Here is a 72,089-nt window from a genome sequence, read left to right on the forward strand (position 1 = left end):
ATGTATTTTTTCCTTTCACCACATTTATTTGAAACTCCCATGACTTTTCAATTTCTTTTTAATAATTATTATAAATTGGTTAATAAGGTTAAATAAATATCAAACCTAAAGTGTAATCATATATAAACTAAATTTCAATATTAAAAAAATATATTTTCTTCCACTTATAAAGTTTTTTTAAACTTTTAACATATTATATTTAATTTATTAGGTCTAATATTGTATGTAAACCATTATCATTTTAAAGCTACAACTTTTAATCAATTTGTATAAAATACTTAAATTGTTAATTTAAATAGAATCTTACATGATCAACTTAAATATAAAATTTAGTTCAACTTAAACAACCCAAATAATATTTTGTAAATAGTTAGAAATGATAAAGTGTAATGTCTTTCTAATAATGATTATAAATTGGTTAATAAGGATAAATAAGTATCAAAACCTAAAGTGTAATAAAAATAAACTAAATTTTGATATTAAAATAATATTTTTACTTCTACTTATAAAGTTATGTCTTTAACATTTAACATATTATATTTAATTTATTAGATTTAATATGTTGTTGTATGTAAACCATTATCAGTTTAAAGCTACAACTTTTGAACTGGATGGACAAAATACTTAAATTGTTACTTTAAATATAACATTAAAGGGTCAACTTCAATATAAATTTCAGTTCCACTTAAAAAAAAACTCAAAGAATATTTTGTGAATAGTGAAAAGTGATAAATTGTAGTACCAAATGCAAAAACTAAATTGTAATATCAATTCACTAAAATATTTTCTAAAGATATTTTTATAATCGTTAAAAGTTTTGAAATAAATTGCCTAAAATAACATATAATAACAATAGCTAAAAATAACTCTATATAAATGATTATATTGTTACCTTTAAAAAAAAAATTGTGTGATATTTTAAATAATTACACTGATAGAAATTAAAACATTAAGCAAATAAATTTTAAAAATGAATTAACAATAACAACAACTATAAATAATATTAAACCATATATTATATTTACTTTTATTCATGAGTAACCCATAGGTAGAGGTCATTCAAAAGATTGAGATTATGCAGCTTTAATATATGTATATATTATCATATAATTCAAAATAATCAATACTATATCAACTTAGCATATAAATTATTATATCAAATTTAACAACGACATTATTGTTATATTTAAAAAAACATATATTTGTGAAGATTTCAAATATATAAATGCTTCTGCGTAACGCAGCAGGGTTAGTAATACAAATAAAAGGAAAATGACATTGAAAAGAGGTGGAAGACTTGGAAGCAGCCAAGGGACTTCGCCATGGCATTTGTTTGGAATAACACCACCGGCTCTCCTTTTGGAGGCCTAGTCATTGCCTGATTCTCTATTTCTAAGCTCGCCGCACCCACTCGTTAAGCCCTAACCTAAACCCTTCAAACCCTCTTCTCTATCTCTGTTTGTACTTGGTATGACATTCAATTTCATGATCTGTGCTTCTTTCATTTCATTTAATTTCCTCCCTTTAATCTCATGTTAAAGATGCTGAAAGTGGTTGAAATCTAACATTTTGATGGAGTTCTGTTAAAAATGCCGATCTGAACGAACATCTCAATTCAATTAGAATTCTTATGCTACAGTAATCGTTAATCATTGCTGTATTTCATTCACGCGCTAGAATAGACGGTGCATGCTTTACACGTGTTTCTATTATTCATCATTGTTCATATTGGTAAACGATTTACGACTGGTTGTCCAATTTGGTAATTCAACACATATATCATGGTACTTGCAGGTTCTTCATAGAATTCTGTTAGAGTTTCATAAAAGAAGGCATCAGATCCTCAACGATTTCAGTTTTAGCAGGGAGAGCTAAGCCACCTAGTTAGCTCTCTCAGCTTATTACAACACCTCAGGGTTAATTAATTTAGTGGGTTTCTAGCAGCAAACAATCAATCTGTTTCAATGGCAGCAGCTACACACTTGTGTGGAATCAAGACTCCTTATTGTTTTTCAAAGAAGGCTCTACATTCCCAATCTTTGTGCTCACAGAAGAGACTCAATTTTGATCTGCTCACTGAATCGTGTGGGACATTAAGAGTTTCATATCCAAACAAGGGAAGAGGAGGGCTAAGGGTTGTTTGTGATGCGAGAAAGAATGATGTTTTGGTACAAAGCGAAGCCAAATGTCAAGGTTTGGAAGAATCAATTAACCAGCTGTCATGTGTGATGAAGTTTGGTGGATCTTCAGTAGCCTCAGCAGATAGGATGAAAGAGATAGCTGAACTCATCCTCAGTTTTCCAGAAGAGAATCCTGTGATTGTCCTCTCTGCTATGGGGAAGACTACCAACAAGCTTATTGTGGTCTGTGCAACAATTAATTTTTATAAGAATTGATATTTTAGCTGTTTCTTCAAGAAGGTTTAATGTTAAATCTGTGTTGTATTATATAGGCTGGAGAAAAGGCTGCAAGCTGTATTTCTGATGTTTCTGAAATAGATGAGCTGAGCTTTGTGAAAGAACTGCACTACAGGTGAGTATTACCATCATAAAAAGATTATAGACATTAGTTTATGCCGATTGAGTGTTGAACATTTGTGTACTCAGGACAGTGGATGAGCTTGGATTAGACAAATCACTCATAACAGGTCTGCCTCCAATTATTGAAAGAATAAGACATTTCTATATGATGCTGAAAGATTTTTCAGATCTTGTTTTCTAATTTGATATATTTTTGCAGACCACCTAGAAAAATTAGAGAGACTTCTGAATGGGATTGCTGTACTTAAAGATATGACTCCACGTGCAAGAGACTACTTAGTGTCATTTGGGGAATGCATGTCCACAAGAATATTTGCAGCATACTTGAATAAAATCGGTGTCAAAGCTCGCCAAGTATGTGGCTCCATATTGTATTTATATCTGAAAACTCCCCTCTACCCCCATATAAGTGTACTATGTTGCAACAAACTAATAAAGTAAAATACCTAAATTACCCCTCCACTAATAAGATGCTTGTAATTAAGAGGGTTTGATTCTTAATATTTTGTTTGAAGAGGCTTTCAACCGAATGCAAAAACATATTTTATGACTTATTTCCTGCATATTATTCTCTTCTGACACTTGCCTTTTTGTTTTTGTTCCATATCGCAGTATGATGCATTTGATATTGGGTTCATAACAACTGATGACTTTACAAATGCGGATATTTTAGAAGCAACGTATCCAGCTGTAGCAAATAAACTACACAGTGATTGGAATAATGATCCTGCAATCCCTATTGTTACTGGCTTCCTTGGAAAGGTCTTTTTACCTTTTTACATCATCTCAAATTTCATGAACAACACCTACTATAAACATGATTCTACAAAATAACAATATTTTAATTGCAGGGTTGCAGAACTTGTGCAATCACTACATTAGGCAGAGGTGGTAGCGATTTGACTGCCACAACCATCGGTAAAGGATTAGGCTTGCGAGAAATTCAGGTCAGTAAAAAATTTGTTGTATTTTCCCATGGAAATTAATTATTATTATCATTATTTTTTAAAACTTTATATGTTTGTTCCTAATCCTTATATATATAACCAGGTGTGGAAAGATGTAGATGGTGTTTTGACATGTGATCCCAACATATATCCAGGTGCAGAACCTGTGCCTTATTTAACTTTTGATGAGGCTGCTGAACTTGCATATTTTGGTGCTCAGGTAGCATAAAATTAATTTTTCATTTTTTACTCTATCCAATCTCCATGTGGATCTTACTTATTATTCTCTGTTTCCTTTTCATATATATATATATATATATATATATATATATATATATATATATATATATATATATATATATATATATATATATATATATAGGTTCTTCATCCACAGTCTATGAGGCCTGCAAGAGAAGGTGATATTCCAGTTAGGGTTAAAAATTCTTACAACCCTAATGCTCCAGGTACCCTGATCACTAAATCAAGAGATATGTCAAAGGTCAGAAGCTAAATTATACTACTGTAATTTTTTATTTTATTTTTATAAATTTTACAAATTGTAAAACATCTAACAACTTTCAATTTCAGGCGATACTGACTAGCATTGTTTTGAAACGTAATGTGACCATGTTGGATATTGTTAGCACTCGTATGCTTGGTCAATTTGGATTCCTAGCTAAGGTAAAAAAAAAGAAAAAAGAAGGGGAATATGATTTAATTTCTTTATTCTTTTAGCAGACTGATGTAACTTTTAAGTTATAATTGACACATGATTTAGGTATTTTCAACTTTTGAAGATTTGGGTATTTCGGTTGATGTTGTAGCTACTAGTGAAGTTAGTATTTCTTTAACATTGGATCCTTCAAAGCTTTGGAGCAGGGAGTTGATTCAGCAGGCAAGCATTTCGTATCATTCTTCATTATTTGACAATGAAAAATCTTTTTGTAATAAGTGAATCAATCTTTGTACTTTTTAATCAGGAACTTGATAATGTTGTTGAAGAACTTGAAAAAATTGCTAAAGTGAATCTCCTTCAACACCGATCAATTATTTCACTGATTGGGAATGTTCAGAGGTCATCACTTATATTGGAGAAGGTACGAATCCCTATTCCACCTTTTTGGGTGGGACAGAAATTTACAAATTTGTCCTACTGACATTATTGGTCTTGGTCTTAGTCAAATGTATGCTAAAGGCACTACAATCTGATCTGTTTTGTTATGTCTTGCTTCTATGGTGTAATTAGATTTTCTTTTGATGTGTAATTTTTGTATTGTATTTGTTTTTTTTTTATAATGTAGGTATTTCATGTTCTTCGTACAAATGGAGTGAATGTTCAAATGATATCTCAAGGAGCATCGAAGGTGAATATATCGTTGATAGTTAATGACAGTGAGTCGGAAAAATGTGTGAGGGCTCTCCATTCGGCCTTCTTTGAGACTGATCTTGCTGTTGCTGACCTAGTCAACCACAATGGAAATGGAAATGGAAATGGAATCTAAACCCTAAACCATAGACAGTAAAATGCACTAGTAACAAACTAATGTATCCATGGCTTGATTTTAGGGATTCTATAATATAATAGCGGTATTCAGAATGGTCACAAACCATGACTCCATGGAGGGCTATGTATTTATTGTAAGCAATCCCAAATAATGAATCCTTGCTTGATTTTAGGGCTTCTTTCTATGGACACTTTTTATTTTTTGTAATGTATGGATTTCTTCATTGCTCTTTAATGGCTTCTAGCTTTCTTACGATAAGGGTAAATTACGCCAAATAGTAACTTATATTTTATAATAAATTTGGTGTGTCTATAAATATCATAATCTCCTCTCCTAATAAAAGAGAGTAATTTTCTGCACATGGCATCTTCTTAATGCAAAAAATTTCAAACTGAATTACAGAATATGCCCTTTTAGCTTTAAACCACATATGGGTTTGAATAACAGTCAATCAATCCTATGAACCCGGTAATTGATCGCCCGCAAATCGCCCCATTCTCGCTTTGATTTTTGATTTTTCCATAAATCATTCCCTCCCTCCCGTGAAATGAGAGATTCAAATTTAAAATTTATTAACCAGATTTAGTTTTGGAATACCTAATTATATCCCCTAAATCTCGCCCATTTCTATATATCTAGGGTTATGATATAGATTTGAAGCAGTTATTGAAGATGAAGAGTGTTTGGGAAGAAGCGCATGACGGACTGGTTGCTGGAGGTTTCTTATTAGCGGTTATCGTCCTTATTCTTAGACCCATCAGTAAGTTTTGGTCAAATACTCTTCTTTTCATCTATTTTATGTTGATAGTGATTGTTCTCCGATGGCCATGGTTTTTTTGATGATTTTTGCAGTCACCGGTTGATGTTATTCTTTTCTCTTTTTTCTTAACCCAATACAACTTTTGCTTAATTTCATTCTATCTTTCTAAATAAGAGTCTGTATGCTTCACTTTTATAGCCCCTACAAGCAACTTCAAAGGGACGAGACAAAGACTACAATATCCAATCTTGATTTTTAAGCTCTAACAATAGGTAACGTTTCTGGCCATGATTTATTTGATTTCACATTTAATACGTTTGTTTGGGGATGGATGAGTAGAGCTCATTCCTTTATTTCGTTGTTTTCAAAGATTAGGTTTTGAAATTTTGTTATTACTCTGTATTATATGTATGAAATCTTTTGTTTAATTTGTGTTTACTGAAGATGAACATTAATTGCTGATATGTCTGAAATGGCTTCCGCTTTTAGATGCTTCTTTTGTGGAATTTCCTTTTGATAAGTTCCTTTTCAATCTTTCAGTTTTATAATGGATTTGTAAGCTATTTTTATCTTTGTGCTTGATTTCTTGAATAATCAAACTCCTTGAACCCTTTATGAAAAAGGTGCCAACACGAGCTTATTTTGCAACCCACAGTAACCAAAGTTATCAATAGGTAATAGTGGACTAATCTATTAGATAAAAGGTTTGATGTTGATGATTCTAATTTGGATTCTTTTGCAGCAATTCACCTTTATGTCACTCCGTGAACGGTTTATAAAAAAGGTGCCAACAATAGCTTATTTTGCAACCCACATTAACCAAAATTAATCAATAGGTAATAATCGATTAATCTATTAGTTAAAAGGTTTGATGTCAATGATTCTAATTTGGATTCTTTTGCAGCAATTCATTGTTAAAGTGTGGAGAAAAACTGGTTAGTGATATAGCGCTTGTGAAATTGGAGAAGTAGTACAAGCCATTAAAATAAGAATTGCACAAGGTGAAATCCAATAGTTTCATGGGTTGAGATTGAATTTTACATTTTGAACATGCTTTGAATTTTTTTTTTATTTTAAGTATATTATGATGTCCTTAATTTTAAATTTTAAACAAGGTGGGGAATCATACTAGAGTTTTATCTTAAACATGCTTTAACTATTAAAGTTTTGATTTTGATTCTATTACTTTCCTATGATTGAACTTGAAGGTACAGGTTTGAATTTCATGATTCAAATGATGTCACTTTTGGCAAGTTCATGGAAAATATGATTGAGAAGGAAATACATAAATGTTTTCCATAGCAATAAGCTTTTGTCTTGGTCTCACTTGTCAATTTTTACGTGCTTGGAAAGGTAAGACAATAAGAAAATTTATTTTTTAATGGATATCTTTATAATTTTAATTCAACTACCTCTTAATAATGCAAAATTTCTATAATCTTAATATAACTATTTTTCTCTATGTTCTTTTTTTGTTTTTCAATTTTTATAATTATATATCTAATTATACAACATAATAATTTTATCGTAAATCTAGACATAAAGAAAGTTGCTCATATTTTAAAACACATTGACAAATTAGTTTAAATAAACAATTATATGGTTACGGACAAAACATCTAAGTTTCTAAATAAACAAATGTTTGCAAATGTATTATTATTCTAAATAATTAAATGTTTGCAAATGTATTATTAAATTTGATGTCTTTATAAGCATTGTACTTAGAAAATTTATCCAATTATAGTATTTATTTTCAAAATTCTTTTATGAGGATATTGTAATGTGAAAAGTAATGTACTTTTATCACTCAACGAAGATCATTTTAGGAACCTGACTTTGTTTGAGATTGAAGAAATTTTACTTTGTAACAGCTTCGGTCTAAAAAATATATAAAAGTCTAAGCAAAAATTATATCTTATTAATTTAATAAAATTTTATAAATATTTGATTTTTCATTACTCTCTTTAATTATCAATATTTTTCTTACCCGTGGTTTCCACGGGTTGTAACCTAGTTTGTAACAATCTAGGCTCCGTGTCTTAAAAAGTTACAATAAATTAAAACTTAAAATACAACTTAATAAATTAAAACATTACTTATTACCTAGAAACATGATTCAGTACATAAAAAAACAACTCATCATAACTAAAGCAACATGTCTTCGTCCGAAAATTGGCCTTCTAATTCATCTTCGGGTGGTATATTAAGATCCAGGTTGTCAATTAGTCAAATAGTGGCGAATTCGGAATGGATTACTACATTGTTTATTATGCTTACTCTTTGAATCCATTATTGACCACCATATTATAGTGATTGTGTATCGGGGATGACTTGATTCTCGTCATAGGGAAATATTGTGTTTTCTTCATGATCTTTTATCATATTATGTAATATGTACACGTATATATCATATTTTTCATAGTTGTTACTTCACGAAACATTGACGCTTTTAGCAAGTATTTGCCAACGCTTTTTTTGTGCTCCAAACGCTTGTTCGACATCTATCCTCGCTTTTTCTTGGACTCTATTAAATCTTGATCTTTGAGGGTCATCCGGACAGGACAAAGTTTTAACAAAAACCAAAAAGTCGGGATAAATCCCATCGACAAGATGGTACCTAAATTTGTATTCCGTTCCTTGGAGTACAAATGACTAATATGGGGCGGTACCATCATATGCTTTGCTGAATATTGCTGAATTATTAAGAATATTAACGTCATTAATCGAACCAGGACTATTGAAGTAGGCATGTCATAACCACAAATCCTGTAAGGCTACGACATCAAGTAAGACCGTCAGATCATGATAATTGCTCATGATATGCATTTGGAGATATATTTCATCTCCAGTGTATGCAATCTAAACTTCCTAACATCTAAGGAAAGTCATGCACATTCGCATGACGAGCATATAATTTTTGTATGTCACTAGAAGTAGGATGATGCAAATAACATGGACCATACAAAGACATGATTAGATCTGTAAAACTCGTAAGACGTTCTTGTGTGCAATGGAGTAGCAATATGGATGCAATGGTGGGCCTTGGCCACCCCACATAAATTTGAGTTCTTATATATACAAATATATATTTTGTTAAATAAAAGAAGTAGGGCTTTATATGGTCACTGCGTAGCAAAACTTGAAATTGAATACATTTTACCAATAACAAAACTTGAAATTGATTACAATTTGAAATTAAAGAATTATGATGCCGCTTTTTGAACTATTCCCCTCTCTGTTTCGGGAATTTTGTTGAGCAATAAGAGATAACACTAAGCTTTTCAGTATACACTCAATTTTAGATGATTTTAATGATGTACGAAAGCGTCATGTGCAACTTAAATGAACATTTTACTTTAGAATGCATACATTGTTATACTTTGTTATCATTTGAAATATTTTGCTACTCTCTCATATTTTGAAAATTATTTGGTTTACATTAAAATAAAATCATGGTTACGCTACTGCTTGTGTGGTACGTGCAAACATTCTAAAACTCTCGTTTAGTGAATCGTAGTGGGTGTCATATGCTAACATACGAAATACAATTGTATATTTTTGAATTGGATCAAATTCTAATGTACATCTTGCATCTAGGCGTTGTCGGGTATAATTAGACGCTCCTATCACACCTTCGACAATACGCAGAAACAAATCTTTATGCATTCGTAGCCGTCACCGGAAATAATATTCCTTGAAAAAGACCATGCTCATCAAAACAATCATACATGAGACGTTGGTAGGATGCTTCATGTTCTCTTTGGATATATCTTCTTGGTTTACGTTGCGCAATGCTCGCTTCCTAGCCGATAATTGTTTATTCTAGCATAATAAGTACGCCGATGACTGCTTGTAATACGGTCCCAAGAGCATCTTCTGAGGAAGATGATGATGACATTTTTTTTTATGTGTGTTGAAATGTGGAGGTTTATATGTTTATTTATAGTGGTTGATAAGAGGTAAAAATGGGAGAAATTCATACATGCCTTTCTTACACATCAAAATATCATATTTACCCAACTTAATTTCTAAATATCATATTTACCCTTTATAAAAGTTCTAAATATCATATTTACCCATCATAAAATTTCAAAATATCATATATATCCTTTTTAAACATCAAAATATCATATATGCTCTTCTTAAATATCAAAATATCGGATATATACTTTTTAAACATCAAAATATCATATATGCCCTTCTTAAATATCAAAATATCGGATATATACTTTTTAAACATCAAAATATCAATGTTAATATCTAAAATAACCTCTATCTACAACATGATAATAACAAAAAACAACAAAAACTAAACAATCAAAATATACATTCCATATAGAGGGTTGAAGATGAATCTTTTTGTTTGTCAAGAGGGCGACATTCCAACAATTTAGAAGTTCACATTCCATTATCATAGACGTAACGGTAATATGGTTAAAATTTTTAATTATTATAATAATTCTAAGGTATAAAGAATGATTATAAAATATTAAAAACATTATAAAAAGGATTTGGGCAAATATGATATTTTGAGGGTTTATGAAGGGTAAATATGATATTGAGAAATTCAGTTAGACAAATATGATATTTTGAAGTTTAAGAGGGACATATATGAAATTCTTCCTAAAAATTATTATTTTTTTCAAAACGATTATATTTTTATAAAAACATGAACATTTTCTTAAAAAATAATAGGTATAACATTAAAGTGAGTCAAACCCAAACATTTACCCCACTTTCTCTCTCCTCTTGTTGCAGGTTTGTCCTTTGTCGACTTCTCCTTGGCCACCCCCTTGGTGAGAACCAGAAACAATATAGCGCATGCTTAGCGAGAGTGGTGACGAGGCGTAGTACCTCCCACTCTATGTAGCCTTAATCAATCAAAAAAAACATTTTTTAACTATTAAACATCTTTCTATTTGTCACATCTACTTACTATGACTCCTTAAGTTGGCTGTTACCGGTCATAAGGGTAAAATGTGAACAGTTTCAATAGTTTAGTGACAAATAGATAACGAAAAAAAAAGTTTAGTGACTAAATGTGAACAAAATCGAAAGTTCGTTTCCCTCTAAAAAGTTCAATGGCTAAATGTGAACAAACTTCCTATTGTATTATGTTTTAGCAAATTATTTATTTTTGTTTAATTGTAGCAACATTTGTTGATGAAGAAATCTATGAAATAAAAAAAACAAAATGTAACATTCGGATTTCCAGGTATCATAATTTAAGTATTTTTCTTTTGAGTTAAGAAGAGAGATTCGGCGAGTTGACGCCTCAACTCTTCGAGTAAGGTCGCGACTGATGACTCGGATTAATGAATGGACTCGACGAGTCGGTGAGACGACTCGACGAGTCCGCGCTGTTGGCAGAAACCCTAAATCTTTGGGCCCGATCCATATTTAAAGGCACTTATGGTCTTCAATTGCGACTACCTTTCCCATAAGTGAGAACCCTAGCGAACTTGAGTGTGTAGAGTGAGAGGAAAAGCTATCTTGAGCTTTTTGGTGTGATTTTGCAAGAAAGGAGAAGAGTTCCAACAAGAGGGACCAAGGAAGGTTATTGTTCTGAGTTATTCAAGCAAGGAGCTTCATTCTGAGGTACAAAAATGAACCCCTTTCCTTCCTTATTGTGTAGATTCCATTTTGGGGTTAGGGCTTGAATCACTTCATCTTTGGGGTTTTAAATGCCTCAAACCCCTCTTGCAAGTTTGTGTTATAGATCTGGACCCTTATAGGTCCAGAGAGCCGAGAATATGAAGCTTTAGTAGAGTAAACCTTGGGGTTTGAAGTTAGGAATCTGGACCCTTCTAGGTCCAGAGAGCCGAGAATATGAAGCTTTAGTAGAGTAAACCTTGGGGGTTTGAAGTTAGGAAGCATTTATGGGATTTTTATGGTATATATAGTTACTTTCATCTTACACATATATATGAAGTATTTTATATAAATTACGTGTTATGTGTGCATATTATTTGAATACTTGTTGTCTATGTTGGATGAACGATTTTATACATGTTTTAAAAGATTTAAACGGTATATTTATTTTATATCTACAAATATGTTGCGGATGAAACATGGGTAGATGAAATAGTTGGTGTGTGATGAAATAAAATGATGAGAGATAGGTGATGATAGAAAGGTGATGATAATTAGGTAAATAGATTATGATGAATAGGTGATGTAGGATGAAAGGAGATACCATAACCTTAACCGGCAATGTAGCGATGTAGTTATCTACCAGAGTATAAATGGCGACCACGGACTATTCTAGACAATCCAGTGGAAACACCAGCAAACCCATAAACTGTAAGTGATGAATTACGAGTTCAGGTGATGTTGTAACTACGTATTCATGCGATGATACTCTAACCCCTTATTATGAATTACGAGGTCATACGATGTTGTAACTACGTATTCATGGGATGTCACAAATTCCGCATGCCAAACCAGTGGTTATAATTCACATCAGTGAGAATGGTTCATTTTTTTGTAAAACCAAAATCAGATTAGAAATTTTGATTTTTTATTTTGGAAAATCTCAAACCATTGGTTTTTTATTTCGGTTTCGGTTTTTTGTTTTTTTAAATATATTTTCAGTTTTTTTTTCATACAATTTAAAAAAAAATAATAATTTGCTAAAACATAATACAAGAGAAAGTTTGTTCACATTTAGTCATTGAACTTTTTAGAGGGAAACGAACTTTCGATTTTGTTCATATTTAGTCACTAAACTTTTTTTCGTTATCTATTTGCCACTAAACTATTGAAACTGTTCACATTTTACCCTTATGACCGGTAACAACCGGTCATAAGAGTAAAATATGAACAGTTTCAATAGTTTAGTGGCAAATAGATAACTAAAAAAAATTTAGTGACTAAATATGAAAAAAGTCCGAAAGTTCGTTACCTTTTCAAATCGTTATCTTTTTTTTTTTTTTTTTTTTTTTTTTAATTATTATTATTATTGTTTAAACTTTAAAGGTTAACAGAAAAATAGAAAAATGTAATGTCGATTCTAAATTTTAAGTTGTAACCTTCTTTCCTAGGGGCCATTTTTGTCACCACGGTGGACTGGTGGAAGATGCATGCGTATAAAAACCCTCCATTCTTTCTCTTAGATTTTTAGGGTTTTACACAGGGGCGTCAATAGGCATACCTAATCTTTCTTTTTTCCCATCAAATATCAATGGCGTGCACCATTGATTTCAGATGCCTGGATGAAGGGTTCGGCGGCAAAACCTACAAGAGGAAGAGATCTGAACAGCAGCAGGAGAAGGATGCCTCCATGGATATCGACGCCGCCGAAGAAATCCAAACTTCAAAGCGACAAGCCGTTTCTTCTTCGGAAAACCCTAACAAGCCGATCTTCGGGAAGCCGACATACGACGGGGTGATAGCGGGTAAAGTATCCGGAAGGAAGTGGAAGCAACCGAAAACACAGAGATCATCGGCGGTTAGGGTGAGCCTGAAGAAATCGACGTTCGAGGAGAGGGCGCAGCAGAAGGAAATTAAGAAGGCTTATAAGGAGAGGATAACAGAGTTGAAGGAGGAGATAAGGAAGAACAAGGTGGAGAAGAGGGAGAAGAAGAAGGAGAGGGAAAAGAGGAAGGAAGAAAACATACTTAAATCTGGTACGAAGCTTCAGAAAATCACCAATCCGAAGACGCTGAAGAAGCTTGCCAAGTCTAAGAAGAGGAAGCTACTCAAAGTTGTTCCTGACACTGCTCCTAAGAAATGATAGGATTTTGTTTGTTCGCTTTCAATTCAAAGACATGGTTGCTTGTTGTGCTTTCATGTCCTGTGTAAGATCTCTCTTTCTGATGTTTTTTTTGGTTCAGTTTTGTTACGATGATAAGTTATTGAGTAGAAGATTAAAGGATGATTTGAGTTTCAGTTTACTAATTTTCCAGAATTTATATTACAAATCTTTGATTCATTTGAGCTCCATCGTATAATTCTTTTAGAGACAGGTTAGGTTTGCATTAGCTGTTCATTGCATATATATGTAGAGAGTATTTTTGTAAGAGAAGATGTTAATAGACATATTTTCACAAACACACCAGGTAAAATGTTTAATTAGGGAGTCATAGATTCTGGTTGCATTTTTAGCTTTTGCAATACTTGCATATCCTGTCGCCCTTATTATTGGGTCAATCATGATTTTAACAATGGAAATGATGGTTTATGTGGTTGTTTGTTTAATATCTACAAAAAAAACCGTTGTCCTCAATTCTTGTATTAGACTGATCTTTTAGTGTATTTACCTTTGACAACTCTTTGACTTGAATATCATTAATGGGTTTTTTCCAGACCCATGAAGGAGATAAATCTTTGGACTTGATGGTCTTAATACGTTAGTTATACGTATGGCACCAGAAGTGTTTGTGTATGTCAATATCCTGCATTGGATTACAAAGACAGTGACATCATCATTGATGAGCACCATTAAGATAACTAAAAGTGGTTGATTACCTTCTCAACTTTATGATTTCCAGCTGTCACAGAACTTGTCTTAGCTTGTTCCTGCATATAATTTAAACAATGTTAGGGACGTTTATGTTGAATTTCAATGTAAAAACAAAGCTCCATAGGATAAAATTTTGCTTTGTTTAATGTTCCTCAAGGTAAGATGAGAAAGATACCTTCTTATCTGTACACTTGGGGATAGTCAAACAAGGGTCGATGGCCATTAATCTCTTTTTACCGAAAGAACAGAAAATACAACATGATGAAGGTATAAGTATTCCTAATCATTCGAAAGTGATACAGTAGCATATAATTTAAACAATGTTAGGGACGTTTGTGTTGAATTTCAATGTAAAAACAAAGCTCGAAGACTGGTGCGTGTTTGCCCCTTGAAAGTCAAGTTGACCGTTTTGCCCCTCTTAATCGGTTCGGATTTTCCACCAAATTCGGTGTTCGGGAATCTCGGGTTCCATCTCACGCGCATCCCTAATGAGATAGTTGAATTGAAACTAAAGCCATTATGAGATGATGGACATTGTCAAAGTATAATGCCTTAACGAGAAATACATAGAAAACATCTATGATCATCATAGATGTGAGATATGGCTATGATGTATTAAAATATGCAAAGTAAGAAGCCTTAACATATTTAATTCATGTATAGTGTTTATGTCTATTGAAATCAATTAGGATCGCTATGAGAAGTTATTATGAAGAGTTAAAAATATTAAGAAACTTTGATGGGATCTATTTTGTAATGTAAATACTAGATAGTAACTCTCCTTATTGTAGTTTACTCACGCCATGTAATTAACAATAATATACCTTTTGTGCACTTGGAAAACAAATGAAGTATTTCCAGGCACATTTTTCTATAAAATTTTGGATTGTTACACTTACAATACCAAAATAAACAAAGAAAGTGGATCTTCAAATTTCATGAAACAAAACTGAACCACATTGCTCGATCATGTGTACATAATAAAACGTCCACATAAATATCTAACAACCCAAACCAAACTATGTGAAAACATTGATGAATAGAATTTGGTATAAAACAACAAATTACACTTCCCTTGAAAATCCAATCCCAACTTATCTTTGTTTACATCTAGACATTGTGCCTGAAAATGACGACCACACATTCAGCCCTCCACGTCAGCATTACCAGAATCCTTGTTGATTATCTAAGATATAACTCTATTCCCCTTGGACTTTGCAATGCACACAAGTGGTATAACACAAACCAATATAAATTAAAAAATTACAACACAGTTTTTCCTTCACCTAAGATTCAGATTCAGATTCTAAAGGATGCCTCACACACACTAAATCATCCAATTTGTTACCATCCATCTTATACAACGAAACCCCTTCCATCTGCATGTAATGTTCCTGTGCTTCTTGTCTCAAACTCTTAAAAGGCATCACCTCCCATTTACTGTAATTCGAATTCCTCCTTTTGCTGCTCATATCTCTAGACCCTGATACGGGCCCACTCCCATACGCACCCGCATTCCCCCACACTTTACAGTTCCCAAACTGCCCCGCTTTACCATACTCACTCTCTTCACTCCTCTTTAACCGCGTGGCAGCTGCATGCGCTCTCCCTATCTTCTCACGACTTGGCACATCCGACCAGTCTTGTTCCCTTTTTGCCCTCATAGGAGAATGTATCCTAATCACCTAAAATATAAGGGTAGTTTGGTCATGCGAGTTTGAAACTTATCAAAACAAGAAAATCTTTAATTGCTTACACCAAGACATTCAAGAAGTTGGTAATACGCCCTTCCTTGTAACGGATTGTGACCTTTTCTTGGCTCAGAGAAGTATCTGGTCCTATTAAAGAATCAAAAGTGAGAACAAGATATGATCTCAAGTGGGGTGGGGGTAAAATAGGTATTTGACACTAACCATTCTGTATAGCCAGGATCGACAGTGAAACCGTATATGTCAACAATATCACACATAGAAAGTGCCAGCTCAACTGATTTCATCCCAGTTCCTTTCGCACCTCTTCGTAAAACAATACCTTGAAACAGATAAACTGGATTTGGAATCATCTGAAAAAAGATGAAGGAAAGAATGTGTTAGGAATTAGGATTATAAATATATTAAAAAAAAAAAAAAAAAAAGTTTGTATTGGATACTACTTACATCAATCATTTTGTTGAAGTCTCTGTGAGTTACACTTTTGATGACAAGCACCTCATCATCTGCAGGAAAAAAAAAAAAAAAAAAAAAAAAAAAAAAAAGGTAGAAAAAATTTGAGTGGTATGTAAATAGATTTTAAGATGTTAAAATCTTGAAAAGAATATCTATTGACCTGATCCATTGAGGATGGTGACCATATTACGTGCAGTGCCCCTAACTCCTAGTCGAAAATCCCTCTTTAGACCAACATGTTTTGCATATTTCTGCTTAAAAAAGAAGGTTAAAAAGAGGAATGAATAACTTACATCAACTAAATATCCTAAATATGGCTAAAATTTGAGGTGACTGATTTACCTCATTCACAGGTGCCTCATTGTCTCTTATAACTGCATCATGACTATCGATTTCTTCACCAAATTCAGTCTTCAAAAGATCACCCGAGTTTCCAACAACAGCACATTTCTCAAACTGTCTAGGGTGAAATGGTGGTTTGGCTGGCAACATTGGATTAAGAAGTTCCTCACAAAGCGTGCGATTGCTGCAATCTTTTGCACCTCTAATAAACAATTGGAGAAGATAAAGAATCACTAAACAAAGTGTAAATAACCATTCAAGAATGACAGTATTGTGTAACAACACAAAAGAAAAAAGATCTTTTAAGTCTTGGTTTATCAATATTAGAGAAAGAGAGAGAAAAACATACAACTGTGCTATTCTTTTGGCTGCATAGTCCATCCATCCATCTGGTCTTGCATCTAAATATTCTCTTGTCAAAACTGTGGTCATGTTACGATACTGCAATTCAGAAAGAAGAAAAAGGATTACATAATTTACTCATTTACATATGCATTGGAAAAAATAATGATAATCACTAACCTGTTCCCACAGGAGAATTGCCTCACAAACATCATATTTGTATTCTAATGGCTCATATGTCTTAAACTGTGGGTTCAACTGCAATTCAATACCAGATTGGTGAGAGAGCTTGATTGATTGATTGATAATTATATAAGATATAAAGATAGATAACAAAGGGAGTGAGAGACATACCCAGGTACTATTAGTCCCTTCAGGAAGCTTAAGAACCAACTTGCAGTGGTCAATGATTTGTGCAGTAAGTCCAAATCCTCTGTTTGCCTACATGTGATTCAAACTAGTAAGAGAAGGCACTAGGAATTAGCATAATATAATTCAACAAATAAACAATGGCAAATCCATGACACTGTATATAGACGAGCAACCATTTGGATTCAGAAAATTTGTTCAAGGATTAACAAGGCTAAAACCTTAAATGCTTGGGAACAAGCATGTGATCAGCCAAAAGTTCCTTTTTTTTTTTTTGTTGTTGAAATTGACTGCGAGATGAACTGTATGATGAATTTAACGAAATAGCTTGCAGTGATATACGTAATTGCAGATGACAATACAAGTAGAGCAACATAACTAAGTGATATACGTAATTGCAGATGACAATACAAGTAGAGCAACATAACTAATTAACTACCAACTGTGCCATATGGTTTCGTGTGAGAGATGAAAAGGAGAATGAAGCTAACCACACATTGCTGAACGTCGGCCTGAAAACCAGATAAGATCTGGACGTCTTCTGTGTTCAGAGTTTTGGTACGAGTACCTGCCAGAAGGAGGGTAAAATTAATCAAAATTGCTAGTCGGTTGGATTAGGGTGCTAGAAAACTTATAGCGAAGGAAAGTAAGTCACCAGTGAAGAAAAAGGATTGAATGGCGAAAACAATGAGAGAGAAGACGGTTGCAGCGCAGATGAGATGAACAAATGCAGGTCTTCTTGATGAGGGTTTCAGTGGCCTCGTCATGGTGGTGGCTTCCTTAGCTCGGTCGATCTAGGTCACTCTGTCGGTGATGGAGATCGGGGGTTTTGGTTGTGATGGAATGTAGTAATACAAACAGAGTAAGATCAATGAAGTAGCATCAGATTTGTGATTCGCTCGCACTTCTTTGCTCTACTATCTCCAAGTGCAGAAGTTGTTGAATGCGATCAATTCAATGATTCATCTTCTTCTCTAGATTAACACCAAAATAGAATCCACTAATTTTTTTGGAGCAAAAATTCCCAAACCCTTGACGAATAAGGTTCACTGTAAGAAATATAAAAGACTAATTAAATTTTCTTTTATATCCTATTCATTAAAAAAAATAGATGCTTTTTGATTTTTCGAAACCAAAAGTTTACGAACCATATCCATAAATTTTTGTGCAAAATCAATCTTTTTAGATGGATATTTGTTCATTGTTGTTTCTCTCACATTTCTTATAACCATAAAAACATATACAAATCAAATTTTAAAACAAGCATAACCTACAAAATATATACATTTCAATATTGATTTTCTGCAAATAAATAACTTGATTTAAGGGAAAAAAAAAGCATATATAAATCATTATTTCACACTTTAAGCATACAAAAACCAATATAAACACCATTAGTGCATATTTTCAGCAAAAAAAAAAAAAAAACAGCATATAAACATCATTATATCATATTTTCAGCAAAAAAAAACAGAACATAAACATCATTATTTTATATTTTTGGCAAAAAAACAACACATAAACATCATTATTTCAGCAAAAAATAGCACATGAACAACATTATTTCATATTTCTAACAAGATACATCAATAAATATTATTTTTCAACAACATTCATCAAAAAATTAAGAAAGAAAGGCTCTTTTTAGCAAGATTTTCGGATTTCCAGTAACATCCAAAAGCAAAATATGACTTTTGGCACATGTACTTTAATAAATGAAGATTTTTTTTTTGTCATATGTCACACTCTTATTCAATTTGTCAAATGTCATTTTGTGGTTATTTTGAATTAACATGTTATTTTATAAGTTTTTCTGTTTTATTAAATTTCATATAATATTTTAATGTAATAATTACAATAAATGTAGTAATAATAAATTGATATCAATATCATTAAGGAAATTACCTTTTAATTTTAAAATTCTAAAATTAAAGCTTATTAGTTTATTTTGTTTATTTATTTAAATTATTTGTTTAAATTTAAAAGATAAAAAAAATTTCAATAATAATAATTCATTATTTTTCTTATTTTCTTATAAATTCAAAGTTCTCAAATATTTTGACTTTTATATTTAACATTTTTTTTTCAAAATTAACTCATGTACTACATCGGTCTCACAACTAGTTCAATAATAAATTTGAGCAATAAACCGTATTTTCGACAAGATTAAAAACAAAACTTAAGTAAAATATAAAGTTTTTTCAGCAAAGTAACCTTCAATTTCATATTATTCCAAGAAAAAAAATCAAAAACAGGAGGTGCAAACTTGTTTCCGTTTTTAGGGGAAATTCCGACCATCAGAGCTCGATTGTTGGAGCATCCGATGGTGCATCTAGTATGGACGGCAGCGCCAGGAGGAGGAGACGAGGCTGGAGAAGATCGGCAGTGAAGGAGAGTCGATTGTGAGAAGAAGTGGAAAAATGTCAGATGCGCTCATAGAAAAGAAAAAAGAGACGTTTTTTTAATTTTTTTTTTTAAGGTTAAGGTGAGTTTGCAGACCTTAAAAGTCATTGGGCCAAGTGTACGCCGAGAAGGCCTCACGTAAATTTTTTTAGATCTAAACATTTCCAAAAAACAAACACTTTGTGTGGCATAGGTCTGCACATTGTTTGCGTAGCACAAACATAAGTGGTTGCACAGATCTTCTGAAAAAAAAAAACACACACACACACAACCCTTTAGGTTCGGTATTAATTTTCTAATTACTTTAAAAAAAATCATATTTCTAGAAATATATTGGATTTCATAGAGGGTGTTAGAGATTTTATTTCAAAGTTAAAAATAAGTATTACTCAAAAAGAATTATTGATTTATGAACGTGAGAAAATGAGTTTTTAAAAAATACTTGGATTAGCTTTTATAGTTGCAAAAATCAATAAGTCAATTAGTTAAAAAAAATATTAGACTTAATTTTGTCTTTTATCTATTTTGTAAACATAATAAGTCGTAAGTTGTTTCTGAAAGTTAGAAATCCTGACTTTTTAAAATATATTTTTCAAAGAGTTAACAAAAAATTGTTTTAAAAGGCTTTCTTATATACCAAAACATTTTTTTTAATTTATTGATTTTTCAAGAAGTTAATAAATTAATAAGTCAACTTTAGATGAAACCCTAAAAACTTTCTTAGGCTGAATGGTAATGTGTTATACTTCACCTCGTTTTTCCATTAACAATACCATACACTAAACAAATTATACCATTTTTGCCATTAAGAGAGCACAACATAACAAGAACTAGCCACATTCATCAAATCGCATGACACAAACTATAGATAGGTCGTTGTGTTCACTGTAGTAAAATATGTTATATAGATTCCACATCATTTTTACCACGCACCACACCCTCTAACTTTAGAACGAATCTAATTTCCAATTTTGATTTATTTTTATTACAATTAATTATCTAAATTTGTTTTTTTAAAAGACAAAATGTTATTCTTTCCCAAAAAATAGTAAAAAATTAAAACAAAACCTACTACTAAAGTGATGACGATGAGTATCAGTTATATCAATTTTATATTTGGATATAAAAATTTATGTTGAACCTAATCTTAATATCAGTGGCGGTCCTAGCTAGGTGCCCGGTGTGACACCGGCAACACCTAGCTTCCGCGCATGAAGTAGATTTTTTTTTTAATTTTCACCTATTGTGCCACTACGTAAAAAAATCGTGCAACTACTAAAAAAATTGTGCAACTACATAAAAAAAATATTGTCACTCTTTCGGGAATTACCAAACGAAAAAAAATAATAATAACGAGCCAAATGTTTTATTTAATTATTGTCTAATAGTCCAATTGTCTAAAGCTCTAAAGCCCAAAATAAAACTTAATTGGATAAATTAGCTTGTAAAAAAGATAGTCCAGTCCTAATTGTAATTGTTGATCGGTACAAAGAAAAAAAAAAACACACACGAATACACAGAATGTTCCTAAATATCAATCACCAATCAATCAATCTCTTCCATTTCTAATCCTGATGCAACTCCACAAACACCAATCACCAATCAATCAATCCCTTCGGTTTCTAATGCAACTCCACAAACATAATGCTCTAACCAACTTAATGATAATGTTGACTTGAAAGATCTTCCAAGGGACCTGGTGGATAGGCCATTGATTACAAGTTACAAACCAAATATAAGAGATGATGTAAGAAGAGCATATTTGCTTCAAGGACCGTGTCAAGTAAGGGCACACAAGTTTCCTAAAAAAAATAGGTGATAGATTTAGAAGATTCGTTCCTTCATGGTTTGATGACTTTGATTGGTTGGAATATAGTGTGAAAAAGAATAGTGCATATTGTTTATATTGTTATTTGTGCGGGGACCTCATGGGACAAAAAGGAGGGAGAGATGCATTTGTTTCCCAAGGTTTTGATACTTGGAATAAAAAAGATGCATTTCAGACTCATGTGGGTGGTGTTGATAGTTTTCACAACAAAACAAAAGAAAAGTGTGAGTTTTTAATGAGGGAAAAGCAAGCTATCAATGTAGTCTTGAGGAGGCAAACCGAAGCAGAGGATCATAAATATAAAGCTCGATTACGTGTTTCTATTATTGTTGCCAGACTTTTATTGAAAACATGTTTATCGTTTTCGTGGTCATGACGAGTCGGTTAACTCGGAAAATAGAGGGCTATACATTGAAGTGTTAAAAGCCATTTGAGATACTAGTGAAGATATTTTCAACAATACTTTAGAAAATACTCCTAAAAACAATCAACTAATTTCCCCTAAAATTCAAAAAGAACTTGTGCAATGTTTTGCACAAGAAGTACTTTTGAGTATTCGTGAAGAGATTGGTCAAGATGTTTTTGCTTTACTAGTTGATGAATCTAGTGATGTTTCAAAAAATGAACAAATGCGTAACGTCCCAAAATTCAAGACTAAAAATTTCTTTTAATAAAACATTACTTTAAGCAAATTCATCATTTTAAAACATAAACAGAGTATTAGTTTCCAAAATACATGTTCGTTATCAGAGTAAACATTCCCAGGCTGTCTTAAACTATGGTGTGTGTCATGCAATCACCCCGAACTCTTCCCTCCGCTACCGGAAGTACCTAAAACCAAAACTGAAAACCGTAAGCACGAAGCTTAGTGAGTTCCCCACCCTACCACATACCATGCATAACCACATATTGCACAAACTGGGCCTCGCCCGCTATCCTGGGCCTCGCCCACCCCTACCTCGGGCCTCGCCCACTACAACGGCCCCGCCTGGCTTCGAGCCCCACTCGGATACAGATCTGTTTCACTTAGGCCTCGCCTGTCACAGGGCCTCGCCCACTAACATATAATATAGCACGTAAACATATCACATCACATCACGTAATCTAAACACATACTAACGGATCTTGTCCTAAGGCCTCGCCTATCTCTGGGCCCCGCCCTTGTCCTGCTACTGATGAGTCATGGAACCCCGTCCATACTCCTGCTGATAGTGAGGTACGGGCCCAGCCCACCCTCACTCCTTCCCTAACTTGGGCATCGCCCTTGCTCTGCTGCTACTGAGATGTGGAACACCATCCACACTCTGCTATTGGTGAGATACGGGACCTCGCCCACACTCACCTCCCTACCAGGCACATACAAGTATCACACAGACAACAAGTATAAACTATCACATAAACCATTCCTTGGGCACCCACCCTCTATCGTTGGACCTCGTCCCGAATATCATACTAGCATACTGTGCCTAGGGCTAACCCCCGGGTCTTCTACTCATAACTACATGGGCCGACATTGTGGTCGTAGACCCATTCATACAAAGGGAAACTCACCTGCACTGGCTAAACTAGCTGATGAATCCACTAGCTGCTGCCCGGCAACTCTCTGAACTCCTGCTCCACTCGCTCCCCGAGCTACCAATGTCAATGCAACGCTGAGTCTAACTGACTCCCGAAAGACAACCAAGTCAACTCTGGTCAAAGTCAAAGTCCTGGTCAAAGTCAACCTCCCAGGTCAACCCTACTTGCCGAGTCACCCTATTGACTCGCCGAGTTCATATGTTCAAAGTCCTTCTTATTCGCGACTCGACTTGCCGAGTCAGTCCATGACTCGCCGAGTCTACCGATTACCGAGTCCTGACCTGTCTAACTCACCAAGTCTCCATTCGACTCACTGATTCGAGTCTCAACTCGAAGGGTTTGGGGTTTCGTGACCTGACTCGCCGAGTCCAAGAACATACTTGCCGAGTCCAAGACAACCTTCAACAGACTCGCCGAGTTGTTCATCCAACTCGCCGAGTTCCTACCCAACTTCATCTGACTCGACGAGCTGTTCATCCCACTCGTCGAGTTCCTCCAAATCTTCATGCTACTCGCCGAGTCCACTCAAAGGACTCGCCGAGTCCATTTAGATCTCCATACATGTAGAGGACTTTTGAGTCATGCATGGACTCCAAACTGTAGATTTAACCTTCCCAAGCCCATTCCTCACGTAAAGTTGCAAACGTTACGTGTAGAGAAGGAAATCTAGGCAAAATACACCATAAACTAGGGTTTAAGGCAAGGAGGCTCCATAATCAACTCAAGGGCTGAAACTTTATGCTTCCCAAGACCAAAATCGGCTTAGATCTGAAGTAGCAACTCCATATCCGACTTCTAACTCAAATGGGCAACTAATCATGGCTAAAAAGCCCCAAAACTCACAACCAAAATAGCTCTCAGGGAAGGAAATGACTTAATACCTTCAATACCTCAGAAAGGCTCCACAAACTCCAGATCTGAAGCCAATCCTTGAAGCTTCACTGATTCCCCTCTTTCTTCTTCCTTCAAATCACCAAAAAATGGATTGGAAGCTTGAATGCACAACAATGGAGGCTTAGGGTTCGCTTTCTGAATGAGGGAGGCTCTAAGGAACCCTAATGGAGAGAATAAGGAGCGTAAATAGAGCCCAAAGTCCCGGATTTAGGGTTTTCCTCGCACAGACCAGATTCGCCGAGTCCACTTGGCCGACTCGCCGAGTTGGTCACTTACACCTCGACCCGGATCCCGCTCGGACTCGCCGAGTCGCCCCTAAAAATTAGGGTTTTATTTCCTTTCTTGGCCTTCAAAACTTTGGGTGTTACAAAATGACTATTGTTTTGCGTTATGTCGATAGTCTTGGCATTGTGAAAGAAAGATTCATAGGTCTAGTGCACGTGAAGGATACATCTTCTTTGACACTCAAAAACGCCATAAATGAAGTATTTACAAGTAATAACTTGAGTTTTAGTCAGGTAATTTATTCTTTATTTTTTTGTTATTTCAATTTAATTAATATATATATATATATATATATATATATATATATATATATATATATATATATATATAAATTGTTTTAAATTTTAATAGATAAGAGGACAAGGTTATGATGGGGCTAGCAATATTCGAGGGGAATTCAATGGTTTGAAAGCTTTGATATTACAAGAGAATGACACGGCTTTTTATGTACATTGCTTTGCACACCAACTTTAATTAGTAGTTGTGGTTGTAGCAAAGAAGCATGATGGTGTTAGTGACTTTTTTGAGCAAATTCCGTTGGTGGTTAATGTAGTTTGTGCCTCGTTTAAAAGAAAAGACTTACTATGAGAGCAAGAAAGAGAAAGGGTGCAAAAAGGCTTGTGTGGTGGTGAACTTGAAACCGGAAGATGGTTAAATCAAGAGACTACACTTGTTCGAGCGGGAGAAACAAGATGGGGTTCACATTTCAACACACTCACAAGTTTGATGAAGTTGTTTGCAGATGTTATTGTAGTTTTAGATTTTGTGAAAGAGGAGGGAGGGTCATTGGCAAACCGTCAACAAGCATCTGGAATCTTAGCATATTTTAAATCATATGAGTTTGTGTTTTACTTTCATATGATGTATGACATTTTACACCTCACGGGTACATTGTCAAAGCAACTTCAAAGAAAAGATCTAGACATTTTAGAAGCGGCTTCGATGGTTAGAGGGACAATGGAGGCATTACAATCTTTTAGAAACATAGGGTTTGCTAGCATTTTGCCAAAAAGTATCCTCTTTTTTTCAAACACACGAAATTGATACTTTGGATATGGAAGAGTTGTGTATTGGTGCGAGAAACCGTAGGACTACAAAGACTAATAGGTTTCATTTTGAGGTTGAAATCTTCAACACGGTGGTAGATATGCAACTTACAGAATATCGCGATCGATTTAGTGAAACAAGCACCCAATTACTAGAATACATGGGTGCTTTGAGCCATTGTGATTCATTTGCACAATTTGACAAATCAAAGTTATTGAAGTTGGGTAAGTTATACAAGTATGACTTTGATGATTCAGATATGATAGACCTTGAAGGACAACTTGAGATATTTTATCACTCTTGCAACAAAGATGAGCGCTTCACTAGTTTGAAAGGAATTTCCGGCCTTTCTCGTTTGATGGTTAGTACGGGGAAGCATCGGTCTTATCATTTGGTTTATAAGCTATTAAAGTTGGCTTTGATATTACCCGTAGTGACCGCAAGTGTAGAAAGATGTTTTTCAAATATGAAGCTCTTGAAGACCGACTTGCGTAACAAAATTGGCGATAAATTTTTGAACGACGCATTGCTTTGTAACGTCGAGACCGAAACACTTGCGAAAGTTGAGAATGAAAAAGTAATTGAGCGGTTTCAAAAGATGTATGAACGAAGAGGACAAATTTAAATTCTAATATATCGTTGTTATATTATGTTTAAGCAGAAAAAAATTGTATTATATGTTTTATATTATGTTTGACTGGAATTTTTTTTTAATGTTTTATATTATGTGTGACAGAAAAAAAAATTGTGCAACCCTTACTACTAATTCCTGCATCCGCCCCTGCTTAATATATTATATATCTTACTAGGTGTAAGACCCGTGTAATACACGGGTTTATTAAAAATAAAAATTTAATATCAATATTTAAACATTAAATTTAATATCAATATCAATTTTAGAGTTCTCATTAATTATGACATTTATTACATTATAAATATATCAATTCTTTTCAAGGAAACATTTATTTCTCTCAATATTATAACCGAAATAAGTTATGATATGTGAACAAATCATAAAATTACATGTGGAAATAAATAAATTCTAAAAATCTATTAAAATGTCATGTGTCCAAATCAATGAGGACATGACATGTAGCAGAAAATGGGTTTTATTTATTAGTATAGATTAGTAAATAATCATCGAGGTTTGCAGGCATATTTGTGTGTATCGAATATCATGTTTTATGATCTCAATACGTTAAACTTCACTTGTTAGAATTTTCATTATTTCAACTCAATCTTAATATTATCCGATAACATAACTTGCATTTTTTAATAATTCTATTTTTTTTAAATCAACAAATTTAATATTGATAAATGTTACATAATTATAATCATTTCAGTTTAAACTATATTAACTCATGATAAACTAACTATGATATTAACATAAATAATAAATGTAATATCATAATCCCCATTCTAACTATATAATAAAATGCATACTGCTAATATCAAAAATATGATGTGTTTGACAAAATTAATTGAAACTCGTAGTTTTTATTTGTGTATAAATATTCAACAAATTAGTTAAACTCGTAGTTTTTATTTGTGTATAAATATTCGACAAATTAGTTGGAAGCTTTTTAAAATGTAAATTACATAAAAACTAAAGTTAAAAACTCCTCTTCAAAGTTAAGGGTTTTTGTCATAAAAGCCCCCAATTTTACACAAAAAAACCGGTTATGCTTAAAGTCGTTTTTTTTTTGCCACAGATGCCTCAAATACCGGAAAATTGGTTTGATTTTGCCCTTTACCCTGATTTTACCTTCTGGGGCCAATCACCTTTGCCATAGAAGCCCTTATATTTATTTATCACCTCCACCACCACACTTTTCCACCACCATCAGCCACACACAAACCACCACTACCACTACCGTCCATCATCCACCATCACCACCACTACCATCCATCATCCACTCCCACCCAACGCCATCATTATCCCTCCATCACAAAAACCCATCATCAGTTCATCACACCACCATCATCTTCTCCACTTAAACACACATGGTGTCTTAACTGAAACACAAACATACACACACATTCAAACAAGAATTCAGAACTCAAAGAAGATTTTCAGAACAACTCAAACAAGGAAATGACTTCAAATTCAGAACTAAAGACAATTCAGAACTCAAACACAATTCAGAATTCAAACACAATTTTGTTTGGAGTTTTTACAGTCTGAGAATTGGAGCCATCGACGATTTGGAACTCAAGTGGGAAGACAATATTGTTTATTGGAGAATTATAGCAACCCCAAATCAATCGGATCTTCAAGTTGTTCTTGTTTCTAATGGTGCCTTCCAACTGTTCGACAGAATGTCAAGCCCAGTCTGGTCGGAATTTGTGTGTTTAACGAATCAAGCATTCCGGTATACAAATGCTCGTATTCTTTGTCCTCTGTTCCTTCTTCCAAATGCTTGCTTCCATATCAACAAACCTGCAAATCCGGTTCTTCAATCATAAGCTCGATCATACCTCATTATGCGTTATTTATCCACGTAACGAGATTTTGGAAACAAGATGTTTTTGTTCTTGAAACGAAATTTCGGAAACATAATTCAGAACTCAAACAAGAAGAATTCAAACAAAATTTGGGTTTGTTCTTGGAAAACACATACACACACATTCAAAGCAACATGAATCTGGGTTAGAGACACACCAAACCTTCTTCAATTGAATTCAGAACTCAAAGAATTCTAAACACAAACATACATATACTTTCAATCGAGCATCAAGCCCCACCTATTATTGGTGAACAAAATCAGAAGAGGAAGAAGAACCTTCAATCGATTTTGGAGAGTGAGAGAGCTGCAAATTTTTTCTTGTTTCTTTGGATCATGTCGATTGAAGAAGCAAACGGTGGTGAAGGGAAAAAACGAAGATGGTGGTGAAGGCAGAGAGGGTGTTGAGAAGAAGACCAGGTGGGCTACCGGCCATAAAAGGTAAAATCAGGGTAAAAGACAAAATCGAACCAGTTTTCCGGTATTTGAGGCATCTGTGGCAAAAAAAAAAAAACGTCTTTGGGCATAACCGGTTTTTTTGTGTAAAATTGGGGGCTTTTATGACAAAACCCCCAAAATTATTTGAAGTAATTTTTGTATTATTCTTTTTTGTATAAAATAAAAAGCTAAAATATCATATTGCCAAATAAATTATTTTCAATTCAACTTAAAAAAAAAATATGAAAGTTTATAAAAACACTCAAAAACCGCTATCGGACACATTCGTAATATTATAATATAATTTTAAAATGTATTAATAATGCTATTATTATTATTATTATTGTAAAACACATTTTTCATGTTGGGTAATCATTACTAGTATTGTAAAAAACTATATATATATATATATATATATATATATATATATATATATATATATATATATATATATATATATATATATATATATATATATAGTCTATGATGGGGTAATCAACTGAATATAGCCATAATAACAAAAAAATTTATAAACCATAATTTGTTAAGAAAATAACAATCTCCAACCGCGTCCAATAATCATTTTCGGCCTAAATACGTCCTAAAAGTTTTGGATTTGTGTATTTTGCCATCCTTACTGAGAAATGATCAAAATGTCATCGTTTTAATCGGTTCACATAGTGTCATCGCATTTGCATAATGTCTGCAAAATGATAGAAACTACGTTTGTTTTGTTTTGTGAACTCTTCATCACCTTAAGAAATGTTCTTCACCATGAGAAATTACTATTTTGGAAAACAACTATATTTTTGTGCTAAAATATCGTATTTTATGGTAGTTTATATTTATATGAATTTCCAATAAAAAATAACTAAAAATGGCCAAAAACACATTTCGCATGGACATGAATATTTCTCAAGGCACCATGTAAGATAACCTAAAGAGTTTTTCTCATGGTACTTTATGACTATTCTTTTTTGGCTCCACAATGAACATACGTTATACAAACAATAATGGTGAAACTTAGATAACTTTGAATATATGGAGTCTATATGAGAAACACCTTAGATTAAACAAACTCTTTGAACTCTAAACTAAAAACTCATAAACACTTTTAATTCCAAACACAAATAAATAATTATGGAAAATCTTATATGTATCTTTGAATTAGAAATTCAACAAGTTTTATATCTATTGGCTTTAGATAAACACATGCTGAATTGTATTTGTCAGATAATTCTTTCAACTTTAGGCAACTGAAATAGCAACTCAAGTTGTCAAGTCAACATGAGTTTTCTATGTTCACCTACACTAACTAAGTCTTTAATGTGGAGTTAAAACTTGGTCATCTCAATGATAACTTATCGGTCACTTAGTAACAGGGGCGGAGCCAGGATTACAAGATGACAGAGGCTTACGATTATACAAATATAAATTTTTTTTATATATGAATAATATAAGAGATTCTATAAAATTGAAATGAAATTGATAAAGAAAAACCATATAAATGAGAACAACATCAATAGCTTAAAATTGAAGATTGTTTATATGGAATCAAGAATTTGACATATTACTTTTGTAGGTTCAAAATTAATTGGTTATATACTATATATACTATTCCTTTAGGTTGTAAATATGCATTATAAACATTTCCCTAATACTATTACTACGTGATGTATTTTGGGTCACACATTATTATTTATTAAAAAAAATCAATGATTTTTTTTTTTGTTCATAACTTAGCCTATGATTATAAAATATCAAATTATCAATCATAATTAAATTATTAATTATAAGTTATAAAAAATAAAATATGTAATAAATTAAAATCTATTTTCTTATTAACTAGTGAACTGAAATCATGTAGCAGAATAATCATAAATAATTTTTTAACTGAAACCTCGTTTATTAAAAATATTTTTGTTCATAACTTAGCATATGATTATAAAATATCAAATTATCAACCATAATTAAATTATTAATTATAAGTTATAAAAAATAAAATATGTAATAAATTAAAATCTATTTTCTTATTAGCTAGTGAACTGAAATCATATAGCAGAATAATCATAAATAATTTTTTAACTGAAACCTCGTTTATTAAAAATAAAATAAAAATACCTATTGAATATATGAGTTAATTGACAATTACAAGACACGAATTAGTAATCGTATCTCAACCTAAAATAACAGGGGTTATAAGGCGGTAAGATTTTTTTTTAATACAACCCTCAATTTTTGTCATAATTGTCATAGTCCACTTTCTTCTTTTATATAATAATATAACAATTGAACATTTAGAAATGATTGGGAGGGGCTGTAATAAGTGTGGGCTAACTGATTACTTATGGCTATAATATATATCTATATTATAATTGATATGTTAAAAGAGATTGGAGGGGTTGAGCATCCGGCAGCCCCCCTCCTGACTCCGCCCCTGCTTAGTAACAATTTTCTTAGCACATTAGTATTGATGCAATTAAAATTGTATTTTTTTATTGAAATAAACTAATTAAATGGTAAATAAATAAACAATGCTATAAAGTATAAACAAATATTGAAATAAATAAATTAGAAGATTATTAAGAATAAAAAAAACTAAAAATATAATGTGAAGGACTCGAAGTATCATCCATGTTTAACTTGTTATATCTACATTTGATTTGGTCAAATGGTTATTTTGATGAAATGTGCTAGTTATCAACTAAAATGTATGACAGTCAAATGATGTACATTATAAGAAAAGCAGAAAGAAAGGGACTTAGACTGACAATAGACCCAAACATTAGACTTAGCTTTCATTTATCTCTATTTGGAGATAAATGAGTTTGAGAAGAGTTGGAGTTGGATCAATCAATATTTTGGAGTATTGAGAGAGATTTATAGGAGAAAATCGAAGATTCAGTGAAGAATTGAAGTCAATGATTGTCATTGAACTTATAATTTATAATCTCCCTAGCTTCTTTTATGAATTCCAACATAGGGTTTGAGTTTTCACCCAAATCTAATTTCAATTTTGGTATGAATAAGTCTTAGAGTTAATATGTCTATAGGTGTTATGTGGATATCTAAGATGTTACATAAGTTCAAAAAGTTAAGGTTAATCGAAATATACAATTTTGATAGTTTGAAATGTACATTACTAAACATATCGAATTTCAAATACTTCATGTCCAATTAAATAACAGAGAAATTGTTTTTCCAATACCCAAAACCCATAAACATCTATATCTATACTTATATAATCTATATCTATATCTATATAAATATTATAAAAGAGACTTTTTTTTCAAATTTTAATGTAGTCAAAGATAAATCATTTATCTCTTACTAGATTGATTTGAAACCACTATACTATTCGCCTTCTTTTTAAATTAATACATCTTATTAAAATTTTCAACTATCAATAAAAATTAACTACCAAAGGGCTTCTAGCCCAAAGGTATCCGGTGTTGCACTCCCTTCTTGAGGTTGAGAGTTCAAATCTCGTCGTGAATATAGATGGATTTAAAGTGTAGCTTAAGAGTATATTAGATTAGTCGTTTAAAAAAAAAACTATAATGTGGATTTTATATAGTCTTAATCATGTTTAAATAATTAATTATACCTATTAAAACTCAATAAACATAAACAAGAAATAATATTATATAGTTAAACTAAAAATTATAAAATATTTTAAATTATATGATAATATAAAAGCAGTTAAAAAAAATAACGATCTCTAACCATGCTTTACACGTATGGATGACTACAATTATGTATTTTTTTTATAAGTGATTTTTTTTTAATATTCATATTTAAATTGTATTATTAGTTAAAGAACACATTGAACTTTTACCCATAAATAAAGATATATGGTGAATAAAGTCACTGTCATTAAAAATCTAAAACCTTTAAATATACAATTGACGAGTAGCAATTGTTATCAATTCCAAAATAATATATGTTATATCAGATTGGACATTGAGCTTTATACATCGAACGACTAAACTTAATTTGAAAATTAACTTGCATTAAGTAGTTTATGTGAAACAAATTAGTAACATTTTTACTTATTGAAGTTTAAAAAAAAAATGATAGTATATTACAAATTTTAAAAAGGAAAAAAAATATCATGCACTTCAATTTTATCAAACAACATAGCTGTTATTTAAAATGTTAAAAGTCATTATTTTTTATAACTTAAAGGATTAACTTTAAAAATATTTCGTTCTCAACAATGTATACATATATCCATTTTAATATTCATATAAAATGATATATTTTCATATTAACAAAATGAAATCAAAATCATATTATATAAACAATAGTTATAATGAATCTAAACAAGTAGTATATGTGTATTCATCAACATGTACAAAAAATCTTCTAAAAGTGGCATATATTTTTTATAAGTTAATACATCTTTTTTGTTTAGTGTGTGTCGCTAAAGTAAAATAAAAAATTTGTAAGGTGATGGTCCATTTTTGTTTTTCTACCCAAAATTTTTTACTACTCGTTAATTATGAATGGAAGCTTCTTAGGTAAAAATAAAAAAGACATGATCTTTCTAAATGCTTATGAAGACATTATTAAGAGACTTAAAAAAAAAGACATGATCTTTCTAAATGCTTATGAAGACACTATTAAGAGACTTAAAAAACATTGTTGACAAATTATCAACCATATATTTTTATCCTACACAAGGTATGGATATCCATTTAGTTTATTCCATAAAATCAAATCTTCATATCCACCATATGACCTGCACCATTATACCAATAACGTACTAGACACATGTTAAATCAATGTTAAATCATTGTGTCTAGACTTTAAAGTAGTTGATTTATTTGGTGTTTGACTACTAACTTCCAATCGAAACTGGGGTTTTCTATTTTTGTTGATAGTTTATTCACTTTGGGACCATTTTTGTCCATTAAATCTCATCATGCCTGTCAATTCAAATGATTATTTATTTTTGTATGATTGTATTTTGTAAGAAACTACATTTATTCTTCTTAAAGACTACATTAAGTAATAACCGAATAGCAGGAGAAAACCTGTGAAGAGATAAACGGCCGTTTAGTTTCTGACCCGTTAGTTTGACACCGTCTGACTTATTTCTTTCTTTCCTTCATCCCCTTTGGAATCAAACTGTAAGCACGCTTTGTTTCCTTCATCATCAATTTCTGATCTCACAAACGGAGCTTCATGATCGAGGAACAATAAGAACTTGATATTCTATTTTGTGTTTCAACCGACCTAGGTCTATCATTGCAGAAAACGGAAATGGGTAGCGCTAGTAACAGTAAGAAGGAAGTGATTCGATTGGAGCGTGAAGCGGTTATCCCAATTTTGAAGCCCAGACTCATCATGACTTTGGCTAATCTTATTGGTAAGTGGTAACACTAACAACACCATTTATCTACAGTCTGTTCTTGTAATATTTATTGGTGGTTATGCTACGATGTTCTACACTCAATTTTCTTTTCAAATCCGTATTTTAGTTTCTAGGGTGTTCAATTTTGGCTGGATACCGGAGCATTAGTTCTAAACGTATATAGGTCCGGTGTTCTTGTAGTGGCTAGCCTAGGAGATCCTTTCGGGAGACCACCGGTGTATTAGGGCTCACTTCACTTTTTAATCTGCTTCCATAAACTTCTATAATGTTACTTTTCAAGCTTCAAACAAACTTCAGTATTGCAGAGCACAGTTCTGATCGGGCAGAGTTTTTGAAGCTTTGCAAGAGAGTTGAGTACACCATTCGAGCATGGTATCTTCTTCAGTTTGAAGATCTCATGGTACTATTATCTACCTTTATCGATTTTTGCTATAATACCTTTCCCAATTTCAAAATTTTAGATTTTTATAAAAGCGTCACTTTTTGTTTCCATGGTTGACATACTTGCAGCAATTATATTCCCTCTTTGATCCTGTCCAAGGGGCACGAAAGTTGGAGCAGCAGAACCTATCATCACAAGAAATTGATGTTCTTGAACAGAATTTTCTGTCATATATGTTTAAGGTGATGGAGAAGAGTAATTTCAAGATCTGCACTAATGAGGAGATTGATGTTGCACAATCTGGGCAGTATCTTTTAAACCTTCCTATCACAGTGGATGAATCAAAGGTTTGATGCAGTCATACATACCTCCCTTAAGTGCCATTATCATTGTCTCCATGTCTGATAACATATCTTCTCCTTTTCCTGTTTTACCCTTCTAAATGTAGATTGATAAAGATCTTCTGAAGCGGTACTTTGCAGAACATCACCATGATAACCTACCCGACTTTGCTGACAAGGTTCAGGGATACATTAGTCTTTTGGATGCTTCATACTATGCACATCACTATGAATACAAAAACTATGTTTGATCTTATTGTTTATACAAATATTTTTCTGTAGTATGTGATATTCCGGAGAGGCATTGGACTTGATAAGACTACTGACTACTTTATCATGGAGAAAGTGGACATGATTATCTCCCGTTTATGGGGATGGATTATGAGAATAACAAGGTAAGTTTGCTTACAAATTTTACTTATTTATATAGAGAGTTTGTTGATGTCCAATTTCTGATTATGGTTGCAGGATAGAAAAGCTTTTTTCTAAAAAACCCAGTGCACGAGTTATGAATGATCAAAAGAAAGATGATGAAATTACAAATGACCAATATCCAGATGATATGTATGTTGAAAGGGTCCGGATTGAGAACTTAAATATCAGTTTACGGAGTTTGATGAGTAAGATCACAATACAAGAACCTACATTTGATAGAATCATTGTCGTTTACAGGTATTTTGCTTCTTTTTAATTAAATATTATTTTCAAATCCTTTTTTTTTCTTTGTGTTTGTACATGTATGATGTATAAATATAATGTTAAAACCACATAATATAATGATTGATATGCAGACAAGCAAGCACCAAAGGAGAAAAGGAAAGGGGAATCCATGTGAAGCATTTCAAAAACATCCCAATGGCAGATATGGAATTAGTCCTAGTGGGTTTCTTTTATTTTTTTTTTTTTATTGGAGTTTTATTATATGAATTGGATATTTTTTTATTTTTGATTTATTTATTGACAGCCGGAAAAGAAGAATCCTAGTTTGACCCCTATGGACTGGGTGAAATTCCTCATATCTGCTGTTGTTGGGCTGGTTAGTTTTTATAATAAATATTATTTATTTATTTCTATTTAAAACACAGCAACCAAAAATATATGTATATTTTTTTTCTTCAGGTAGCTGTTGTAGGTTCAATTGAGACTCCTCAAGCTGACTTTTGGGTCATGTTTGCCATTCTCTCTGCAGTTGTTGGTTACTGTGCTAAAATATACTTCACGTGAGTTTTATTCTTCTTCTTATGTTTATTCTAATTAGCAGCCTAAAATTACAATTTTTTTTATATATATAGATATAGTGATGAATGAGGGTTTAGTAATGATGTTGATATGGATATGATGGTGTGTAGGTTTCAAGCAAACATGGTTGCATATCAGAGCCTAATTACACAATCCATGTATGACAAACAACTGGATAGTGGAAAAGGCACTCTTCTTCATTTGTGTGATGATGTGATTCAACAAGAAGTAAGTGCTCACTTTCTTTATTAAGTCGAAAAGAAAACACAGCTTAATCCCATGATGATGATGATGATGATGATTTGCAGGTAAAGGAGGTGATAATTTCTTTCTTTATATTGATGGAACAAGGAAAAGCAACTTTAGAGGTATTATATAGTGATTATAAACTTTTTCAAAGATATGGAGTTGTGAGTTTGTGATGATATTTATTTATTAATATATTATTGTAGGATCTTGATTTACAATGTGAGGAACTAATTAAAGAGGAGTTTGGTGCAACCTGCAACTTTGATGTGGATGATGCAGTCCACAAGTTGGAAAGAATGGGCATTGTTGCTAGGGTAAAACCATATTATCAGTAATAACTTTATAACGCATGTTACTATTTGGGGTAAATTAATGTATAACTGTCTTCGGGTAAAAACATGCAGGATTCAATTGGAAGGTATTACTGTGTTGGGTTAAAACGTGCAAATGAGATCATTGGCACAACCACAGAAGAGCTTGTACTAAAGGCCAGACAGGAGAATGGTGCTTCATGATGTTTCAAGGCTATTAAAGTAAATTCTGCTAGTGTGTGTGTGTGGTGTGCAATTCGTTTTTGTTAAAAGTCTTTTGATTTTTACCGATCGCATGTAAAATTTGTTGCATTGCTTAGACAGTTGGATACATGATTAATTTTCAGGTTGTGATGATTTTTGTGTTTTAAACGTATTTGATGTACAACATGGATTCATATGTACAATACACATTGAAATAAGGCCTCCTAATGATTTGAGTACATGTAATTTTTTCCAGATACTTGGTAGAAAATTGCAATGTATGGAGTTGCATATGTGTACTTGTTTAGTTTCCTTGGTTCAATCTTTGATGTGATTAATATTATGTTTTACATCCTAGCTGAAAACCTAGCTCCTTATAAGTTAGTTGATAAAGAATGATGTTTGGTAAAAACTAGTTGATAAACTAGCTGAGGGATATAAAATAAAATAAAAGAATATTTATAATAATATATTATTTTATAATTAATTAAGGGTATATTTGGAACTTTTAAAAAAGCTCCTAAGACTGATAAGCCTCCAAGTAGATTGCCTAGTTCTCCCCCACTTTGGGTTTGAACTACCATCGACTGACGCTGCAAATAACAAAGCCTCCGACCAGCTCAACCAGATATATACCAACCTCGACTCTCGGCATGCATAACATGGAATATGATAAACATTTGGATAATAATCAACCAAACTCAAGAAAACTATGAATCTTAGATGAAGACCTCAGAACCTCCCACAACATCGTCGCCCCATTCTTAGCGAAGTCGGCCAAGACACCATTTTATTGACGAAACACCTTTAAAAACTGAATCTCACGTAATAAAAAACTTGCATTTGAAGAAATGACCAACCGCCTCCTACTCCCTTGAAACTTTAAGAACCCAAGAACCCTTTACAAATGCTTTATCCATAACAATGACAAACCCAACATAACAATAAAATATATGTCGATGGTGGCTGAGTGCGTACTAGCTCCCTCTTCATCCCTCGAATTTTCAGTCCAGACCTTTAGAATCCAATTCTTGATCAACATCAGAGACCCCAAATCTTCTCAAAACCGGGTCAAAGATTTTGACACATGATATGATCTCCAATCCGACCACCAAACTATATAACAATCAGCCTCGAAAATCTTTATACCGAAAGATATAAATAATTTACAGCGGACCAGACCTTACCCCTTATGGCAGGGCTGATGAGGTAAAATCCATCCCGTTCTTTTGTCAATTGATATGAATATGATATTTCCTCCCCCGAACACGGGATGCTGAAATATATAACCCTATCGTAGCGGACGACATCCCAAGCCATCAGTTGACCACCCGATTAAAGATTGCAATCCTCGAACCGATCATCATAATCCCTTCCTCCCGAGTCTTATGAGTCAATTGGTACCACTTCGAACAAGATCCTCAAGACCTTAGGATCGGCTAACTCACACAGGTCTGCATCATTCATACCCAATCTTCCATAGTCACTAAGGCCCGAACAATTACCAGACTCGTCTTCATTATGAACAACCATAACCGAAAGACCGATAAAGATGGAAACACACTACAAAAAATCATGGTGCCAAACCATGCTATCTACCCTCAACCAGCTCCTTAGTAACCTTTTCAACTCTTCCTGATCCTCGTACGAATCTTGTGCATCCGGTAGTATTGGGCCCATACTACCTTCCACACCAATCCATACTCGTCCTAAGAATCGTCTCAAGGTTCCCAAGTCACTAATCATGATCACAAGCAACCGAATTAATCACATATATCTGCACTCGAACGAGTACACACTGCTAGTCTTCCTAGATTCTCCTTCTAGGATTTCTCTTACGCAAGTGCCCATACTAGCACATTCTAACACTCTTCCTAAGTCACTAGGAATTCCCATCCCACCATGCAATCAGTTACGTAAGAAGCTTCTACTGACGTCAACTAACTATCTTACGAATACAATTACATGCAATAAAAATCAAACAATACTTCGATTAAAATATCCTGCACTACAACAGTTGGACTCAAACAAGAGTTACACAATAGGGCCAAATAAAGCATTCTAAAACTATTTAATATTTGTGGCATGCAACCTAATGTATTCGCTTAATAGTTAAATAATATCCATATGAGTTTCACATAGCACAAAGCAAGCAATATTCGAGAAACAAATCCAATAAGCAACAATGCATCATAAACCTGAAGATCCTTACCCTACATACAATCACGTATCTCTAACAGTTGACTTATCAGACACAAAATACATCTTTTCTAAGCATGCATTCTAGAATGCAACCCTGAGGATATCCTTATTCTAACCACTTGCATGTACATCATAATATAACACATATAACATATCAACATGCATGGATATTTTAGGAGATCACTTCCTCTAAGCTCCGACTGGCCATACACAACACATCTTCTTTTCTTCTTTTAAGTTCATTCTTCTACAAAAAGGTTTATAGAAATTCCCAGATTCTTAGTTAAAGTTTGGAATCATATAAGTATCCATCCAAATCCCCTAAATCAGGGCTCTGTACCAACTTGTAACGTCCTGATTTTCATAATAATTTTTTTATTTATAAAATAGAATAAACATCCATTTTCATAAGGATACACCCAAGGAAAAACCATTAATTCATAAACTATAATTCAAAATCAAAGTTATAAAGGAAAGTAATGTGAAATCTCGAATCATAAAATTGATGATGTGTGTACAGCCACACTTTCACATTCCCACGAACTGATAAACTGAAAAACATTTAAACCACAACTGTAAGCATAAAGCATAGCGAGTTCCCCAAATTACCAAATACATCAATATACACACAATGCATACAAAGATGGCCTTCATTGTGAAATTAGTCCGCCCCCTTTGGCCTTTTGCACAAAGCTGGTCCACCCTAACCTTCAGCACATAATTGGTCTGCCCCTTATGGTCTTTAACATAACTCTTGCCCCCCGGCCTTCAGCATATAGTTGGTATGCCCTGGCCTTTAGCACATAGCTAGTTTACCCCTTTGACCTTCAACATTAATTTGGTTTGTACCTTTGCCTTCAATACATAATTGGTCCTCCCGTTTGGCCTTCAGTATAAAGTTGATCCACCCCTTTGCCTTCAATATAAAGTATAGTGAGAAAAATCACTCAAGCTAACTAACAGAAGCTCAACAACAACCCTCGACAATGGAGCAACTAACACAAGCCACAAAGGTCCAGAAGGTAATTAAAGGATGATCTCTTCAGTTGCAAAACTTCAAAACCAAGTCTTTAAGAACAACACACTCAAAAGCCACAAAACACCATAAAAATGGATGTGATGAGAGAGGAGGAGCTTAATCTATGAAGGGAGTCCAGGGTTTGATCCTAATGGGTTATTGATGTGATGGATTTTGTAAAATGACTTAAAACATGGAGTTGAAGCCTTTAAATACAAACCAAACCCTAATTTTAAAGGATTAGGTTGCACTGCTCACCATGTCGTGGTGAACTTCTCACCACGTTGTAACGCCCGCGTTTCTCGCTATGCATTAATTAAATATGTAATTGATATTATTCAACAATTGTAATCTTTTTTTGATTAAATTGAAGAAACTTGTTTGAATATATGTGATTTTTGTGTATATATTAAGCGTATATGGTATTAAGTTGGCCAGGGGCAAACCCTAATTTTTAGGGCTTGTGCCCTATTTAAGCCTCATTAACTCACCTCCTGGACATTTCAGACCAGCCTCCACCCTTTGAAAACCCTAATTCGTCTATTTGCCTTGTGTGGTGCCCTTGTGCTCTTGTTTTGATCATTTGAGGGTTTTGTGCATCTTAAATTGGTAGAAGAAGAAGCTCGAAGACTCATTATTTGGAGGGAAGATTGGAGATCCAACTTTAGCACCTTCTTTTCGTGGCTTTTGAGGTATAAAGGTCAAAGCTTGTCATCTCATTCCATAGATCCATTTCCTTGGCTTGTTTTCGGCTCTTTGGTCCCCTTTTGGTTGGTTTGTAAGCTAAGGTCATTTTTGGAGCTTATCCTTGTAGATATAGGCATATTAAGGGATTCTTTAGTAATAAAGGTGCAAACTTTATGGTGGTTTTAGTCTCATGCATGTGTTAAGTCATTTATTAGGCTCTTTTGAGCTCTAAAGCCCCACTAAGCCATGCATGCACATAAAGTTGGCAACTTTATGTGATAAACCACCTTAAGGAAGTCAATTCTAGGTTTTGGGTTAACGTCTTAACCAAATAAGTGTTGAATAAGGAAGGTTGGCAAAGTTGAGGAGTACGTTGGGCGTACAAGCTGGTACGCCGCGCGTACAAGTCTCCATGTGAGTACGCTTAGCGTACGAGCTGAGTACGACCCGCATACTCAGTAGTTGGGCTTCAAAAGGTTTGGGCTCATGGTGTTGGGCCATGATTGGACTATGGATGATTAGGGCCTTGTTGGGCCATCATAATGCTATTTTGGGCTAAGGATGTTTTATTGGATCTTGGTTGAGGGCCCATAAAGGGGGTTGGGTACTTAGATGATTATTTTGGAATTAGGGCATTTTGGACATTTGGATTGGGCCTTGGCCTTGGGCCGAGTTAGGGGTAGTGTAAAAAGGTCTTTTACCCTAGTTTGGACTCTTAGTGTGAGTCGGGATCCAATTATTAATTGGATGTTATTTTGTGATAGCGTGGGGATTTTAGCAGGACAACAACCATAGATCTTTCTATGAGATTCAGCAGTGCGAGGTGAGTTTCCTCACCATGTTTAGCGGGTCCAAGGCACCTATGCCGGTCCATGATCAATTATGCTAGGATACTAGATGTTTGTGTGACTCTTGTATGTATATATGCTTATATAAGTTGTATGTTGGGCGGGGCGCGTTATGCGAGTTTGGGCGGGGCCCGTTATACTCAGTGTGCGGGGCCCTATATGTGAGTTTGGGAGGGGCCCATTATGTGAGTGTGGGCGGGGCCCAATATACTCATTGGGCGGGGCCCGTTATGTGTTTTTATGTATGGTATATGGTATTTTGGGGAACTCACTAAGATTTTTCCTTACGGTTTTCAGTTTACGTTTCAGGTACTTCTGGTTCTAAAGGGAAGAGCCTGTGATGATTGCAGAGCACACACCACATCGTTCCGCATTTTGTGATTTACTCTTATATGATATGATGATTGATACATTTGTTTTATCTGGATTTTTATGATGATGTTTTTGGGATATTGGTTTTATTAATTTAAAAATGAAGTTTTTGGGTCTTATTTTTGGGACGTTACAAAGACTTAGTGATGTATACCTAGGTCACATCAAAGGAAAATCTTAAGTGTTAAGCAAAGCGCTACCCAAATTTTGAGTCATCCACTTTTAGAAAGTGGGTGTATAGTTACTTTCATCTTACACATAAATATAAGTATCTAGATGATTTAATGTTACATGTTCTGATTATATTCATTTCTTGATATATGTATTGGATGAAACAATATGATTTATACTTGGCTTAATTCTGTGTGTGTGTGTGTGTGTATATATATATATATATATATAATACTGGGTAGTGATAGATGAAATAATGATGAGAGGCCATGACTATTGTAGTACTATTATTATGATAAACTAGTCATCTAGCAGAGTGTAGATGACGACCACAGGCTATTCTAGATAGTCCAGTGGAATGTTGGAAGGCTTGCAACCTGTAAGTGTTAATGAACTATCTGTTCATTCAATGTACTCTATCCCTCTTATGTACACATGGCGTACTTGTTGCATGCACGCCATTGGGGGATCCTCAACGTACGTTGGGTGTACCCATGCGTATGCTGTGCGTAACCAAGCCAGGGGAAAACCCTAATTTTTAGGGTTTTCACCCTATTTAAGGACCTTAAGTCCCTCAAGTCCCTTACCTTTTCAGCCTCCATTGCTCTTGTAGTGCAAATATCAAATCCTAATCCACCTTGAGTGCACTTGTGAACTTTCTTGAGTGTTTATTGTGTTATTTAGTGACTTTGAAGGAGAAGGAATCTTGAGAAGAATCAAGGACGAAGAAGGAGCTTGTAGATCCAGAAGTTTGGCACCATTTCCAACCCATTGAAGGTATAAAGTTTGAACCTTGATCATTACAAGATTAGATCTAGGTTTAGGCTAGAAAATTGTATCTTTTGGTCCCATAGTTTGGATTCTTGGAGTATGAGAAATTTCAGACCATATGAGCTGTCCTTTTGGACTCTTGGATGTGTTTTGAGTCATAAAAATCTTATCTTGGTGGTTAAGCCTCAACCATGCAAGTGTTAGTGACCATCCAAGTGAGTAAATGGATTTATTTCATGATTTGAGCCCCATCCTTTCATGTAAAAGCATAAAGTTTGCAACTTTATGGCTTAAGACATTTTTAGGGACTTGGATATAAGTTTTAGACGTTAGGACTTAATGGATTAAGTCATGGATGTTGGGTTTTGAGCAATATAACACTCATATGGTGCACATGCAACCCTAAATGCTTTGGATCTATGTTTACTCTAATTATATATGCATTTTGTTTTTCCAAAGCATTCTCCCTAGCTAGCATACAATTAAAGCTATATAATAAAAAAAACTTAGTTTGGATGCTTACCTCTTGAGTAGGGTAGAGTTCTTGATCTTTGAAAGCTTGAGCACCTCAAGTGTGATGCCTCTATTGGTTCACAAACACCATATGCAAGAGGAGGCTTGAGAGAATAGGTTAGCAAGCTCAAAATCGTGTATCATTCTATTGGAATGATGGGGCAACTAATTTTGGCTCTAGGGGACTCTATTTATAGTGTTGCATATGCTAGGGTTACACTTTGTACACCCTTATGACCCATGAATTTCCATATTCTCATGATCCATGGCTTTAACCTCCATGGACTATCCATGGATTAGTTTAGCCCATCTACATAATCATGGATCATTGGCCCACAATACAAGAATCATTGATTTACATAATCAATCCCCATATATTTAATTAGTCTCTTTTGACCACAAAATTAATTCCAAATTAATTCCTGATCAATACTAATTAAATAATATGATTTCATATTAATATATTATACTTGTAATATATATTAATAAACCATAAATAACCTTATTCTCAAAAGTCCATCCTATCAAATTGCACCGGTGAAGGCAACCCAAAAGGACCATGCTACAATCGGTCAAGTACATCCCAGTTATAGTTATGGACTTAGACACTAAATCCAACAATGGACCCTCTGGTCTCACGGCTTGGTGTGGACCCTCCGGTCATGTGTCTCAGTGAAGACCCTCTGGTCTCACAACTCGGTTTGGACCCTCCGGTCCTAACTCACTAAAGCATAGAATAATATAGCATGTATCACAAAGAAAAAATGCATAATATCACATAACTCAATATAAGCACATAGGACCCTCCGGTTGATGACTCAAATAAGACCCTTTGGTCGCTCTGTATTACCACTCAGGTAAGTATAGTGAGAAGACTCGCCTCGGATGACGAACAACTCCTATAATGTTGCTACTGCACACCGCCCTCTAACACTGAGCCAAACCCAAATTAACCCAATTAGGATCTAAGACCAAACCCTCACTCATTAGGTCTAAAGATAGTCCACTAACCGGCCCATAAATAACCCAAGCCCATTGGGCCTATGTGACATCCCCATTTTTCACGGCCAGAAAAGACCGATTTGTTTATGCTTGTTTTTAAAATCAGAGTAATCTTTTAAAGAAAACAGTTGTGGAATTTGTTCCCAAAATATGATAAAGATTTATCAAAGCATTTCTTTAAAGAAATGTATTTTCATTATATAACAAAATCTCGGGATGTCATGTTCCGATACAGACACATAAGCATAAACAGAACTTACATTATTTACACTAAAGATTTTACATCTCCTTTAATCTCTCCGTGAAATATATTTTCGTATCGATACCTGTGATACAAAGGAAATTGAGTGGGTCAGGCTTGGGAGCCTGGTGAGCATACAGGGTTTTCATCCCACAATGTTATATCATATAAATATATATATATATATATATATATATATATATAACATCCAAAATTATATAATTTCACCATATAAAAGCAACTCTTATCCCACCCCATCGATCCTCACAACGCCACGATCTAAACTCTCGTATCTAAACTTTTCCTCTTTATTTGATCCCTACTCACGGATCTAAACTAATCTCTCCACACGATCCATACTCTCGGACCTAAAACTAACCTCTTGGTCTAATCCATACTCCTGGATCTAAACTAATCTCTTGGTCTGATCCATACTCCCGGATCTAAAACTGTGCCTAATCCATACTCCCGGACTAGGGACAATTAACTATGTCTTAATCCATACTCCCGGATTAATAACAAGTTTACCTATTGGTCTGATCCATACTCCCGGATCTAAAACCATGCCCAATCCATACTCCCGGACTAGGGACAATTTACTATACCTAAATCTTGTTCTGATCCATACTCTCGGATCTAAACTGTGCCCAATCCATACTCCCGGACTAGGGACAATTTACTATGTCTTAATCCATACTCCCAGATTAATAACAAGTTTATCTCTTTTCCTATTCCATATTCTCAGATCTAAAACTGTGTCCAATCCATACTCCCGGACTAGGGACAATTTACTATACCTAAATCTTGTTATGATCCATACTGTCGGATCTAAACTGTGCCCAATCCATACTCCCGGACTAGGGACAATTCACTATGTCTTAATCCATACTCCCGGATTAATAACAAGTTTATCTCTTTTCCTATTCCATATTCTCGGATCTAAATCCAATCTCTTGATCTAATCTATACCCACGGATCTAAAACTAACCTCTTGATCTGATCCATACTCACGGATCTCATCTACCCATGTCCTACCCAACATATTCGTAGATACAAAATATACATACAGTTTAACTCATTAAAACCTATATAGTTCATCCATTCCATACTCATCTCAAATAAACAAACAATATATAAACACATAGCACGTATTTCATAACAAATACTTAATATTTATGTGTTAGAAGAAAGTGACCACACACTCACCCAAAACATATACTTAATACATTCAAACAATACTTGTATTATAATCGTGTTTATGAAAGGGACTATACACTCACTTGATCAGAAGATGATTGGACAGCACTACGGCTCTTCAAGTAGATATTCTTCGGTGAAACCGGGATAACTTCACACACCGGGTTTCTCGCGGGCAGAGCTTTGGCTCGGAAACTCTTTTCTTCTCGGGATCTTCGGGTTTCAGAACTTGCTTTGGGTCTCGTGGTTGATACCGGGGCTTCGGGGGGGTTAAAATTACACGTAAAACGATGTAATATGGGAGAGAGATGGGAGAATGAGCAACCAAACTCGGTTGGCCCTTCAAATCTATTTATAGGGCAAAACTAGCCCTTGCCACGTCGTGGAACCTTTTGCCACGTCGTGGGCTTGATCGTCACTGCATGCGTCATCCCAAGTTGCATCTGGGGGACTCCCGGAGGTGTCAGGAGGCTTGCCACGTCGTGGTCTCGGACAGTTTTGGGGTTTTGCGCCCCGAACTTCAGAAATTCATAACTTTCGCATACGAACTTCGTTTTCGATGTTCTTTATATCGACGCGAAAGTGAGATTATGCTCTACAACTCTCGTTTAGACTCCATTGGCTAATTTTGAATTTATTTTTAATATATTATAATTATATTACTTATATATTATTTTTACTAGGTCGGGACAGGAAAACTCCGTTATAAACTCATAACTCCTTCATCCGAACTCCGTTTTCGTCTGTCTTTTTATCGTTGGACTACTGAAACGACCCAAAAATACGACCCGAAAATTTCATTTTTAATATAACCAAAAATCATAAATCTGAGTATCATATAATAAAACCATACATTGTGCATCTCAAACCATACCAAAATACTGTGAGAAAACTGAGTCACAACTGTATCAAAACATATCTAAGAAAACTGTATCAACTCCCAGGACAAAAACTGAAGCTGTGGTGTGTGCGATGCCATCATCCCAAGCTCTTCCCTTTACTTGCGGAAGTACCTGAAACCAAAACTGAAACTGTAAGCACGAAGCTTAGTGAGCTCCCCCAAACTACCACATACCATACAATACATATAAGCACATACTGGGCCTTGCCCACTGCATCGGACCGAAGTCCGGAACTAGCTGCATCGGACCGAAGTCCGGAACTGACTGCATCGGACCGAAGTCCGAAACTACTGATCATAGCATAGCATAACACATATCAACTAACATAACACATATACTGCATACTGCGTCGGACCGTAGTCCAGAACATATAACACACAAACATGCTTGAATCACATAGACGTCAAGCATACTGAACTACTGCTTTGGACTGTAGTCCGGAACTGCTACTAACTAAACGGGCCGGCATTGTGGCCGTAGACCCGTTCCTACTGGAAGGAAACTCACCTCGTGAACTGGCTGCTGTGTGTATGGCTCTGGAAGCTAACTGCTGCTCCGGTATCTCCCCGGCTACAATTCCATAAACACACTCAATCAAACACTAATCACTGCATTTGGGTAAAATGACTCTTTTACCACCGGTCAAAGTCAACTCTCCCAGTCAAAGTCAACCTACAGTTGACCTGACTCGCCGAGTTGGGCCGCCAACTCGCCAAGTCCCTATTCTCACTTCTCAACCCTACTCGCTGCTACTCGTCGAGTATGGCATCAACTCGACGAGTTCTCTTTCGAATCTAAAACTCAGGCAATCTGCATCCGACTCGCCGAGTCGTATGAACAACTCGACGAGTTGTTCTTCGAGCTAAGAAGATTGCCTTGGACTCGCCGAGTTGTATGAACAACTCGCCGAGTCCCTCCATTACCGAGTCTGGCCTTCAACTCGTTGAGTCTACTCTACTACTCACTGGTCCCCACTCGGCATCACTCAATAAGGGAAAATCGGGGACTCGCGACTCGACTCGCCGAGTCGCTTGCATGCAGCAACTCTAAACTCGATTCTGCTTGAATCCAGTGTATAAAACTTATAGATCTGGGCTCCCTTAAATCGATTAGCACGTAAAGATTCTATCTTTACGTGCCCATATGCATCCATGAAGATAAAATGGCTCAAAAAGCATAATAAAGGCTAGATCTAGGGTTCCATGCAAAATATCTTCAAAAAGGCAATAGATCCGGGCTCTACAACTCCTAAATGAACAGATCTAAGGATATCTCGACCTATTAGGGCATCCATACAATCATAAGGCTTGAGAAAAGCATCAACTAGTCCTAGAAGGGTTCTAATGGAGGTATAAAGCATAAAACAGAAGAAATCCAGGGAAATACCTCAATGAACTCTGATTTTCCCTTGGATCTTTGCTCTACACCTCTTCTCCTTGCTCCTTTCTTCTTCTTCTTCTTCAAGCCTTCAAAATTTCACACAAGAGTACTTAAAACAATAAGGGATGGATTAGGGTTTTCTCACAGCTCTCTGAGGGTGAAGGAGGCGAGATTTGGGGCTATAAGGTTGTTTAAATAGGGTGCAACCCAGGGATTTAGGGTTTCTTCCAGGCAGGCAGACTCGCCGAGTCGCCGACTAACACGTGCTCGAAATCCCGTCCCTACTCGGCGAGTCAGGCTATGAACTCGCCGAGTCCCTCTTAAAAACTTCTAGTTAAATACTATGGAATCACCATACCGGAGACGGGTCGTTACAATTCTCCCCCACTTGTCTCAGACTTCGTCCTCGAAGTCTGCTACGACTGAATCTGCAAATAACTCCGGGTAGTGCTCCCTCATCTCCTCCTCAGCCTCCCACGTCCACTCAGACCCCTTCCGGTGCTGCCACTGCACCTTCACTAACTGAATCTCCTTGTTCCTCAGGGTCTTTGTCTTCCGGTCCAGAATCGCGACTGGCCTCTCAATATAATTCAGGCTGCTATCGACCTGAATATCCTCTAGGGGCACAACTGCTGACTCATCCACCAAACACTTCCTCAACTAAGACACATGGAAAGTGTTGTGGATCTGGCTAAGCTCTACAGGAAGATCTAACCGATAAGCAACCCGACCCGCCCGGGCCAAAACCCTGAAAGGACCAATAAACCTGGGACCCAGCTTGCCCCTCTTCCGGAACCTGATGACACCCTTCCAAGGTGAGACCTTCAGAAGGACCATATCACCCACCCGGAACTCCAAGTCTGAACGCCTCCTGTCGGCGTAACTCTTCTGCCGACTCTGTGCAGTCTGCAGTCTACTACGGACCTGCTGAATCAACTCGGTCATTTTGAGCACCACCTCTGTGCTCCCAATGACTCGCTGACCGACCTCGCCCCAACAAATCGGGGTCCTACACTTCCTCCCATAAAGCATCTCAAAGGGAGGTCGATCAATGCTCGCATGATAACTATTGTTATACGAAAATTCCGCTAACGGAAGATACGTATCCCAACTGCCACCAAAATCCAGAACTGTGACATCCCCAAAATCACGGCCAGAAAAGACCGGTTTGTTTATGCTTTGTTTAAAAATCAGAGTTACATTTTTAAATGAAAGTGTTGCGGAATTTGTCCCAAAACAAAAATATGATAAAGATTTATCAAAAGCATTTCCATAGAAATGTATTTCATTAAAAGACTCGGGATGTCATGTTCGTACAGATCAAAAGCATAAACAGTACAATATAAGCCTTACTACATTATTTCATATCTACAGGCCTATATCCGTAATCCCTCGTCCAAAACATCACACCTATGCTCATGCGCCACTACCTGTAATACAAGAAACTGAGTGGGTCAGGCTTGGGAGCCTGGTGAGCACATGGGGTTTTCAACCCACAATAAATAAGTTTATTAATTTCATCGATCAACAATAACCCGATTACCCGTTCCCGTTATCCTCACTTTACGTCCCTAAGCACCTATCATAAGGGACCTAGCCTAAGGATCATCATCGGGACGGACACTACTGCTAAGGGGATTCCTTGGCAATAAATGTCCTAAAGGCAACCATGTGGGGGATGGAGTACACCGGTGAACACATCGTTCACAAACACCTACAGGTTGCGAGCCTGCTAGTGTTCCACTGGACTGTCTAGAAGAGTCTGTGGTCGTCATCCATACTCCGCTAGATGACAGAAACAACAACATCAACATCGAGGCCTCTCATTATTTTATCACACATCACCTATTGCATCTACCCATGTTTTACCCCAACATTTTCGTAGATATAAAATACATATACAGTTTAAATCATTGAAAACATGTATAACAACGTTCATCTAGCATAGATAGCAAGTATTCAGATAATATGCACACATAGCACGTAATTTATATAAAATACTTCATATCTATGTGTAAGCTGAAAGTAACTATGCACTCACCTGATTAGGTGGTGACTCAGCACTCGGACAGCGCTTCGATACTCTCAAAACGATATTCCTTCGATAAAACCTAGTATCGATACCACTAGGGTTTAGTTTAACGATAACCGCGACAAATTAATTAGTCCGAGTATTATTAAGCGTTAATAATACTCGATATAACTCATAATAATAGCCCAAATAATTATTTTAAGGACCTAATAACATTCCTATAATTATTTGAAAGATATATTAAAAATTGCGTAAGCGTAGCATACTTACCGCGAATTTTATCGAGAACCGGGACTTAATTGGAGCAGCGTTTCGAAACCGAAAAACTCCTTTTTCTCGGGACTCCGGGAGCCTCGGGGCTTCCCTAGGGTGCTAGGGGTTTTATCTAGGGCTTAGGGGGGGTTTGGGGTTGTAGAGAGAGAAAGAAATTAGAGAGAGAAAGGATTTTGGTGTGAAAAATGAGGGCAGCCTCGGCCTCCTTTTATAGCCGCGAGGGCCTCGCTACGCTGGGCGTTCAGAAGCGCTACGCGGGGCGTAGCTTCGGATAAGGCAGATAGGCGCGCGTTCCAGCTGGCTCGCACTCGGACGGACCCGGATAAGACCGAAGGTACGCAGGGCGTACCGAACCTCGTACGCGGGGCGTAATGCGAGGGTTCGTGGCATGATCCGAAGCGAGATCTGAATCATCATCCGACGGCCCACAACGTGCCACGTCATCAATCCTCATCAGCCTCGCAACAGACTTCGCATTTTCATACTTCAACTTTAAAAATTCGTAACTTTCGCGTACGACCTCCGTTTTCGACGTTCTTTATATCCACGCGAAGGTGGGAACGTACTCTACAACTTTCGTTTAGACTCCGTCGGCTAATTTTGGATCGATTTTAAATTTTATATTATTAACGGGCCGGGACACGATTGGTCCGTTAAATCCTCATAACTTCTTCATCCGACATCCGTTTTCACCCATCTTTTTCTCGTTACGCTACCCTTAACGAGATCTTCGATTCTCGTTCAGGTCATGTCGGCCAAAAACCGCTCGATCTAATATTCGAATTTCGGGTTGTACACTGCTATTCCGAAACTTCGAAAAATCATAACTTCTTCATACGAAGTCAGATTTGGGCGCTCTTTTTATCGATGTTCTTATTTTAACATATTTTACGACTTTCGTTTAGATCGCTAAGGCTAAATCTCGCTTTATCGTAAATTCACTATTTACGCTTCCCGGTGCCGTGCCGGTTTTACCGTAAAACTTCTACGAGTCATAACTTCTTCGTTATAACTCGGATTTCGGCATTCTTTATATGTACGGAAACCTTGAGACATATTCTACAACTTTATGTAGAGATATCGGGATTATCTTATACTTTAATTTTGACGCTTATTTTTATTATTTATTAATTATACATTTATAATTAAATTATAAGCACATAAATACACATAATTCACATAATACTCAAATATTTCATCTTTATTACTTCAAAAAGAGTTACAAGAGTTGACCTAGACTATTACATTGACAAAAATGCTTAGCCCTGAAACCCGGGCGTTACAATTCTCTCCCCCTTAGGATGATTCCGTCCCGGAATCATGCATCAGCAAACAGATGTGGATAGCGACTCATCATGTCATCCTCTGTTTCCCAAGTGAGATTCGGCCCATTCGAATGTTTCCATCGGACTAGCACTAAGTCGACCATCTTGCGTCGTAACTTCTTAGTCTTACGGTCAACAATTGCCTCAGGCTCTTCGATCAGCCTTTTATTCTCATCCATCCTTAACTCTGAGATTGGAATTATGTCGGGAACATCTCCTGTGAATTTCCTCAAATAACACACATGGAAAGTGTTATGAATACCATTGAGTTCTTCGGGCAATTCCAGCTTGTAAGCTTGGTTCCCAATCTTCTGAAGAACTTTGAACGGTCCAATAAACCTTGGACTCAACTTTCCTCGTTTCCCAAATCGTATAAGTCCCTTCCATGGTGAGACTTTAAGCAGAACGGAATCCCCAACCTCGAAGGTTATCGGTCGTCTTTTCTTGTCAGCATAGCTCTTCTGACGATCTTGAGCTGCTAACATTCTTTCCCTAATCACCTTCAACTTCTCGGCAGTCTCATGGACTATCTCGGGGCCCATAAACTGCTTCTCTCCGGCTTCAAGCCAACAAGACGGCGTACGACACTTTTGTCCATACAAGGCTTGATAAGGAGCCATCTTGATGCTCGAGTGAAAACTATTGTTGTAGGAGAATTCTACCAGAGGTAAGTGCTCGTCCCAATTCCCTTGGAATTCGAGGGTACATGCTCTCAACATATCTTCCAGCGTCTGAATCGTTCTTTCGCTCTGACCATCAGTTTGCGGATGGTAAGCAGTACTCAAACATAACTTTGTACCCAACTCCTCTTGTAGACTCCTCCAAAACCTTGACGTGAAACGACTATCACGATCTGATACAATCGTAAGAGGGACACCGTGAAGTCTTACAATTTCCTTCACGTAAGCATTTGCAAGCTTATCCATAGACCACTTCTCGTTGGCCGCTATGAAGTGTGCACTCTTGGTGAAACGATCCACGACTACCCAAATCATGTCGTGACCGTTCTTCGTCCTGGGCAGTTTAGTCACAAAATCCATGGTGATGTCTTCCCATTTACCCATGGGTACAGGTAAAGGTTCCAAACTCCCATACGGTTTCTGATGTTGTGCCTTAACCCTCGCACATGTTACGCACTCGGCCACATACTTCGCAACATCGAGCTTCATCGTCGGCCACCAGTAGTAGGGTTTTAGGTCCCTATACATTTTAGTGCTACCGGGATGAATCGAGTACATGGTCTTGTGTGCTTCTTCCATCAGAAGATCTCTTATTCCTCCCGTCTTAGGTACCCAAATTCGATCTTGGAATACCTTCAGTCCTCGACTGTTTGTACCGAACACTAACGTTTTTCCCAAACGTTCTTCCTTTCGGTCATTTTTCTCTAAAGCTTCTTCTTGAGCTTTCCTGATACTTTCGACAATCGTTGAAACGACTTCAATTCTTAACGCCCTTGGCCTTTTCCTTTCCAGATTAACTTTCCGACTGAGAGCATCAACAACAATATTTGCTTTACCTGGGTGGTAAAGTATCTCACAGTCGTAGTCCTTGAGAAGTTCTAGCCAGCGTCGTTGCCTCATGTTCAACTCCTTCTGATTAAAGAGGTACTGGAGACTCTTATGATCAGTGAAGAGCTTGCACTTCGTGCCGTAGAGGTAATGCCTCCATATCTTTAAGGCAAAAACTACCGCTGCCAACTCCAGATAATGAGTGGGGTAGTTCTTTTCGTGCTCTTTCAATTGTCGAGATGCGTATGCTATCACCTTTTCTCTTTGGGTCAGAACACAACCCAACCCGACTCCAGAAGCATCACTATAAACCGCGAAATCTTCGACTCCATCGGGTAGAGAAAGTATCGGTGTTTCACATAACTTCTTCTTTAGTTTCTCGAATGCCTCATCGTGTTTCTCACTCCACGTATATGTAGCTCCTTTATGAGTCAAAGCTGTTAATGGAGCAGCTATCGAAGAAAAGCCTTGGATAAATCGTCGATAATATCCGGCTAATCCTAGAAAGCTTCGAATCTCCGTGGGACTCTTTGGACGTTCCCACTTCATTACAGCCTCGATCTTTGCGGGGTCAACCATTATTCCCTCCTGGTTAACAACATGACCCAATAATTGGACTTCCCGTATCCAAAAGTCGCATTTGGAGAACTTTGCAAAAAGCTTCTCCTTCTTCAACACTTCTAATACTTCCCGTAGATGCTTGCCATGCTCCTCTTGGCTTTTCGAGTAAATGAGAATGTCGTCGATGAACACTATCACAGATTTATCGAGGAATGGTTTACAAACCCTATTCATCAAATCCATGAATGCTGCGGGAGCATTGGTTAGTCCGAATGACATAACCAAGAACTCGTAGTGTCCATATCTTGTTCTGAATGCAGTCTTCTCAATATCCTGCTCTCTCACCTTCAGCTGATGATATCCTGACCTAAGATCGATCTTTGAGAAGTAGCTCGAACCTTGCAGCTGATCGAATAGGTCATCAATCCTCGGCAATGGATACTTGTTCTTCACCGTTGCCTTATTCAGCTCTCGGTAGTCTATACACATCCTCATGCTTCCGTCCTTCTTCTTTACGAATAACACCGGAGCTCCCCAGGGTGATGAACTAGGTCGAATAAAACCGTTGTCCAACAGCTCCTGAAGTTGCGTCATGAGCTCCTTCATCTCCGTCGGTGCTAATCGGTAAGGTGCCTTTGCTATCGGTGTTGTTCCTGGTAACAAATCTATACGAAACTCCACTTGTCTATCAGGTGGTAATCCGGGAAGGTCTTCGGGAAAGACTTCCGGATAATCACACACAACCGGTATATTCTGCACCTCTTTCTTCTCCTTCTTGGCATCGATTACGAATGCCAAGTACGATGCGCACCCTTTGGACAAACATTTCCTGGCTTTCATCAGGGAGATGATTCCAGAATTTACTCTGCGTTTGTCCCCATACACCATAAATGATTCTTGTCCGGGTGGGTTTACCTTTACTATCTTCTTTCGGCATTGAATTTCAGCATCGTTGGCGCTAAGCCAATCCATACCCAAAACGATGTCGAAACCGTTTAACTCTATGGGTAATAGCTCTTCGTGGAATTCGTTTCCGTTTAGGTCAATGACGATGTTCCTAATACGATTACTAACAGGCACGAATTTGCCACTGGCAACTTCTACAATCAGGGCATTATCTAGTTTTTCTACAGGCAATGCTAATTTCCCACCAAATTTATGCGACACAAAGGAGTAGTTGGCTCCGGAATCAAATAGTATATTTGCAGGCAAACCATTTACAAGAAAGGTACCTGAAGCGACGTCTGCTGCCTCCTTTGTAGCCTCGAGCGTCATCTGGAAGGCTCTTGCCTTCGGCTTCGTTGGTATGTTGGGTCTTCCTGTCTCCTTCTTCTTCGGGCAGTCCTTCAAAATGTGCCCTTCTTCATTGCACCCATAACAGGCTTTCTGGTTGAGGGTGCATTCATTGGCGTAGTGCCCAGGCTTTCCGCACTTGTAACAAGTGACCCCTCCGTCACACTTCCCAAAGTGCTTCTTCTTGCACTTGTCACACCATTTCGCTTCTGATCCTCCTCCCCTCGAACCAGACTTCGAGAATCTACTCTTCTTGTTGGACTTCGAGGATCCATTGAACTTCCGTTTCTCACCAACCTCAGCCCTCTCCAGACATCTTTCCTTTTGTTGGGTCTCCACATTCTTAGCTGCTCGAACAGCTGATTTCAGAGTGGTTGCCATCTTGACTGTTGGGCCAAAGTCAGCCGGCAGTCCGTTTGCGAATTTCTCAATTTTGGAAAGTTCGGTTGGCACTAGGTATGGAAACAACTTCATCTTTTCCGTAAATGCAGCAGCATAGTCATCGATGCTCATTCTCTCCTTCTTCAAATTTTGGAACTCATTGTTCAGATCAATCAGGTCTATCTCTGAACAGTACTGCGCCTTCAGTTGTTCCAAGAACTCATCCCATGACATTTTCAGAGCTTCTCCCCGTGGCATTGTATCTGCCAATAGCTTCCACCAGCTCAAGACTCCAGTTTTCAATTGTCTCACAGCGAAGACAGTCTTCTGCTTCTCGCTGCAGTCGCAGCTCTCAAACACCATCTCCATCTCGGAGATCCAGTCCATAATCTCAACAGGCTTTGGGCTTCCTGAGAGACTTGGTGGTTTCGCACCCAAGAAATTTTTGTACATCCGCCCATCCTTGTTGTTCCTCCCTTCTGGGCCATCCTTTTGCTCACCTTGAGTCCCTACTTGACTCACTTGGCGGCTATAGTTCCCTTCCTCAGATGGCTCGGGAACTGGCTCCGTCGGTTCAACATGTATGGTAGGTTCGTCCCTATTTTCGTGGAGCATCCGTCTCATTTCTTCCCTTTGTTCAGCTAGCATAGCCTGAATCAAGGCTTGAACTCCAGCCATGGTGACTGGCTCAGGTGCAACTTCTTCAACAACAGGTATTTGCTGAACCACTGGGGGTTGGTTGCTACCTCCATTTGCGTTCACGTTTCCACTACGGGTCCTTGCCATCTTGATCTATACACCGAATAAGGTGAATTTAGATCTTTATTTAGGATAGACGTCTAAATCGTCCTTATCACTCCGAAACGTTTACATGCTAGTTCTAATATTGTAGTCGTACGTTTAGAATCCTAAACACATAAAGTTTTCCAGATCCGGTCGGCAACAGACCATAGATCCGAACAATTAACAGCATATTATGCACAAAGCATTTAGCACATAAAAGCATTTTAGGCACAATTCCTAAAATAAGCTAGTGCCCACACCTCACAATCATCGCTTAGCATTCTAAGTTTAAGTCTAGAAATCCTAAAAATTCCTAGTTCGCTTAAACTAATGCTCTGATACCAACTGTGACATCCCCAAAATCACGGCCAGAAAAGACCGGTTTGTTTATGCTTTGTTTAAAAATCAGAGTTACATTTTTAAATGAAAGTGTTGCGGAATTTGTCCCAAAACAAAAATATGATAAAGATTTATCAAAAGCATTTCCATAGAAATGTATTTCATTAAAAGACTCGGGATGTCATGTTCGTACAGATCAAAAGCATAAACAGTACAATATAAGCCTTACTACATTATTTCATATCTACAGGCCTATATCCGTAATCCCTCGTCCAAAACATCACACCTATGCTCATGCGCCACTACCTGTAATACAAGAAACTGAGTGGGTCAGGCTTGGGAGCCTGGTGAGCACATGGGGTTTTCAACCCACAATAAATAAGTTTATTAATTTCATCGATCAACAATAACCCGATTACCCGTTCCCGTTATCCTCACTTTACGTCCCTAAGCACCTATCATAAGGGACCTAGCCTAAGGATCATCATCGGGACGGACACTACTGCTAAGGGGATTCCTTGGCAATAAATGTCCTAAAGGCAACCATGTGGGGGATGGAGTACACCGGTGAACACATCGTTCACAAACACCTACAGGTTGCGAGCCTGCTAGTGTTCCACTGGACTGTCTAGAAGAGTCCGTGGTCGTCATCCATACTCCGCTAGATGACAGAAACAACAACATCAACATCGAGGCCTCTCATTATTTTATCACACATCACCTATTGCATCTACCCATGTTTTACCCCAACATTTTCGTAGATATAAAATACATATACAGTTTAAATCATTGAAAACATGTATAACAACGTTCATCTAGCATAGATAGCAAGTATTCAGATAATATGCACACATAGCACGTAATTTATATAAAATACTTCATATCTATGTGTAAGCTGAAAGTAACTATGCACTCACCTGATTAGGTGGTGACTCAGCACTCGGACAGCGCTTCGATACTCTCAAAACGATATTCCTTCGATAAAACCTAGTATCGATACCACTAGGGTTTAGTTTAACGATAACCGCGACAAATTAATTAGTCCGAGTATTATTAAGCGTTAATAATACTCGATATAACTCATAATAATAGCCCAAATAATTATTTTAAGGACCTAATAACATTCCTATAATTATTTGAAAGATATATTAAAAATTGCGTAAGCGTAGCATACTTACCGCGAATTTTATCGAGAACCGGGACTTAATTGGAGCAGCGTTTCGAAACCGAAAAACTCCTTTTTCTCGGGACTCCGGGAGCCTCGGGGCTTCCCTAGGGTGCTAGGGGTTTTATCTAGGGCTTAGGGGGGGTTTGGGGTTGTAGAGAGAGAAAGAAATTAGAGAGAGAAAGGATTTTGGTGTGAAAAATGAGGGCAGCCTCGGCCTCCTTTTATAGCCGCGAGGGCCTCGCTACGCTGGGCGTTCAGAAGCGCTACGCGGGGCGTAGCTTCGGATAAGGCAGATAGGCGCGCGTTCCAGCTGGCTCGCACTCGGACGGACCCGGATAAGACCGAAGGTACGCAGGGCGTACCGAACCTCGTACGCGGGGCGTAATGCGAGGGTTCGTGGCATGATCCGAAGCGAGATCTGAATCATCATCCGACGGCCCACAACGTGCCACGTCATCAATCCTCATCAGCCTCGCAACAGACTTCGCATTTTCATACTTCAACTTTAAAAATTCGTAACTTTCACGTACGACCTCCGTTTTCGACGTTCTTTATATCCACGCGAAGGTGGGAACGTACTCTACAACTTTCGTTTAGACTCCGTCGGCTAATTTTGGATCGATTTTAAATTTTATATTATTAACGGGCCGGGACACGATTGGTCCGTTAAATCCTCATAACTTCTTCATCCGACATCCGTTTTCACCCATCTTTTTCTCGTTACGCTACCCTTAACGAGATCTTCGATTCTCGTTCAGGTCATGTCGGCCAAAAACCGCTCGATCTAATATTCGAATTTCGGGTTGTACACTGCTATTCCGAAACTTCGAAAAATCATAACTTCTTCATACGAAGTCAGATTTGGGCGCTCTTTTTATCGATGTTCTTATTTTAACATATTTTACGACTTTCGTTTAGATCGCTAAGGCTAAATCTCGCTTTATCGTAAATTCACTATTTACGCTTCCCGGTGCCGTGCCGGTTTTACCGTAAAACTTCTACGAGTCATAACTTCTTCGTTATAACTCGGATTTCGGCATTCTTTATATGTACGGAAACCTTGAGACATATTCTACAACTTTATGTAGAGATATCGGGATTATCTTATACTTTAATTTTGACGCTTATTTTTATTATTTATTAATTATACATTTATAATTAAATTATAAGCACATAAATACACATAATTCACATAATACTCAAATATTTCATCTTTATTACTTCAAAAAGAGTTACAAGAGTTGACCTAGACTATTACATTGACAAAAATGCTTAGCCCTGAAACCCGGGCGTTACAAGAACACATGCCCTGAGCATGTCCTCGAGAGTCTGAATCGTCCTCTCGCTCTGCCCGTCCGTCTGAGGGTGGATAGCGGTGCTGAAATGGAGACGAGTACCCATCTCGTTGTGGAACCGCTTCCAGAATCTGGATGTAAAACGGACATCTCGGTCTGACACCACCGATACCGGCACTCCATGACGTGCCATGATCTCACGCACATAGATATCGGCTAACTTTTCTGCCGATATACTCTCCTGGATCGGGATGAAATGAGCACTCTTCGTCAACCGAGTACTACCCATATCGAATCTACTCCTCGTGCGGTCCTGGGAAGCTTGGTGATAACATCCATGGTGATGTCCTCCCATTTCCACACGGGAATGTCTAATGGCTGCATCTTGTCGTGAGGCCTCTGGTGCTCCGCCTTGACCTTCCTGCAGGTCAGGCATCTCTCAACATACCAAGCGACGTCCCGCTTCATGCAGGGCCACCAATAATCGGGTCGAATATCTCTATACATCTTCGTCGCCCCTGGGTGGATAGAAAATCGAGACTTATGAGCCTCGTCCATCAACACCTGCCGTACTCCACCCCAGTACGGTACCCACACTCTCCCGTGAAGCGTCAGCAATCCCCGACTGTTATAATCAAACGAAGCTAATCGGCCCACTATCCTCTCACACTTTTGCCTCTCCTCCTTGAGGCCCCCAACCTGAGCCTCCTTGATCCGCTCAAACAATGGAGTGATCACTGTCATCCTCAAACACAAATCTCTGATAGGGGCTGCCGACACTTTGCGGCTTAGGGGGTCGGCCACCACGTTGGCCTTCCCTGGATGGTAAAGGATCTCACAGTCATAATCCTTCAGCACATCCAACCATCTCCTCTGCCTCATGTTCAGACTCAGCTGATCCATAAGGTACCTCAAACTCTTGTGATCCGTGTAGATAGTACAACGGACCCCATAAAGATAATGTCTCCAAATCTTGAGGGCAAACACAACCGCCCCCAGCTCTAAATCATGGGTAGGATAATTAGCCTCGTGAGGCTTCAACTGTCTCGAGGCGTAAGCTATCACATGGCCTCGCGGCATCAACACTGCTCCCATACCTGTGATCGAGGCATCACAGTAGACTACGAAGTCCTCGACTCCCTCTGGAAAGGTAAGGATCGGAGCCTTGCACAATCTCTGTCTGAGGGTCTCGAACGCTGCCTGCTGCTCAGGTCCCCATCGAAATACCACCGACTTCTTGGTCAGTCGGGTGAGCGGCACTGCTATCTTGGAGAAATCCTGAATGAATCTCCGGTAATACCCTGCCAATCGTAGGAAGCTCCGAATCTCGGATGGAGACTTCGGGACCTCCCACTGCATCACGGCCTCTATCTTGGCCGAATCTACCAAAATACCCTTCTGGTTGACGAGGTGACCAAGGAACTGCACCTCGCGCAACCAGAACTCACACTTGGAGAACTTTGTGAAAAGTCTCTCCCTCCTCAAAACTTCCAGCACCTCCCTCAGGTGCTCCTCGTGCTGCTCCTGCGTCTTGGAATACACCAAGATATCGTCTATGAATACTATCACTGACCGATCTAGCATCGGCCTGCACACGCGATTCATGAGATCCATGAATGCGGCTGGAGCATTAGTGAGCCCAAATGGCATCACCACAAACTCATAATGACCATACCTGGTCCTGAAAGCCGTTTTCTGCACATCCTCATCTCTAACCCGCATCTGATGATAACCGGAGCGTAGATCAATCTTGGAGAACCAAGACGCTCCCTGAAGCTGGTCAAACAAATCATCTATCCTCGGAAGTGGGTAATGGTTCTTCACCGTTACCTTATTCAACTCCCGATAATCTATACACATACGATGCAACCCATCCTTCTTCCTCACAAACAGGATCGGCGCTCCCCAAGGCGAACTACTCGGCCGAATGACACCCTTGTCTAGCAGTTCTTGCAGCTGCGTAGACAACTCCTGCATCTCAGGGGGGAGCTAAACGATACGGTGCCTTGGCTATCGGAGCCGCACCAGGAATCAGGTCGATCCTAAACTCAACCTGCCTCTCAGGAGGTATTCCTGGTAAATCCTCGGGAAATACATCCGGGTAGTCTCGCACTACCGGAACATCATCTACTGCCACCTTACCCTTCTCCCGGGCATCTACAACATAAGCTATATATCCCGCGCAACCCTGCTGGAAATAACGTCTTGCTCTCGCAGCGGAACAAAAGGTCGGTCCGCGCTGTGGACTCTCGCCCTGAATCACTAACTCTCCCCCACTAGGAGTGCGAACCCTCACTAACTGCTGCTCACAATCAATCACCGCCCCATTGGGGATCAGCCAATCCATGCCTACTATAACCTTATTCCCTCGCAGGGGAATAGGAACCAGGTCCACCAGAAACTGCTCGTCAAACAACTGAAGCGAACACCCTCTATATACTCTGGCGACCCTCACGGTCCTGTCATCTGCTATCTCAACCTCTAGTGGACAATCTAGCTCCCCTGGAGCTCTACTAAATCTCTTGCTAAGCGCAAGTGATACGAATGATTGGGTAGCCCCCGAATCGAATAGTACCATAGCAGAAATGCCGTTCACAGAGAACGACCCTATACAAAACATATAATCATAAGCAACAATCAATCAGTAAAAATAGAGACGAAGGGAAGATACATACCCGTCACCACATCAGGAGTCGCTCGTGCCTCCTCTGCTGTCATCTGAAACGCCCTACTCTTCGCCACTGGCGCCTCAGCTCGGCCCTGCCGGCCATCTGTAATCCTCAAAGTAGCAGGGGCAGGTGCAGCCACCTTCCCTGCTGCAGCTAAACTCGGGCACTGGGACTTTTTATGTCCCCTCTGATTGCACTGAAAGCAAATCAGATCTGATGCTGCAACGGCAGTAGCAGGGGCCGTACAATCCCTGCTCAAATGCCCAATCCGACCGCACTTGTAGCAGCCGGAACTCCCTGCCTTGCACGCCCCCTCGTGCAATCTCCCACACTTGCCACATCGACCGTGGCTCTGCTGACTCCTGGATCTGTGATCTGAAACCTTAGGCTTTTTGCCCGAACTACCTGTACCCGAAACCGCCTCCGGTTTCCTCTTCCTCTCCATCTCGAGATCAATCTCCCTCTCCCGAGCCCTAGCAATCATGTCATCCAGCGTTTTACAGCTGGACCGGCTCACAAACTGGCGGATATCGCTCCGCAACATCTCATGATAATGGGCCTTCTTCATCTCCTCATCGGCTACGTACTGAGGAACGAGAAGAGCCCTCTCCCTGAACTTGGCGGTGATCTCCGTCACGGTCTCTGTAGTCTGGGTGAGGTCCTGAAACTCTCTAGCTAGCTGCTGCACCTCAATAACCGGTGCAAACTCCGCCCTGAACCTGGTAGAGAAATCAGCCCAGTTCATGGCATCCAATGCTGCATCATCTCCAATGGTATGACCGACCTCCTCCCACCAATCCTGTGGCCTGTCCTTCAGAAGACAGGACGCCAATCTGACCTTGTCCCCCTCGGGACACCTGCTAGTGCGGAACGCGTTGGCCACATCCGCCAACCAACTAGTACTCGCTATGGGGTCCCGCGCCCCGTGATAGTCTGGAGCTCCACATGCCCGGAACTCCCTGAACGTAAGTGTGCGCGACCCCATCATGGCCGCCACCTCGGCACGGAAGGTGCCCAACCTCTCATCCATCAGCTCCAGGATACCCTCCTTGATCGAACCGAAGATCACAGGAGTCTGCTCTATAATGATACGAGTAATCTCTGAAGAAAGAAACTCTCTGGTCTGCTCATCCATACACTCGTCTCCCGAGCCTGATCCTGATCCCTCCCCGGCACCTCCACTGCCGGCTGCTGGTCTCGAACGCAAAACTACCATTCTGAAACACATCACAACTATGTCAGAAAACTAAAATATCTCGAGGGATCATTGATACTACAACTAGCTTCCTGGTCTTGTCTCGGCCTTCCTTGATTCGAGTACGGATCCTCTGCTTTCAGTAGTACGGGCCCATACTACCTTCCACATCTATCCGTACTTTCCTCAAGAACTGCCTTGACTCCACCAAGTCACTTCTACTACTACTGATCTCTGCTACTCTCATCCTAGGCTTGCCCTAGGGAAATCTCTGACTCCACTACACCAGTCCTCAGCTGCTGAAGGCCTCTTTATAATGCTAATTAGCTACCACCTGAATACCATCACATGCGACGAGGCTCAAATAATCCTTCAAGTAAAAGACTCGTCCCTACAACGGTTGGACTCAAACAAGAGCTGCGCAATAGGGCCAAATCCAGCACTCTGAGATTATTCAACCCTGATCACATGTGGTGTGACGTATTCACCTAATGGCTAACTCCCATCACTCAGAGTCCCACAAAGCACAAAGCAAGCAGCATTCGGACACAAGAAACTACTCAAGCAATCCTATCCCCATAACGAGTAAACCGTACTAGCATTCAATGCTAAGCTCATACTATCAGGCATAACCTAAACAGGCTATCCTACTGCTGTCTACTCAATACTAGCATGCAATACTTAATAAGCTGAAACACATATAGCAGGCACATAAGGCATCCTCCTAGATCCTTAGTCCTATACTAGCATGTTGTTTTACTGAAACTGAAACTGAAGCTGGAACTAAAACTGAAATTGAACTAATAAACTTGTATGGGTAATTTGGGAGTACTTACTTGAGCTCGGCTGGTCGCATGCACCACACCCTTATCTTGTTTAAAAATTCCTTTCTTTCTAAGTGCTTTCAAAATTCTTTAGAAAACATTTTCCTTTTTAAAAACCTTTTTATTTTCCCATTAGTTTGAGTTCAGATACACCCGGAAGTGTATCCGAATCCCTCAAACCAAGGCTCTGATACCAACTTGAAATGACCCAAAAATACGACCCGAAAATTTCATTTTTAATATAACCAAAAATCATAAATCTGAGTATCATATAATAAAACCATACACAGTGCATCTCAAACCATACCAAAATACTGTGAGAAAACTGAGTCACAACTGTATCAAAACATATCTAAGAAAAATGTATCAACTCCCAGGACAAAAACTGAAGTTGTGGTGTGTGCGATGCCATCATCCCAAACTCTTCCCTTTACTTGCGGAAGTACCTGAAACCAAAACTGAAACTGTAAGCACGAAGCTTAGTGAGCTCCCCCAAACTACCACTTACCATACAATACATATAAGCACATACTGGGCCTTGCCCACTGCATCGGACCGAAGTCCGAAACTAGCTGCATCGAACCGAAGTCCGGAACTGACTGCATCGGACCGAAGTCCGGAACTGACTGCATCGGACCGAAGTCCGGAACTGACTGCATCGGACCGAAGTCCGGAACTACTGATCGTAGCATAGCATAACACATATCAACTAACATAACACATATACTGCATATTGCGTCGGACCGTAGTCCGGAACATATAACACACAAACATGCTTGAATCACATAGACGTCAAGCATACTGAACTACTGCTTCGGACTGTAGTCCAGAACTGCTACTAACTAAACGGGCCGGCATTGTGGCCGTAGACCCGTTCCTACTGGAAGGAAACTCACCTCGTAAACTGGCTGCTGTGTGTATGGCTCTGGAAGCTAACTGCTGCTGCTCCGGTATCTCCCCGGCTACAATTCCATAAACACACTCAATCAAACACTAATCACTGCATTGGGGTAAAATGACTCTTTTACCCCTGGTCAAAGTCAACTCTCCCGGTCAAAGTCAACCTACAGTTGACCTGACTCGCCGAGTTGGGCCGCCAACTCGCCGAGTCCCTATTCTCACTTCTCAACCCTACTCGCTGCTATTCGTCGAGTAAGGCATCAACTCGATGAGTTCTCTTTCGAATCTAAAACTCAGGCAATTTGCATCCGACTCTTCGATTCGTATGAACAACTCGACGAGTTGTTCTTCGAGCTAAGAAGATTGCCTTGGACTCGCCGAGTTGTATGAACAACTCGCCGAGTCCCTCCATTACTGAGTCTGGCCTTTAACTCGCTGAGTCTACTCTACTACTCACTGGTCCCCACTCGGCATCACTCAATAAGGGAAAATCGGGGACTCGCGACTCGACTCGCCAAGTCGTTCTTCTGACTCGCCGAGTCGCTTGCATGCAGCAACTCTAAACTCGATTCTGCTTGAATCCAGTGTATAAAACGTATAGATCTGGGCTCCCTTAACTCGATTAGCACGTAAAGATTCTATCTTTACGTGCCCATATGCATCCATGAAGATAAAATGGCTCAGAAAGCATAATAAAGGCTAGATCTAGGGTTCCATGCAAAATATCTTCAAAAAGGCAATAGATCCGGGCTCTACAACTCCTAAATGAACAGATCTAAGGATATCTCGACCTATTAGGGCATCCATACAATCATAAGGCTTGAGAAAAGCATCAACTAGTCCTAGAAGGGTTCTAATGGAGGTATAAAGCATAAAACAGAAGAAATCCAGGGAAATACCTCAATGAACTCTGATTTTCCCTTGGATCTTTGCTCTACACCTCTTATCCTTGCTCCTTTCTTCTTCTTCTTCTTCAAGCCTTCAAAATTTCACACAAGAGTACTTAAAACAATAAGGGATGGATTAGGGTTTTCTCACAGCTCTCTGAGGGTGAAGGAGGCGAGATTGGGGGCTATAAGGTTGTTTAAATAGGGTGCAACCCGGGGATTTAGGGTTTCTTCCAGGCAGGCAGACTCGCCGAGTCCCGAATATGGACTCGCCGAGTCGCCGACTAACACGTGCTCGAAATCCCGTCCCTACTCGGCGAGTCAGGCTATGAACTAGTCGAGTCCCTCTTAAAAACTTCTAGTTAAATACTATGGAATCACCATACCGGAGACGGGTCGTTACAACTACTATCGATGAGATCTTCAATTCTCATTTAGATTGTTTTGGATAAATATCGCTCTTAACGTAAATTCACTATTTACGTTACGTTGTGTCGTGCCAGTTCTGTCGCAAAACTTCGACATGTCATAACTTCTTTGTTATAACTCGGATTTTGGCGTTCTTTATATGCACGGAAACCTGGTGACATATACTAAAACTTGGTTAAGATTAATCCTTCTAAATAATCTTCCATAAAAAAGTCATTTTTGATGTTTATCGTCTCTAAATTGACTAGCCCAGATCTACGGGCGTTACAGCCTACCAAGGCCCAATACTAAATGGGCTCTCCCAAGGCCGAACACTTAAACTTAAGTCCAAATGGAAAGACCAAAACAAGGGCCCAAGACATATATATATATATATATATATATATATATATATATATATATATATATATATATTCCTCTGATCCAAAATCTCCAATACAACAAGCCCAAAATCCAGGCCCAATACGAGATTTTGCCTAAAAAGCCCAGAATGAGATTGCGTGGGGCTTACCTCCCTTGGTACGCTCAGCGTACATATGGATCCTGATCGGGGAAACTAAACCAGCATGCAGGGCGTACTAGGACTACACAGGGCGTAATGCTCAGGTCCAAAAACTCCATTTTTGACATAACTACTTCAGCCCAAAGCATCCAAACCTCAAGGAAGCTTTGTTACAAGCTCCTAACTGATAAGTTGGCGACTTAATCAGTTTGCATGTCTTAATGGGACCCCACTTACAAAATAACCATTAAGACTCTCTTAAATCCTCTTAACACATGCATGAAGAAATCTAGACGACCAAGTTCTCATTTCTATGAATCAAGGCAACCCAATACACTTAAAAGGACAGGAGATTTGCTCTGGAGTTCACCAAACTCACAAAGTTCCAATCTTGGGACATATAACCCTAAAAATGGACCCAAAACAAGAACTAGAACAACAATGAGCAAGTTTTGAACTTTATACCTCTGGAAGATGCACCAATAAGGGTAGAACTCAGATCCACAAGCTAGAAACACAAGCTATCCTCTTTCAAGACTCCTTCTTCACCAAGAGCTTCACCAAAAACACTCAAATGAGCCACCACACTCACACAAGCCATGGAAACGAGATTAGGGTTTTGAGAGGAGTTGGAGTCTGGAATTGGTGGCTGAAAATGAGGCCATCATGTTCCTTAAATAGGGTCACCTCAAAATATTAGGTTTTACATTCTCTGCCTAGTATGCCCTGCGTACCCTTTGGTACGCCCATCGTACTAGGTGGTCTCCGCGTCCATGCTACGCATATAAGTACACTGAGCGTACGCATACTTACGCCCTGCGTACTCGTTTGCCACCCATTTCTCAATAAGGACTAAACTTGCCAAAACTTCAAACTATCATAGCTTCTTCGTTATAAGTCCATTTCCAACGAAACTCATATCCACGGAAAGGTGGAGAGAAGCCCTACGCTTCTAGTAACTAGTCGCAACCTTAAGGCTTCCTCATGCCCGGGTTGCAGCCCACGAACCCTAAATCACAGTGTAACGATCGTCTTCCGAGGTATAAATTTATTTAGATTCCCAAGTTTTATGTGGGGTTATAATAGAATTGTATTTGGGATTGGGCCTCTTGTTTTGGGCCGAGCCATAGTCTGCCCATAAGCCGTACGCGGGGCGTAAACCCGTTGTACGCTGGGCGTAGTGACTTAATGAAACGCGGGGAGGAGAAGCGTACGCGCAGCGTACCATATGGTACGCCCAGCGTACACGACCAGAGGAAAAACCCTAATTTTAGGAGTTTAAGGCTATATAAACCCCATTATAGCCTCCTTCCCTATTTTCCCATCAGCCTCTTCACTCTCAGAAAACCCTAGTTCGTCCCTTTCTCCTTGTTGGGTGTGTGTTTGATCTTTTGGGTTCATTTTTGTGAAGAAAAGTTGGGAAGAAGAAGAAGAGAAGTGAAAGAAGGAGAACTTGAGCGCCTTGAGCTCATAGATCTGGGATCATTCATTCATTTAGCATTCAAAAGAGGTATAAAGCTTCCAACTTTCCTCTTGTAAGCTTAGATCTAAGAGTTTTTGGAAGTTGGACCTTTTAGGTCCAAAGGAAGGACCTTTATCATGCAACTTCGTTTCTGGAGCTTGGGATTGCTATCCTTAAAGCTCAAGTGCCCCCATAGCAATAAAGTTTCGATTTTTGAGGCTCTCATGAAGCCATGCATGAGATCTAGCCACCTTCTTGATTATAAATGGTTGTTTTTAGAAGTTTGAGCTTAAGAGAGTCGTGTAAGCCATCAAGTAAGCAACTTTATGGTTTCAGACGTAGGATAAGACCTGGATCTAAGATTTTAGCTTCTGACCCGGATTATTAAGCACTTAATGAGACTTTGGCTTATCAGGGTTGTACGTTGGGCGTACAAGGAGGTACACATCGCGTACCAGCCGGTAGCCAGTACGCTCAGCGTACCTCAGTGTACGCCCCGCGTACGCTGCCAGTTTGGGCCTCGGTGTGGGCTGAGTTTGGAACTTAGGGTCTTTGGGCCTTAGTGGCTTTCAGAATTCTGTAATATGGGCTAAAGGTTAGTATTGGGCTTGGGTAAGGCCCAATAAAAGGGATTTGGGCCAAATGGAGCAAATTGGGCCATTAGTGGGCCTATGTGGCGTGATCCGAAGTGAAGCCTTGGTCAGCAAGCAACGGCTCAGAAGCGGCCATGTCATCAACCTCTCGCAGATTTCGCAATTTTGCACTCCGACTTCTAAAAATCATATCTTTCACATACAAGCTCCGTTTTCGACGTTCTTTATATCCACGGGAAGGCGGGAACGTACTCTACAACTTTTGTTTAGACTTCGTCGGCTAATTTTGACTTTATTTTTAATTTTATATTATTAACAGGCCGGGACAGGATGGGTCCGTTAAATCCTCATAACTTCTTCATCCGACGTCCATTTTCGCCCATCTTTTTCTCGTTACGCTACTATTAACGAGATCTTCGATTCTCATTTAGGTTGTGTCGGATAAAAATCGCTCGATCTAATATTCAAATTCGGGCTGTACACTGTTAATCCGAAACTTCGAAAAATCATAATTTCTTCATACGAAGTCAGATTTGGGCGTTCTTTTTATCAAAGTTCTTAGTTTAACATAATCTACGACTTTCATTTATATTGCTAAGGCTAAAACTCGCTCTATCGTAAATTCACTATTTATGCTTCCCGGTGCCATGCCGGTTCCGTCGCGAAACTTCGACGGGTCATAACTTCTTCGTTATAACTCGGATTTCGGCGTTCTTTATATGTATGGAAACCTTGTGACATATACTACAACTTGGTTCAAATGATTTATTCTAAATAATCTTTTGTTGAAAAGTCATTTTCGATCCCTATTGCCCCTAAATTGATTACCCCGGGTCTGCGGGCGTTACAATTATCTCCCCCTTAGGATGATTACGTCCCAGAATCATCAACAAAACAGGGCTCGTATAATGACTCCATACGTCATCTCTTTATCCTAGGTAATATTTATAACTTCTATATTCCTTCAAGTCTATCTCTTAGAATCAGGTCTCTTAGAGTCAAATTCCGGAATGGAATATGCCTTCCTTCATGGTCTAATGTGATATAATCCCATTTTAACATGTAGCATTTCTAGCTACCAACTTCTTTTAACAACGAGCGCGATACTTCTATTGATCGCTTTGATTTCAATTGTTTGGTTTAAGTCGAAAGCTACATCGAAATTGGTTCTCTGAAACACGTAACATACTTAACGTAGTTGGACTCAATTCGATATGACCACTCGGGTCAGAATATCAACAATCTTTTTAGTCATTACCGAAACGATGGTAACGACATACTTGAATAAAGCGAAATCATTTACTAGCTTCTTGGTAACTTTGTGATTTTCCCTGATCCAAGCGTGAGTCATGTGCTTCCGGTAGTATATGCATCTACTACCTTTCACACCTACTCATACTCGTCCCAAGTATTGTCTCGCAGTTTTTTTTCCAAGTCACCATACAAGAAAATCACATAATAGTTTAACACATCAGATAACAAAATGAAGGTTTTATTATTTCTTGAAACTATTACATAGGTGTTCAAGTTCACCCTAGACTATGGCTCTAATAGACTACATCATACGACACTATGGCTACTGCATAACTTGATCTTCGGATATGAAGTCCTCATCCTTGATTCCTCGCATGGTTTTCTGCTTCGTCGCGGATCATGTGGAATGCCCTTGGCCTTGGTGGCGTTTCTGGTCTTGCTGCTTTATTTTTCCTTGGGCAGTCTCTGGACATGTGCCCCTTGCCTCCACATCCTTAGCATACTTTATCATTATGTGTGCAATCCTTGGAATAGTGACCAGTCCTCCCACACTTGTAACAAGTCACTTCTTCGTTGCACTTCCCACCATGCTTCTTCTTGCATTTATCACACCATCTCGCTTCACCTCCATCACCTCCTCCAAGCTTTGAGAAATTTGCTTTCCTTGTTGGACCTTGAAGATCCTTCCAACTTCCGCTTCTCTCCTACCTTATCTTTTTCTAGACCCTTATCTCTTATCTGGGCCTCTACGTTCTTAGCTGCCCTAACAGCTGTTTTCAAGGTAGTTGCCATTTTGACCATTGGGCCAGAGTCAGTGGGCAGTCCGTTAGCAAACCTATCAATCTTGGAGAGTTCAGTAGGCACCAAGTAGGGGAATAGCTTCATCCTCTCGGTGAATGCGGTGGCATACTCATCAACACTCATCTTCCCTTTCTTCAGGTTCTGAAACTCGTTGTTCAGGTCTATCAGATCTATCTCCGAGCAGTACTGCATTTTTAACTGTTCCAAGAACTCTTCCCATGACATCCTTAAGGCTTCTCCTTGTGGCATCGTATCTGCCAATAGCTTCCACAAGCTCAAGACTCCAGTTTTCAGTTGTCTTACGTCGAAGACGGTCTTCTGTTTCTCGCTACAGTCGCAACTCTCAAACACCATCTCCATCTCGGAGATTCAGTCCATAATCTCGACGGGCGTTGGGCTTCCTGAGAGACTTGGTGGTTTCGCACCCAAGAAATTTTTGTACATCCGCCCATCCTTGTTGTTTCTCCCTTCTGGGCCATCCCTTTGCTCACCTTGATTCCCTACTTGACTCACTTGGCGGCTATAGTTCCCTTCCTCAGATTGCTCTGGAACTGGCTCCGTCGGTTCAACATGTACGGTAGGTTTGTCCCTATTTTCGTGGAGCATCTGTCTCATTTCTTCCCTTTGTTCAGCTAGCATAGCCCGAATCATGGCTTGAACTCCAGCCATGGTGACTGGCTCAGGCGCAACTTCTTCTACAACAGGTATTTGCTGAACCACTGGGGGTTGGTTTCTGTTCCCATTTGCGTTTACGTTTCCGCTACGGGTCCTTTCCATCTTGATCTATACACCGAATAAGGTGAATCTAGACCTTTACTTAGGATTGACGTTTAAATCGTCCTTATCACTCTGAAACGTTTACATGCTAGTTCTAATATCGTAGTCGTACGTTTAGAATCCTAAACACATAAGGTTTCCAGATCCGGTCGGCAACAGACCATAGATCCGAACAATTAACAACATATCATGCACAAAGCATTTAGCACATAAAAGCATTTTAGGCATAATTCCTAAAATAAGTTATTGCTCACACCTCATAATCATCATTTAGCATTCTAAGTTTAAGTCTAGAAATAAATCCATATTCCTAGTTCGCTTAAACTAATGCTCTGATACCAACTGTGACATCCCCATTTTCACGACCAGAAAAGACTGATTTTGTTTATGCTTTATAAAAATCAGAGTACTTCTTTTAATAAAAATGTTGCAGAATTTGTTCCCAGAAAAACATGATAAATACGTTATTAAAACATTTTCGAAGAAACGTATTTTATTCATTTTAAAACGTTTGGGATGTCATCGTTAATACAGAAACATAAGCATAAACAGAACTTACATTTATTTACACTAGTGATCTATATCCCTTTAAATCTCTCAGTGTAATGTGACTTCATATCAACACCTGTGATATAAATAAACTGAGTGGGTCAGGTTGGGAAACCTGGTGAGTATATAGGGTTTTCAACCCACAATAATATAATTATTATGTTTAAACATCAAACAATCAACCCAATTACCCATCCCCATTATCTTCTTTACTCTTAAGGATTTAACCTAAGAGTCATCTATCCTGCATTCGTTTATTCCGAAGTCCCTTACTTCCAGGGTTATAGCACTGAAACTAAATCCATAGCTGCCAACGTTCGTTCGTAAAGCACTAATTTCATAGCTGCTATAGTCTACTCATCGGGTACTAAATCCATAGCTACCAGTGTTTATCTAATAGGTACTAAGTCCATAGCTACCAATTCCTAATAGGTACTAAATCCATAGCTACCAGCTTCTAACTAA

The 72,089-nt window shown here is 37.7% G+C and overlaps 5 protein-coding genes across 7 annotated transcripts; 4 read left to right on the forward strand and 1 right to left on the reverse strand.

The window, feature by feature from the left end:
- The first annotated feature begins 1,267 nt into the window (after window positions 1-1,267).
- LOC111888682 (aspartokinase 2, chloroplastic) lies at window positions 1,268-5,247 on the forward strand. 2 transcript variants are annotated; one of them, XM_023884820.3, is made up of 13 exons: window positions 1,268-1,685; window positions 1,795-2,363; window positions 2,453-2,532; window positions 2,607-2,647; window positions 2,740-2,894; window positions 3,153-3,302; window positions 3,392-3,487; window positions 3,591-3,707; window positions 3,870-3,989; window positions 4,079-4,171; window positions 4,269-4,385; window positions 4,471-4,587; window positions 4,792-5,247. In XM_023884820.3, the coding sequence occupies exons 2-13, from the start codon at window positions 1,965-1,967 to the stop codon at window positions 4,990-4,992; spliced, it is 1,686 nt and encodes a 561-aa protein (XP_023740588.1). In that variant the 5' UTR covers window positions 1,268-1,685; window positions 1,795-1,964; the 3' UTR covers window positions 4,993-5,247. The 2 variants fall into 2 exon arrangements, with proteins under 2 accessions (XP_023740588.1, XP_023740581.1); XM_023884813.3 differs by having other exon boundaries at window positions 1,268-1,468.
- Window positions 5,248-12,833: 7,586 nt separating this feature from the next.
- On the forward strand, window positions 12,834-13,650 carry LOC111888672 (protein PXR1). Its single transcript, XM_023884805.3, has one exon. It carries the CDS (start codon window positions 12,939-12,941, stop codon window positions 13,488-13,490), a length of 552 nt encoding a protein of 183 aa, XP_023740573.1. The 5' UTR covers window positions 12,834-12,938; the 3' UTR covers window positions 13,491-13,650.
- Window positions 13,651-15,221: 1,571 nt separating this feature from the next.
- Window positions 15,222-18,501, reverse strand: LOC111888661 (sialyltransferase-like protein 1). Its single transcript, XM_023884794.3, has 11 exons — window positions 18,093-18,501; window positions 17,929-18,005; window positions 17,423-17,509; window positions 17,249-17,326; window positions 17,076-17,167; window positions 16,727-16,928; window positions 16,545-16,635; window positions 16,376-16,434; window positions 16,133-16,281; window positions 15,976-16,057; window positions 15,222-15,904 (listed from the first exon to the last, which is right to left on the reverse strand). Exons 1-11 carry the CDS (start codon window positions 18,202-18,204, stop codon window positions 15,506-15,508), a joined length of 1,428 nt encoding a protein of 475 aa, XP_023740562.1. The 5' UTR covers window positions 18,205-18,501; the 3' UTR covers window positions 15,222-15,505.
- A 6,010-nt stretch (window positions 18,502-24,511) lies between these two features.
- LOC128132439 (uncharacterized) lies at window positions 24,512-26,097 on the forward strand. The gene is made up of 5 exons (XM_052769013.1): window positions 24,512-24,658; window positions 24,777-24,872; window positions 24,979-25,075; window positions 25,168-25,437; window positions 25,487-26,097. Exons 1-5 carry the CDS (start codon window positions 24,512-24,514, stop codon window positions 26,095-26,097), a joined length of 1,221 nt encoding a protein of 406 aa, XP_052624973.1.
- Window positions 26,098-33,397: 7,300 nt separating this feature from the next.
- Window positions 33,398-36,759, forward strand: LOC111888647 (uncharacterized). Of its 2 annotated transcripts, XM_023884786.3 has the most exons (14): window positions 33,398-33,549; window positions 33,660-33,788; window positions 34,100-34,194; window positions 34,305-34,523; window positions 34,625-34,696; window positions 34,800-34,912; window positions 34,986-35,189; window positions 35,309-35,396; window positions 35,482-35,553; window positions 35,637-35,737; window positions 35,867-35,984; window positions 36,065-36,124; window positions 36,209-36,319; window positions 36,410-36,759. In XM_023884786.3, exons 2-14 carry the CDS (start codon window positions 33,683-33,685, stop codon window positions 36,518-36,520), a joined length of 1,470 nt encoding a protein of 489 aa, XP_023740554.1. In that variant the 5' UTR covers window positions 33,398-33,549; window positions 33,660-33,682; the 3' UTR covers window positions 36,521-36,759. The 2 variants fall into 2 exon arrangements, with proteins under 2 accessions (XP_023740554.1, XP_023740546.1); XM_023884778.2 differs by having other exon boundaries at window positions 33,511-33,788.
- Window positions 36,760-72,089: the final 35,330 nt, after the last annotated feature.

This window comes from Lactuca sativa, chromosome 2 (assembly GCF_002870075.4).
Source record: "Lactuca sativa cultivar Salinas chromosome 2, Lsat_Salinas_v11, whole genome shotgun sequence".
Classification (NCBI taxonomy): Eukaryota; Viridiplantae; Streptophyta; class Magnoliopsida; order Asterales; family Asteraceae; genus Lactuca; species Lactuca sativa.

Coding starts and splice junctions, on each gene's coding strand:
- LOC111888682 (XM_023884820.3), top strand. CDS start 1,965: ATGGCAGCAGCTACACACTTGTGTGGAATCAAGACTCCTTATTGTTTT. Junction 2,364..2,452: donor CTACCAACAAGCTTATTGTG/GTCTGTGCAACA, acceptor TGTATTATATAG/GCTGGAGAAAAGGCTGCAAG. Junction 4,588..4,791: donor CATCACTTATATTGGAGAAG/GTACGAATCCCT, acceptor TTTATAATGTAG/GTATTTCATGTTCTTCGTAC.
- LOC111888672 (XM_023884805.3), top strand. CDS start 12,939: ATGGCGTGCACCATTGATTTCAGATGCCTGGATGAAGGGTTCGGCGGC.
- LOC111888661 (XM_023884794.3), bottom strand. CDS start 18,204: ATGACGAGGCCACTGAAACCCTCATCAAGAAGACCTGCATTTGTTCAT. Junction 18,006..18,092: donor TCAATCCTTTTTCTTCACTG/GTGACTTACTTT, acceptor TCCTTCTGGCAG/GTACTCGTACCAAAACTCTG. Junction 16,636..16,726: donor ATGAGGCACCTGTGAATGAG/GTAAATCAGTCA, acceptor TTTTTTAAGCAG/AAATATGCAAAACATGTTGG.
- LOC128132439 (XM_052769013.1), top strand. CDS start 24,512: ATGACTATTGTTTTGCGTTATGTCGATAGTCTTGGCATTGTGAAAGAA. Junction 24,873..24,978: donor AGAATGACACGGCTTTTTAT/GTACATTGCTTT, acceptor TGGTTAATGTAG/TTTGTGCCTCGTTTAAAAGA. Junction 25,076..25,167: donor GAACTTGAAACCGGAAGATG/GTTAAATCAAGA, acceptor AGTTGTTTGCAG/ATGTTATTGTAGTTTTAGAT.
- LOC111888647 (XM_023884786.3), top strand. CDS start 33,683: ATGGGTAGCGCTAGTAACAGTAAGAAGGAAGTGATTCGATTGGAGCGT. Junction 35,190..35,308: donor AGAATCATTGTCGTTTACAG/GTATTTTGCTTC, acceptor ATTGATATGCAG/ACAAGCAAGCACCAAAGGAG. Junction 35,985..36,064: donor ATGATGTGATTCAACAAGAA/GTAAGTGCTCAC, acceptor GATGATTTGCAG/GTAAAGGAGGTGATAATTTC.